The sequence below is a fragment of the Macaca thibetana genome, chromosome 13 (genome assembly GCF_024542745.1).
Source record: "Macaca thibetana thibetana isolate TM-01 chromosome 13, ASM2454274v1, whole genome shotgun sequence".
NCBI lineage: Eukaryota > Metazoa > Chordata > Mammalia > Primates > Cercopithecidae > Macaca > Macaca thibetana.
In genome coordinates, this window is record NC_065590.1 from 7,218,315 (window position 1) to 7,290,403 (window position 72,089).

General features: G+C 36.5%; 1 pseudogene; it reads left to right on the top strand.

Moving 5' to 3' along the window:
* The first annotated feature begins 21,972 nt into the window (after positions 1 to 21,972).
* Positions 21,973 to 34,221, top strand: LOC126933817 (cytokine receptor-like factor 3; annotated as a pseudogene).
* Positions 34,222 to 72,089: the final 37,868 nt, after the last annotated feature.

Below are 72,089 nucleotides of genomic sequence, written 5' to 3' on the forward strand. Positions count from 1 at the left end.
AGCCAGTTTTCCCAGCACCATTTATTAAATAGGGAGTCCTTTCCCCATTTCTTGTTTTTGTCAGGTTTGTCAAAGATCAGGTGGTTGTAGATGTGTGGTGTTATTTCTGAGGGCTCTGTTCTGTTCCATTGGTCTATATATCTGTTTTGGTACCAGTACCATGCTGTTTTGGTTACTGTAGCCTTGTAGTATAGTTTGAAGTCATGTAGTGTGATGCCTCCGGCTTTGTTCTTTTTGCTTAGGATTGTCTTGGCAATGCGGGATCTTTTTTGGCTCTAGATGAACTTTAAAGTAGTTTTTTCCAATTCTGTGAAGAAAGTCATTGGTAGCTTGATGGGGATGGCATTGAATCTATAAATTACCTTGGGCAGTATGGCCATTTTCACTATATTGATTTTTCCTATCCATGTGCATGGAATGTTCATCCATTTGTTTGTGTCCCCTTTTATTTCATTGAGCAGTGGTTTGTAGTTCTCCTTGAAGAGGTCCTTCATGTCCCTTGTAAGTTGGATTCCTAGGTATTTTATTCTCTTTGTAGCAATTGTGAATGGGAGTTCACTCATGATTTGGCTCTCTGTTTTTCTGTTATTGGCGTATAGGAATGCTTGTGATTTTTGCACATTGATTTTGTATCCTGAGACTTTGCTGAAGTTGCTTATCAGCTTAAGGAGATTTTGGGCTGAGACGATGGGGTTTTCTAAATATACAATCATGTCATCTGCAAACAGGGACAATTTGACTTCCTCTTTTCCTAATCGAATACCCTTTATTTCTTTCTCTTGCCTGATTGCCCTGACCAGAATTTTCAACACTATGTTGAATAGAAATGGTGAGAGAGGGCATCCTTGTCTTGTGCCTGTTTTCAAAGGGAATGCTTCCGTTTTTGCCCATTCAGTATGATATTGGCTGTGGGTTTGTCACAAATAGCTCTTATTATTTTGAGATATGTTCCATCAGTACCTAGGTTATTGAGAGCTTTTAGCATGAAGGACTGCTGAATTTTGTCGAAGGCCTTTTCTGCATCTATTCAGATAATCATGTGGTTTTTGTCATTTGTTCTGTTTATGTGATGGATTATGTTTACTGATTTGCATATGTTGAACCAGCCTTGCATCCCAGGGATGAAGCCCACTTGATCATGGTGGATAAGCTTTTTGATGTGCTGCTATATTCAGTTTGCCAGTATTTTATTGAGGATTTTTGCATCGAAGTTCATCAGGGTTATTGGTCTAAAATTCTCTTTTTTTGTTATGTCTCTGTCAGGCTTTGGTATCATGATGATGCTGGCCTCATAAAATGAGTTAGGGAGGATTCCCCCTTTTTCTATTGATTGGAATAGTTTTAGAAGGAATGGCACCAGTTCCTCTTTGTACCTCTGATAGAATTTGGTTATGAATCCATCAGGTCCTGGACTTACTTTAGTTGATAGGCTATTAATTATTGCCTCAATTTCAGAGCCTGTTATTGGTCTATTCAGAGATTCAACTTCTTCCTGGTTTAGTCTTGGGAGGGTATGCCCAGGAATTTATCCATTTCTTCTAGATTTTCTAGTATATTTGCATAGAGGTGTTTATAGTATTCTCTGATGGTAGCTTGTATAGTATTCTCTGATGGATTGGTGGTGATATCCCCTTTATCATTTTTTATTGCGTCTATTTGATTCTTTTTTTTTTCTTCTTTATTAATCTTGCTAGTGGTCTGTCAATTTTGTTGATCTTTTTGAAAAACCAGCTCCTGGATTCACTGATTTTTTGAAGGGTCTTTTTGTGTCTCTATCTCTTTCAGTTCTGCTCTGATCTTAGTTATTTCTTGTCTTCAGCTAGCTTTTGAATTTGTTTACTCTTGCTTCTCTAGTTCTTTTAATTGTGGTGTTTGGATGTCAATTTTAGATGTTTCTCTCTTTTTCTTGTGGACATTTAGTGCCATAAATTTCCCTCTACACACTGTTTTAAGTGTGTCCCAGAGATTGTGGTACATTGTGTCTTTTTTCTCATTGGTTTTAAAGAACATCTGTATTTCTGCCTTCATTTCGTTATTTAACCAGTAGTCATTCAGGAGCAGGTTGTTCAGTTTCTATGTAGTTGTGCTGTTTTGAGTGAGTTTCTTAATCTTGAGTTCTAATTTGATTGCACTGTGGTCTGAGAGACAGTTTGTTGTGATTTCTGTTCTTGTACATTTGCTGAGGAGTGTTTTACTTCCAATTATGTGGTAAATTTTACAATAAGTGCGATGTGGTGCTGAGAAGAATGTATATTCTGTTGATTTGGGGTGGAGAGTTCTTTAGATGTCTATTAGGTCTGCTTAGTGCAGAGCTGAGTTCAAATCCTGGATATCCTTGTTAACCTTCTGTCTCGTTGATCTGTCTGATTTTTACAGTGGGGTGTTAAAGTCTCCCATTATTATTGTGTGGGAGTCTAAGTCTCTTTGTAGGTCTCTAAGGACTTGCTTTATGAATCTGGGTGTTCCTGTATTGGGTGCATATATATTTATGATAGTTAGCTCTTCTTGATGAATTGATCCATTTATCATTATGTAATGGCCTTCTTTGTCTCTTTTGATCTTTGTTTGTTTAAAGTCTGTTTTATCAGAGACTCAACTTGCAATCCCTGCTTTTTTTCACTTTTCTTTTGCTTGGTAGATCTTCCTCCATCCCTTTATATTGAGCCTATGTGTATCTCTGCATGTGAGATGGGTCTCCTGAATACATCACACTGATGGGTCTTGACTCTTTATCCAATTTGCCAGTCTGTGTCTTTTAATTGGGGCATTTAGCCCATTTACATTTAAGGTTAATATTGTTATGTGTGAATTTGATCCTGTCATTATGATGCTAGTTGGTTATTTTGCCCATTAAAAATTGATGCAGTTTCTTCATAGCGTCGATGGTCTTTACAATTAGGCATGTTTTTGCTGTGGCTGATACAGGTTGTTCCTTTCCATGTTCAGTGTTTCCTTCAGGAGCTCTTGCAAGGCAGGCCTGGTGATGACAGAATCTCTCACCATTTGCTTATCTGTAAAGGATTTTATTTCTCCTTCACTTATGAAGCTTAGTTTGGGGGGATATGAAATTTTGGGTGGAAAAATTCTTTCCTTTAAGATTGTTGAATATTGGCCCCCACTCTCTTCTGGCTTATAGAGTTTGTGCCAAGAGATCTGCTGTTAGTCTGATGGGCTTCCCTTTGTGGGTAACCTGACCTTTCTCTCTGGGTGCCCTTAACATTTTTTTCTTCATTTCAACCTTGATGAATCTGACAATTGTGTGTCTTGGGGTTGCTCATCTCAAGCAGTATCTTTGTGGTGTTCTTTGCATTTCCTGAATTTGAATTTTGGCCTGCCTTGCTAGGTTGGGGAATTTCTCCTGGATAATATCCTGAAGAGTATTTTCCAGCTTGGTTCCATTCTCCCCATCACTTTCAGGTACACCAATCAAACATAGATTTGGTCTTTTCACATAGTCCCATATTTCTTGGAGACTTTGTTTGTTTCTTTTTACTCTTTTTTCTCTAACCTTCTCTTCTCACTCATTTCATTAGTTTGATCTTCAATCAGTGACGCCCTTTCCTCCACTTGATCAGATTGGGTATTGAAGCTTGTGCATGCATCATGAAGTTCTCGTGCCATGGTTTTCAGCTCCATCAGGTCATTTAAGGTCTTCTCTACATTGTTTATTCTAGTTAGCCATTTGTCTTTCCTTTTTTCAAGATTTTTAGCTTCCTTGCAATGGATTTGAACATGCTCCTTTAGCTCAGAGAAGTTTGTTATTACTGACCTTCTGAATCCTACTTCTGTCAAGTCGTCAAAGTCATTTACTGTGCAGCTTTGTTCCACTGCTGGTGAGGAGCTGTGATCCTTTGGAGGAGAAGAGGTGCTCTGGTTTTTAGAATTTTCAGCTTTTCTGCTCTGGTTTCTCCCCATCTTTGTGGTTTTATCTGCCTTTGGTCTTTGATGTTGGTGACTTACAGATGAGGTTTTGGTGTAGATTTCCTTTTTGTTGATGTTGATGCTATTCCTTTATGTTTGTTAGTTTTCCTTCTAATAGTCAGGTCCCTCAGCTGCATGTCTGTTGGAGTTTGCTGGGGGTCCACTCCAGACCCTGTTTGCCTGGGTATCACCAGCAGAGGTTGCAGAACAGCAAATATTGCAGAACAGCAAATATTGCTCCCTGATCCTTCCTCTGGAATCTTTGTCCCAGCACGGCACTCACCTATATGTGGTGTCTGTCAGCCCCTACTGGGAAGTGTCTCCCCGTTAGGCTACACGGAAGGCAGGGTCCCACTTGAGGAGGCAGTCTGTTTGTTCTCAGAGCCCAACAGCCATGCTGGGAAAGCCACTGCTCTCTTCAGAGCTGTCAGACAGGGACAATCCAATTTTCCATTTTTGCCAAAGACAAATCATGGTAAGACCTATTTGCTTTATTATACTTGGCTATTTGTACAAAGTACAGCAAGGTCATCTTAGCAGCCTGTAACTGTTAAAGAACTTAACAGTTGTCTTATTTGTATAAAGCACAGCAAGAATAATCGTTTTTCACGTAAGGTTTTTTTTGTTTGTTTGTTTTCTTTTCTTTTCTTTTAAGTTACTTTTATGGAACCTTGTTCTATAAAAGGAATCTCACATAAGACGTCTTTTAAAGCCAAGCCCAGCCATGGGTTTGTACCCTCAAATACCTATAAATTGAGTAAATTCTTCTCCTCTTGAGGTCCCAAGATAACTTGGGGCTCCTGGGCCTATCAGAAAGTGACATTCTCTACTCACCACAGGTCCCTGTACAGGGACTGTGTAGGCAAGGTATGAAGCCAGAAAAAGATATACTTTATAGTTTGATTTTGCAGTTTGTCAACTAACAAAGGTTTAAGACACTTGATATAAAAATAGAATTTCAAGTCACCACAAGTCACTCATTTAGCCAAAATGATAACTCAGATATTTTTCAAAAGCACAACTCTATAGTCACTGAGAGAGGAGAGAATCACATATCCAAACAAGATGCAATAAAGACAGCATGATGCCAGCCGAATCTGTCTCTTCTCTCTCCTCCTCCTTTTTTCCCTGTCATTTACCTAAAGGCACAGCCAAAAACCTTTCATTATCTTTTAATATTAAATAAAAGTCTTTTTCAAAAGAGAAAACCAGATTTTATGTCTGCATTAGTGCATCTTTAATGCTAACGCTGGTTTGTAACAGTATTTTGTAAATGTAACCAGTTTTAAATAGTGTGACCATAAGGTATGATTTTCATAAACCTCTTATAACTCTTTATAATTTTTGTTAAACAGATCAATTGTCCAAGAAAACCCTATTGTTTGGCCACATGGACTCAAATTCTGCTTCCAAATCAGTATGCTTTTATTTTAAGGTTTTAACCTATGGGGAAAACAAACGTAAATAATCCCCTTCAAATCTTAGCCAACTTGCTTATAGGCACAGAACCTTTTTTACAAGATCAACCCTTCACAAACCCTTTTCAACTTATTTTAAACATTCAGTTTTGTCCCCATCTTTTAGGTTAAGGCAATCTTTAAAACCCTCTGAACTAGACAAAATTACATTTCCTTTAACAAAGTCTATATTCCCATGCCTTTTTATAACCTCTCACTAAAACATCATTCTATTTTTCTTCTATACTTTGCTACCTTGTATGTAAAACTTTTTACCCAGTAGTCCCAATTATATGTTACAATGTTAACTCTTAGAAACTATTATTTTTGGTGAAAAAACTGATAAGTATGCAATTTTTATTATGTATTAGGTGTGGAACCTAGGACATCAGACAGAACTGCAGATAAGGTCTGACTTTTTCCAGCATAGTTAGGGAGCATGGCTAACTCCACGTGTCTCCAGGACCTCTCTAGAATCTCATGCTCCAAAGTAGGTAAACTGGACAATTTTCAAAAGTCAAAAAAGCAGTTTATGTCTTTAAAGCCTTTTGCAAACCTAATATCTGAGCTGCATAATTTAAACCAAATGTCTAAGTTTTCAAAGATATTTTAACCTATGTGGAAAAAAAGCTAAATAAATCCCTTCAAATCTTATATAACTTACTTATACCCACAGAAATTTTTTTAACAAGATGTTTGGAAATAGAGTAATCTTTGGGGAAATAAAGTCAGTTTCTTTGTTTTTGAAAAAACTTTAAAACTGTCTTTATTTTCCCAAAGATTACTTAAGTCACATGAACGAAAAGGCATTCCAGTTTTAATTTTTCTGACAAAATATTTGATTTAAACTCATTATTTTTAAACCAATTACAAAGCACTTTCACATATAGACATCACACACAAAACATTTACAAACACAGAAGAAGATCGTGTAGTTGTAAGAGTTTTCATTTGCCAATTTCTTAATTGTATTACTGGCTTCAGGGTGGAGCTCTTGAAGGAACAGTGTCAGGAAAGCATGCAGTTTCTAGGGCATAGTAAGCAGACACAGATGGAAAGCAAAACAGATCCCCCCAAAATTAAGGGTCTAATTTTTATAACAGATCTTGGATTCTCCCAAAAAAAGAAACTCTATAGAACAAGACAGTACAATGATTTTATTGTGCATTTTATTGCCAGGCAACCCAAAGCCAATTAGCCCATTCTGTTATTAGCCCATCCCCTATGGGAGTCTTATCTCTCAGTGGGGGAAGAGGGAGAGTGGTGGATGGGGTCATCTTAATACCTTCTAGGTGGCCAAGACCATGCTTCTCTGATCCAAACATTTAAAAAGTCAAGAAACCCCCCATAACCGCCATTAGTTATCCCCAATAATCTTATTTCCTATCTAGTTATTACACACCAAAGCTCTCTCATAATGTGAAGTGATTTCTGATACCCCCAAAAGTAAAAACCATTAGATAATGCAATGCAAAATAGAACAGAACCTTAGATTTTTGAGAGGAATGTATCCGTTTTTAATTCCTGGGTTTTCATGAGGAAAACAGAGGTTATTCCCCAAATGGGGTCTGTAGTAACTAATTTGTTTTTTCCTAAGAGTCCCATGCTATTACATCCGCTTTTTTTTTTTTTTTTAGATGGAGTCTCACTTTGTCACCCAGGCTGGAGTGCAGTGGCACGATCTCAACTCACTGCAAGCTCCGCCTCCCGGGTTCACGCCATTCTTCTGCCTCAGCCTCCAGAGTAGTTGGGACTACAGGCACCCACCACCACACCCAGCTGATTTTTTTTTGGTTTGTTTTTTTTTTTTTTGTATTTTTAGTAAAGTTGGGGTTTCACCGTGTTAGCCAGGATGGTCTCAATCTCCCAACCTCGTCATTTGCCCACCTCAGTCTACCAAAGCATGAGCCACTGCACCCGGCCTATATCCACTTTTAATTGAACTGACTATTAATCATAGTGCCCTGTCAAGAAAAAATCTTTTAAAGTTTCTCATTACTCCACTTTAGCCATGCAAAACTGCCAATATTTCTGGCTTTTGGATTTTACCAAAGGTAACCTTCCAGGAACTCAGAGAAAGGAATATTCAAGATGGTTCATGGAGGGGAAGAGAATCTATAAATGGTAAAGGTCACACAGGTATGCAACAAGAAAGGTCTCATTCCCTAAGCCAGGAATGAACCCAAGCTGCCACTGTAAAATGACAGAGCCTTAGCTACTAAGCTACAGCACTGGGCAGTCTCTATCGCCCTTCCCAGAAGGAGCCTAGAGCAGTCTATTTTGAGCTTGCAAAAGCTTTTAACTGCTCAAGATAATTTTTAGGGCTAACTATGACATGATCCCCCAAACTCCTGTCCTCTGGATGGCAGAGACCAAGAGAAAGTACCATCATGTGGTTATAAGGTCAAGCTCCCAAGGACATTTTTCAACATGTGGGCCCTTGGCAAGATGATCACCTTGAGTAACAGAAAAGACAGGAAAGGGAAAGGAGAGAAAGAGAGAGAGAAAAGCATTCCCTGCAGCAGAGTGGGGAAGGTGAACAGTTCAGGTAGGCCAGAGAAAGACCCATCCATTGCAGCGACACTGACAAGTTTAGGCACCACTTATCGGTTGTGAAGGGATCTTTTCCAGCTGTCCTATCAGCTCTCAAATTTCCCCTTTTGGGGAGAAAAAATCTCCCCAAGTCCTATAATTCTGTACTTGCCTAATCCTGTCACCCACAGACATCAGCAAAGAGTGCAAGGCAAATTAATCCAAAGAGAATAGCCACTAACATCCCATAGTACTGAACCTGTTCTTAGCCAAGAAGGACTTTATTGAGAGGGACTTCTAACCCACTAAATCTTAGGAAGGACTCTAACCTTCCTAAGTTGGGACTCGAACTCAAGTTTGGTCAAGTGTCCCTGCCTTTTATTAAGAGGGGCCTTTAACCCTCTCTGACTTAAAAGAGACTTTAACTCCCCTATGTTGGGCCTCTAACCCAATCCCATCCACTACCTGGGTAAATGCACGCCACTTACTCAAAGTCTTCCAATTGGTGCTGCGGTCTATTTCCTTTGAGTTGAGGGTCTCCTCAGTATCGTCCCTTCACGGCCTCCAAAAGATGTTACCAGAAAGAGGTCCTGATCGAGACCCCAAGAGAGGGTTTTTGGATCTCACGCAAGAAAAGAATTCAAAGCTAGTCCATGGAAGAAAGTGAAAGCAAGTTTATTAGAAAAGTAAAGGAATAAAGAATGGCTACTTCTAGCCGAAGCAGCCCTGAGGGCTGCTGGTTGCTTATTTTTAGGGTTATTTCTTGATTATATGCTAAACAAGGGGTGGATTATTCATGAGTTTTCCAGTAAAGGGGTGGGCAATTCCCAGAACTGAGAGTTCCTCCCCTTTTTAGACCATATAGGGTAACTTCCTGAAGTTGCAATATTTGTCAACTGTGATGATGCTGGGGAGAGTGTCTTTTAGCATGCTAATACATTATAATTAGCATATAATGAGTGGGGAGGACCATCAGAGGTTACTTTTGTTGCCGTCTTGGTTTTGGTGGGTTTTGACTGGCTTCTTTATCGAACCTGTTTTATCAGCAAGGTCTTTATCACCTGTGTCTTGTGATGATTACCTATCTCATCCTGCAACTTAGAATGCCCAACTTCCTGGGAAAGCAGTCCGGTAGGTCTCAGCCTTATTTTGTCTAGTCCCTATTCAAGATGGAGTTGCTGTGGTTCAAAAGGCTCTGACAAGTTGAGCAGAAAAAGTATTTGGCAAAATACACCACCCATTACTAATAAAAACTCTCAGCAAACAGAAAATGGATGAAAACCTACTTAACTTGATAAAGTTTATACAAAAATATTCTATAATTGACATGATTCCTAATGTTGAAAATCTGGATGCTTTTCCCCTAAGATCAGGAAGAAAGCAAGGATGTCTTTTTGAATCACTCCCATACAATATCATACTGAAAGTTCTAGCTACTGCAATAAGACAATAAAAACATATAAAACATATACAGATTAGGAAGAAAGAATTAAAACAGCCTTTCTTTGAAGATTATTGACCTGATTTTCTATGTAGTCTAACTAAAGAATCGACAAAATAACTCCTGGAACGGATAAGCGCATATACCAAACAGGCAGGTTAATATAAAAAAGTCAGTTTTTTTTAAAAAAAATATATTCAAGCAATGAACAACTGGAGTTTGACATTTTTAAAAGAGTACTATTCTAAGTAGTACCAAAATAATGAAATCCTTAAAGGTCTAAATCTAACAAAATATGTCAAGGAACTACATACAGAAAACTACAAAACTCTGATGAAAGAAATCAAAGAAGATCTAAATAAATGGAGAAATATTTCATGTTCATGTATTAGAAGACTCGATGTTGTTGAATAATGCTGCTCAACTTCATCTATGTATTGAACACAATCTCAATCACAATTTCAGCAAGCTGTTTTGTAGGTATCAATAAAATGACTCAATCCTTTACATGAAAAGGCCAAAGACTGAAAAATCCAATGACATACTGAAGAAGAATAAAGTTGAAAGAATCACACCATCAATTTTGAGACTTACTGTAAAGCTAGAATAGTCAAGAAGGTATTGGTATTTGTGAAATAATAGACATTCAGATCGTCGAACAGAAGAGAGAGCCCCAAAACAGGCCCATACAAATGTAGCCCACTGATTTTTGATTAAGAAGTAAAGTTAATTCAATAAATGATTCCAGAAAACTTGGATGAACCTAGATACAGACCTCATACTTTTTACAAAAATTGTCATAGTAGATCACAGACCTAAGTGAAAAATAAAAAACTATAAAACTTCTAGAATAAAATAGAAGAAAATCTGAATGCTCTTGGGACTGGTGATGTGGTTTTAGGTAGAATAGACTTCTGTTAATAATATAACATCACTACCGGTATATTAATTATAACAAATAAATGTAAAGTGAGATGTTTATAAGAGGGAAGATGGCTTGTGAGGTATATGGGAACTCTGTACTATCTTCACTATTTTTCTATAATAATAAATTTATTCTAATAAGTCTATTTTTAAAAATACAGGGAGCTGGATCCAATTTGAATTTTGAATAATATTGAATGATTTTTTTTTTTTTTTTAGTATAAGTATGTCCCATGACATATTTGAGACATATTTGAAAAACTGTTCCTTGTTAGCCTGAAGTTTGTGTTTCTCTGGGCATGGACATCCTGTATTTTATGTAGCAATTATTTTTTTAAAAGGGAGTGAGTGAGTGGGTGGAGAAATAAGGGCTTATCAGTTAAGGGAAGTTCTAAAAAAGAAGCCAAGAATTTTACTGAGAAATTCATTCCTTTGTTTTTCTGAAGCAGGTCCTTAGCTTGGGTGCAGGAGGTGTTGAGTCCTTCCTATATAGTTCAGCAGCTTCTTGTTGATTTTGAATGGAATTGTCAAGTAGAAGTTTCTTTTCAGATCAACAAGACTTTAGGATGCAAAGTGGGAAGCAAATACATGGGGAGTATCCTCTCGAACTTAATCAGGAAACTGCGACAAATTATACAGCCTTCTAGGATCGAAGGGGCAGTTATTCTAGTGAAGGTTTTAATTAAGAATGTCTATGTGTGTGGACATCGACACATACTGAAATCTGCTTCCTTCTGATACTTTCCAGCATTTCATACTGTCTAAGTAATAGGGAAAAATCTAGGTGTGTAACAGGGAAATGTCTCTGTTCTGGTACAGATGAAAGATTTTTCTCTTCATCTGGGTTCTCCTGATCCACATTTTGTGTGTATTACTGTTCCAGCATACACTTAACGCTGTTCCAGTCTGCACTGTTTTATACTCAAATGGTCCTGTCATGAATTACAGAGAAATCCCTAGTTTTCAGTTCCTAGCTTCTCCGATTGCAAATGCTTCCAGTTCCAACTACTCTCCTCTAGTTCTGTCTATTACAGTACCACTGGTACTTGGTTGTCTCTGAAATACACCAGGCACACTGCGGCTTCAGGATATTGCTATTCGTTTGTGATATGCTCTGCCCCCATATATACACATAGTCCTCCTGTCAGCTGTTTTCTCAGAAGTCGCCTTCTCAGCCAGGCTTGCCCAAGCCACACTATTTCATTGCACCACTACCCTGGACATTCCTTTTCTATTCCTCTATACCTTATTTTTCATCTTTAAAAATAATGACTAGTAAACTTTAACTTTCTCTGATTATCTTGGTTATTTTATGTCTCACTCACTGGGATAAACATTGCATGAGGGTTTCTTTTCTGTATCCTTAGTGTATAAAAGTGCCTTGCACATAGGAGGTTCTCCCTAAACGTCTGTTGAATTGATGAATGAATTTTAAATAGCCCAGTTCTCATTAACTCATGGACTAGAATAGCTATCAGTTACTGACTGTTCTAAAATAGCATATATCTATTTTTCCAGCATCTGAACTTTCTAATGTTGCTTCTTTACCAAATGTCCAGTTTGTCTGTGTTCCACTGTGGCAAATGGGTGTGGGCTGGGTTGTCATAACCTGGAGTAGCTCCAGAATTCCCATATGGGAGAAGCTTAGAGGCAACAGTAGTAGAGGAGCTAACAAAGGAAAAATTCATTCAGAGAAACTGGTAGGAGGTAGGAAGAATTAAGTATGAAAAGATAATTTGGAGTTATATTTTGGAAAGTAAAATGTCCTTCACGTTACACTCACAGAACCACCATATGAGGGATCTACAAAAAGTTCACAGAAAATGTATATTATGAGAAAACTATGCATGGATTTTGATGGATTTTGACATATTTTGCACCAAAATAAACTCGTACTAACTTGTTATAGCATAGCTGAACAGGAACTTGTTTGAGGCACTAAGAAGGCTAAGCCAGCAGTTTGAAAAGAGCACCTATCAGAACATGAACCCCACTAAATTTGAAGCAAGAACAAAATTAAATTTATATTGAAGCTTAGGCACAAGAAAGGTGAAATCATGGATGCATTACAAAGAGTTTATGGAGACAATGCCCCAAAGAAATCAGCAGTTTGCAAATGAATAACCCATTTTGAGAAAGACCGAGACAATGTTGAAGATGAAGCCCTCAACGGCATCCATCCACATCAATTTGTGAGAAAAAGAAAAATCACATCTTGTTCATCCTGTTCATGCCCTCATTGAAGAGGACCACAGTTAACAGCAGAAACAATAGCCAACACCATGGACTTCTCACTTGGTTTAGTTTACACAATTCTACTGAAAAATTAGAGTAGAGCAAACTTTCCACTCTAAGGCTGCCAAAACCATTGTGCCCAGATGAGCTGCAGACAAGAGCAGAACTTTCAACAAAAACTGTAAACAAGCTGGATCAAGATCCTGAAGCATTTTCTTCAAAGAACTGTAACAGAAAATGGAGCCTGGCTTCCTCAGTACAATCCTGAAGTTAAAGCACAAGGCAATGGCTACCAAGAGGTAGAAGCAGTCCAGGCAAAGCAAAAGAAGACCAGTCAAGAGCAAAGGTCATGGCCACAGTTTTTTGCGGATGCTCAAGTTATTTTACTTGTGAATGTTTTTGAGGGCCAAAGAACATTAACATCTGCTTATGATGAGGGTGTTTTGAGATACTTAGCCAAAGCCTTAGCAGAGAAATGCCCAGGAAATCTTCATCAGAGAGCTCTGCTTTGCCATGACAATGCTCCTGCTCATTCCTATCATCAAGCAAGGGCAATGTTGTAAGAGTTCTAATGGGAAATCATTAAGCATTCACCCTATGGTCCTGATTTGGTTAACTCTGACTTATTTTTTTGCTTCCAAACCTTAAAAAAAATCTTTAAAGTTACCCATTTTTCTTCAGTTAATAATATAAAAAAGACTACATTGGCATGCTTAAATTCCCAGGACCTTCAGGTCTTTAAGGATGGGTTTATTGGCTGGCATCATTGCTTACAAAAATGTGTTGACCCTGATGCAGCTTAGTTGAAATATAGGGTTTATATTTTGAAAATGTTTATCTTTTAATTCCATTTTTTCAACAAACTTTAAAAAGTTTCCTTGTAGAAGATTTTTAAGCAGGATGTGATTTTATCAAATCAGGATTTTTCTGGTGACAGGGAGGAGGGTGGATGGAGCACAGAGAAACAGGAGGCATGTGGGTAATGTTTCTATAACAGGATTAATTTATTTTAAAGGAAGAACATAAAGAAGTCAATGAGTTTCCATCTGGATTTTTCTTAGTTTGGAAATCTTCTCAAGTTTCTAACAGATTTTATCATGACCTTAGTGTATTTTTGAGTTAACAAGCCTTGATAGAAAATAAAAATCTACTCTAAATATTTAAAAAATATATTTCAAGTGGTGATGGAACATTTCCTTTGTCATAAGGACATTTTACCAATCTGCATAGAAATGCTTTAAGTCTTGGAGAATTTCCTCCGTTATGTTGAGGCTTCTGCCATCTGCCTTTTGAATTTTGGTTATTAAGGTTGAGCAGCTTTGTGGCCTACTCAGATTGCCAACATCTGCCTCATTTATTTAGGCTTTTTATTTTGCTAATATCCAGGATGAATTGAGTTTTAATGCATGGTACCGATTTTACCTTCGCTTTCTATTCAAAAATAAACTTTTTTTTATATGAATCTAAATCTTCTCTTGCTCCATCCACTTGCAGGCAAGTAGGTATTTTGTAGAATGTAATTATTACGGAGGAGTGATGCTATTTTTTATTTAGCACAATTTACCTATTGCAGAGCACAGCATACAGTTCTATAACGCATGATGATCATAATGGGCTACATAGACCCTCTCGGCCAGCTCTATTTTTGCATATGATTCATTTTAATTTCAGAGGCACAAAAGGGATTATGTCTCTATTGGAATGTCTTGAGTAAGCCCTACAGCAGGGGAGCTGTGATGTCATTTGTTCTATGAAAAGCATGCTTTCATCTATTATGCACTGAGTCTGAAATATAAATATAAGATACTGAGGGATTTTTTTTGTTAGAAAACTGGTCATATGCATTTTTCTGTTAATAATCAGTAAACATTTTCTCATGCAAATCATTTATTTCATAACTAAAATCCAGAAGTTGTATCTCAAGTTGCAAACTGACTTAAAGTCATCATCTCCAACTTGCTTCTGCAGGTATCTGCTAGCTATTTGTGACAAACTGGGCAAGGCAGTCTGTAGTTTTACTTTTTTAATTTGGATCGCAAAACTTTTGTCAAATTAAGACTCTAAATATAAGTTACTATGTTCAATTTCTAGAGGATTTTCTCAGTTTTATTGAAGTTATCATCTGCCTTCTGATTTTCATTTAAGATTAACAATACAAATTATCAAATTGCAACAATAACATTGATGATGAGATTGTGGCATATAAAGTAACATGGTGTGTTAAAACCACTGGACAAATCAGAAGTTGTGGATTTGGGTTCTAGATCAATCATGGACTAGCCTTGTCATTAGTGCTTACCACCTAATAGTTAAGTTTCAGACTATCACATGCCTCTCAAAGGGTTAGCTCTATGTCAATTATAGATGGATGGAATTAGAGATACTTATTATGGAAAAGAAAAGGTGCTCATAAGAGACAAAAAGGATTAAAAAAAATTCAGATATTTACCAAGGAAAACTGGCATAGCAATAGCAAATAACATTTCAAAATAAATTGAGAAACTTATAGTTCAAGCAAATAACCTGTGATCGCATACAAAATTTGGAAAGCAAAACTGAAAAGTGTAATATTATAGATATTTTAAAGAGATAAATCTGAAATAAACAAATAATATGTAGTCCACACAAGTTCCATGAAACATTTAAAGAAAATTTAGAAAATATTCACATACTAAGTCACAAAGAAAGTCTAAAAATTTCAGAGCACTGATGCAGTGCAAACCAGATTTTCTGATCAAAACTCCATTAAATTAGAACTTAACAACAATAATCATCACTCTAAACCCATTGTGGTAACCAGGTTTTAGGATGGCTGTAAACATCCTTGACTTCTGTGATTCAGACTTTGTGTAATCCTCTCCCACATTGTATCACAGTTGGTCTCTCTTACCAGGAGAACGTGACAGAAGTTGTGGTGTATTCCATTTGAAGCTAGGTGATAAAGGGCATCATAGCCTCTGCCTTGCTATCCCGGGATTGCTGGCTGTGGAGGATCAGTAAGCAGCTCTATGAGAATATCTACAGTGGAAGGAAATGAGGAAAGTGAAGGATGGGGTCATCAGGCAGCAGTAATGTAAGCAAACCATCTTGGGATTGGATCCTGCCACTTCAGTTGTGTCTGCAGCAAACTGTAGCCCTGACAAACATTTTGACTCTAACCTCATGAGACCCTGCACCAGCACTACCCAACTGAGGCACTCCAATATTCCTGATCTCAGAAATAGATTTCTGTTATAGATTATAAACATTTGATGTTTTAAGCCACTAAATTTTGGAGGAATTTGCTTTACAGCAATGGGAAAGTAATATATTGATATACTTTTATAATTGATATTCTGTTCCTAAATAATTCCTGAGTATGATTGTTTTTTTACTTATTTTGTGGATTTGTGACCCTGTCCAAATCTCATGTCAAATTGTGATCGCCACTGTTGGGGGAAGGGACTGTTGGGAGGTGATGGGATCATGGAGGTGGATTTCCCTCTTCCTGTTCTTGTGGTAGTGAGTGAATTCTCACGAGATCTGGTTGTTTAAGAGTGTAGCACTTCCCACTTTCCTCTCTTCCTCTTTCTCAGGCCATGTAAGACATACCTCATTCTTCTTCACCTTCCATCATGATTGTAAGTTTCTTGAGCCTTCCTCAGCCATGCTTCCTGTATAGCATGTGGAACTGTAAGTCAATTAAATCTCTTTTCCTTTTAAATGACCCAGTTTCAGGCAGTTTGTTATAGCAATGTGAGAAGAAACTCATACAGCAGATATTTCAAAAATTACATAAAAGTAATGATAAAAACACAGTCGACCCTTGAACAACATGAGTGTGAACTGTGCAGGTCCACTTATACAGATTTTTTTCAACAAATATATTAGAAAAAAAATTGAAGATTTACAACAATTTGAAAAAATTTGCAGAGGAAATAAGTGACCTAGAACTATTTTAAAAATTAAGAAAGCCTTCAGTATATTATGAATGCATAAAATATATGGAGATACTAATCTATTTTATCATTTACTAACATAAAATATGCACAAATGTGTCATAAAAGTTAAAATTTATCACACGTACACACTTACAGACCCTACAAAGTGCCATTTGCTGTCTAGATAAATGTAAGCAAGGGTAAAAAATGCAGTATTAAATCATAACTGCATAAAATTAACTATAGTACATACTGTACTACTGTAATAATTTCATAGCCACCTCCTGTTGCTATTGCAGTGTTGCAAGTAACATGTGATGCTAATTATCTCCGTGTGAGCAGTTCAGCTCTCCAGTAAATTGCATATCACAGTAAAAAAGTGATGTTTTTGTTCTCACATATATTTCATCATATTTAATGCAATACTGTAAACCTTAAATAAAACCATGGGACCCACACAAGGCACCACTAGTGATGCCGGAAGTGCTCCCAAGAAACAGAGATGTCATGCCACTACACGAAAAGGTTGAATTGCTTTATGTGTACCATAGACTGAGGTTTGCAACTGTGGTTGCCCTCCATTTCAAGATCAAGGAGTCCAGTCTGAGGACCATTGTTAGAAAAGGAAATGTGTGAAGCAGTTGGTGTAGCTATGGCAGCAGGCACAAAACCCCTGCACTTTTTGAGGAATATCTTTTTATCTCATGTAGAAAATGCAACTTTTATGTGGGTGCATAATTGCTATAACAAAGGCACACCTGTATGATTCAAGAAAAAGTGAAGTCATCACATAACAACATAAAGAAAAGAAAGGTCAAGGATCTAAAACTGGAGAAATTAAAGGCAGTACAAGATGGTTTGATAATTTTAGAAAGAGATTTGGCTTAAAAATGTCAAGATAACAGCAGAAGTATTATCTGCTAAACAAGAGACAGCAGAGGAGTTCCCGGATGCTGTTGAGAAAATCATTGAAATGAAAGAATATCTGCCTGAACAGGTTTTTAATGCAGAAGACAGTGCCCTATTCTGGAAAAACAAAATGCCACAATGCTTATTAGTAAAAAAGAGATTTGAGCACCAGGATTTAAGGCAGAAAAAGATAGACTAACTGTACCATTGTGTACAAATACAGTCAGGTTTATAATCAGGACTGCCCCTTGTCTGTAAAGCTGCTAACCCCTGAGCCTGGAATACAAAAGGTAAACACCAGTTGCCAGTCTTTTGGTTGTACAACAAGAAGGCCTGGACAAGAGAATCCTTTTTTTTTTCTGGACTGGTTTCATGGATATTTGTCCCTAAGATCAGGAAGTAGTTTGCCAGTAAAACACTGCCTTTAAAGTTCCCTTCATACAGAATAATGCCCATGACCACCAGATCCCCATGAGTTCAACACTGAAGTGTTTTCTGTGTCCCCAAATGCAATGTCTCTAATTTATCTTATAGATCCGGGGGCCACAGTACCTTTAAGACTCATTACACACTGTACTCTATGGAAAGGATCATCAGCACTATACAGAGAACCTAGATAGAACATCATGAAAGTCCGGAAGGATTACACCATCGAAGATGTCATCATTGTTATAGAAAATGCTGTAAAAGCCATTAAACTCAGAACAGTAAATTTCTGCTAGAGGAAACTGTGTCCAGATGTTGTACATGACTTCATAGCATTTACGACAGAGCCAATTGAGGAAATCATGAAGGAGATTATGGATATGCTGGGGGATGAAGGGTTTCAAGATATGGATCTTGGAGAAATTGAAAAGTTAATGGACACCAAACCAGAGGAATTAACAGAAGATGACTTGATGAAGGTGAGTGCTCTGGAACCAGTGCCAGATGATGAGGAAGAAGATGACACGAGGAAGCAGTGCCAGGAAACAAATCGATGTCAGCCAATGTGGCAGCAAGGTTCTGATTATTCAAGACGGCTTTTGACTTGTTTCATGATATGAAGCCTGCTATGATACGCGCACTGAACCTAAAACAAATGGTGGAAGGATGAGCACCACATAGAAACACTTTAAGAGAAATGGAAAAGTAAAAAAGACAGAAATTTCAATGCATTTCCTTAAAATTACACCACGTGTGCCTGCCTCCCCTTGCACCTTCTCCGCCTCTTCCACCTCTCCCACCCTGAGACAGAAGATGAATTCTCCTCTTCTTCCTCTTCCTCAGTCTACTCCACATGAAGGTGAAGAGGGTGAAGACTTTTATGATGATCCATTTCTACTTAATGAATAATAAATATATTTTCTCTTCTTTAGCATTTTCTTAATAATATTTTCTTTTCTCTAGCTTACTGTATTGCAAGAATATAGTATATAATACATATAATATACAAAACATGTGTTAATTATATGTTTGCATTATTAGTAAGGTTTCCAGTGAATAGTAGCTATTTGTAGGTACGTTGTTGGAAGTCAAATGTTATATACGAGTTTTTGACTGTGGGAAAGGTCAGCATCCCTAACACTTGTGTTGTTCAAGAGTCAACTGTATAGTGAATATCTATGCAACAATTAGCTGTGTGTATTTAAATAAACATTTTGTTGAATATAAGTTTATATTTGTTGTCCCATTTAAAAAAAATTATTGCTGGAATGTTTCATAAGACATAACCCAGAAAACATATTATTTAACCACAAATACTTATGTATCTTTTTTTTACTGATTAGGAATTAAAGATAATACAATCACAAAATTGTTATCACATATAACAAAATGATCAGTAATCCCTGATATATCTAGTTGATATTCAAATTTCTTGCATTCTCTAGAAAAAATACCTGCAGCATGTTTGTATGATATTGAAACAAATCTACACATCATGATCTCTGTTGTTGTTGTTGTTGTTGTTGTAGAGAGAGGGTCTGGCTATGTTACTCAGGCTGGTCTTGAACTGTTGGGCTCAAGGAATCCTCCTGCCCCAGCCATCTGAAGAGCTGGGATTGCAGGCACACGCCACTACCATGCCCAGCGTTCACAGACTCTTAAGTGTCCTTTAACTGATGATAGTTTTCCTCTGTCCCTGCCCATTCTCTGTTTACTTGTTGAAGAAAGTGTACTCGTTTTTAGTCAGAATTTCCAATATCTATTTGGCTGATTACTTTCCTGTGATGTCATTCTTCTTATTTCTGTATCCCTTATATTGCCTATCAGCTATTATTTGTGTCTTGGAACTTAGTTAGATTCCTGTTCATTTACAGTATGTATGTGTGTGTGTTTGTGTATGACCATTGGTATTGCTATACACTGTCTATGTCATTATGCAAGAAGGAATGTAAAAATGAATGGCCCATACTTAGTGATGATAAGATTAGTTCACGGAATCAGGATCCATCAAGTATCCACCTAGCAGATCCATCCCTTACAAATTTTCAAACAGGAATTTCTCTAATGATTTTAGCATCTGTGGATTATCACTACCTAGACTTATGCATTAGGAATAGCAAAATGGTGAATTTCTAATTCTATCATTCATTTTGCATTTATTGGCTTACACTTAATTTAAAAAATTTCCCCTACCAACTACTTGTTTACCTTGCAGCAAATATTCTACAGAAAAGGCAGAATAAATACTTAAGCATTACAGTTACTATTTTAAAAAAATAATGGTAGGTGACCAATCAGTGTCTTCTATCTTTGGCCATTACAAGCCCTTTCAAGTAGGTTGATATATTTTTTGTTTACGCGATCTCAATATTTATTACTTTCCCTGTTTGAGGGCATAACTAGACACTTTATATCACTTATGTCTGTTCTGCCCCAGACCTAGAATCACCGTTTCTCTAGGAAGTTATGGACACTAGAGAGTTTTAGTACTTTAAATTCTCTTTACTGGGAAGAATGTATATCAGCTCAATTTTTAATATATAGATATTAAAATAAGCAAATTCATATAGGCAACAGAAGTATAAACCATCTCTGTCTTACCTTTTTTTTTGACCTCAGAAGTACCTGACAGTGAACCTATGGTGTTGTTTCAGGTAACTTTTACAAACATATCACGTCTTGTATGTAATTAATACTTATAATCTTCTTGATTAAAAAACCAGCAAAATATATAAAATATTTAAGTGATCTCTGTATCATTTTTCAACTTTTTCCTTAGAAAACTTTATTTTATTACTTCCCATACATACAGAAACCTTACCTATTTTCACCAGTTCATTGTAGTTTGAAGACCAACTTTTACTGGAGATTAAAAAAGAAGTATGAAAGTACTTTGTGTATTTTTTAAAAGCTGACTTTCTACACAATCTCTAAGATAGTTTTTTTTAAACTAAAATGAAAATGTAGTCAATGATAATTCAAATGCATATTATCCTACTTTGTTCATGGGACCTTATACAAATGATTGGCTATTTTTCCGTTCAGAATTAAGGATTATTGAAGCTTGTGTAACAAGGACTTTGTTCTTCATAATTCATTTCCTGTTACTTGCTTATGCAGTGAAGCATTATAATTTGCAGGCTATTACCTCACAGGACTTATAACTTCATTGCTTGTACAAAGAAAAGAACAAAGATGAGTCAGGAGTATAAAAAAATCTCCTAGGTAATGAGAAAGTAAATCAACTTACATTTCTTGCAAATTGATAAGTAGGAGGTTTTTACTAATGAATCCTATAATTCTCACAATGCAGTGTTTATTTCCAGGGTTCCCTTCTAAGAAATATGACTGTATAAGGTAATTATTATACACTGAGATTAGGTCCCAGATAAGCAAAACCCATAATGAATTACTTCCATAAGAATTAAAGCAAAATATCTAGATATGTTCTCAAATTGCCACATCTCAATAATTTTAAATCCACTAATACTTTCAACAGACAGGTAGATTCATTTAAAAACAAATGAATCATTCTTATCTTAAAAATATTCATCCTGGCTTTGATTAAAACAACTGAGAGGATAACTTGTTGAACAAAGCCATAGCCACTCAAAAATGCTCCCAAGCAAGGTAAGTTAGTCAGGGTGAGTGAAGATCATCCACATTGACCTTCATTGCCCTCTTAGTATTTGGGAAGATGAAGATCAAGAATCTACAGGATGTCAAAGGCATAAACATAAGCTTTTCTTCTTAATCCTTACTTGAGTCAAGAATGTAGGAATAGAGCATTGCCTACTTGGCACTATGATTTTGAACATTTGGCAAACTGCAAAAATGAAAATTGTCTATGGCCTACTTATGAGATGACTGTGGAATAGAGGAAATCTATACATAAGGCACATATGTAGAAACCAGTATGGAAAGAATCAATATAATGAGGAGCGGAAAAGAAACAGCAACTCGAGATTTGGAAAATATTAAATAAATACAATCAATAACTTTATGCCAATGCATTTGAAAAGTTAGATAAAATGGAAATATTCCTAGAAAAATATAAAGCAAAAACACAAAAATAAAAATACAAGTTCAGCAAAAAACAGGAAACATGCATAATCCTACAATCACTAATATACTTACATCAGTAGGTAAATATCTTCCCATCAGAAAACTCCAGACTCAACAGTCGGGAACTCACTCCAGCAGCTGCATGAGGCAGATGATGGAGCTAGAGCCTGAGCTGCTGCTTCAGGAGGCCCTCAAGAACGTGGAGGTGGCAAGAACTACCGGTGGGCCGGGCGCGGTGGCTCAAGCCTGTAATCCCAGCACTTTGGGAGGCCGAGGCGGGTGGATCACGAGGTCAGGAGATCGAGACCATCCTGGCTAACATGGTGAAACCCCGTCTCTACTAAAAATAAAAAAAACTAGCCGGGCGCGGTGGCGGGCGCCTGTAGTCCCAGCTACTCAGGAGGCTGAGGCAGGAGAATGGCGTGAACCCGGGAGGCGGAGCTTGCAGTGAGCCGAGATCGCGCCACTGCACTCCAGCCTGGGTGACAGAGTGAGACTCCGTCTCAAAAAAAAAAAAAAAAAAAAAAAAAAAAAAAAAAAAAAAAAAGAAACTACCGGTGGCAGCTGGGTCACCACTTGAGGGGCTGTGGGAGGCACAGAGATCAAAGACAGTGCATCACAGAAAAGGGATTTCTTAAACAACATATTAATGATTTAAAGGGAACCCTTGCAAAGCTCCTGGATGAATGATTGGTGACCCTTTTGCAAGAGGTGGGCACCATTAAACAGACCATTAAACCACCACTAGATGATTGCCAGAAGCTCATAGAACACAGAGTCAACACTCCAGAGGGTTTAGTACGAAAAGGTGAGATTGCCATGGTTGGTGGTGTAGGAGAAGAGAATGAGAAACTGTGGAGCTTTGCCAAAAAGGCCTTGCATGTTCAGTTGGACGGCATACAAGAAGTTCCTTTACTGGTTGATGTGCCTTGTTTATCTGCTCAGTTGGATGACTCTATTCTTAACATCATGAAAGACCACATTCTTAAGTATGGAACTGTAGCATCTTGCCCACCAGTACAGATAGAAGAACTGATAGAGAAACCTGGAGGCATCATAGTACAATGGTGTAATGTGGATGACAACTTTACGGCACAAGATGACAGGCTCCAGTTTTGTAAATGTACTTCAAATCACTTTGAGGATGTATATGTATGTTCTGAAACTGAATTCATAGTATTGCACATGGACTCCAATGTTGATGATCATTTCAGAATCTGCACCGAGGAGATGGCTGACAGGAGCGGAGTCCTTGGAGTGTCTGTCAGATAGTTCATTCCATATTTGTGCCTCATGAGTGGACAGCTGGTTTTGAGGGGAACAGTCTGAGCAATCAAAGAAATACATCATGCTGGAACGATTCTGAATATTCAGGTGTTCTCGACTCCAGAGCTCTAACTTATTTCTCTGGGCAGACATTAATATTTAGAGTTGAAACTGTGGGACTACAAGACAGAAGAGGCAGTAGAGGAGTGTGTCATAAAAACAGAATTTTGGCCGGGCACGGTGGCTCATGCCTGTAATCCCAGCACTTTGGGAGGCCGAGGTGGGCAGATCATGAGGTCAGGAGATCGAGACCATCTTGGCTAACGTGGTGAAACCCAGTCTCTACTAAAAATACAAAAAAATTAGCTGGGAGTGGTGGCAGGCGCCTGTAGTCCCAGCTACTTGGGAGGCTGAGGCAGGAGAATGGCGTGAACCCCGGAGGCAGAGCTTGCAGTGAGCCGAGATCACGCCGCTGCACTCCAGCCTGGGTGACAGACCGAGGCTCCATCTCAAAAAACAAAACAAAACAAAACAAACAAACACACAAATCAAAAACAGAATGTCTAGGACTCTCTGCAGCAGGATAAAGCTATGTGCATTGGTACAAATGGTGCAATTTTTGTCAGTGGAAAAGAAATGCCTCATCAGTTACTTGCAATTACTTCTGTGTCCACTCTCACATTTGACATTGAAGCTGTGACTCTAGGAACCACCAATAATAATGAAGGCAGAAACGTCAAGCTAGAGTAACTCTTAGTTCAAATAATAGAGTCATGGTTTTTGATTGGTCACGTGATCAATCTTGTGGTTCTCTTTATTTGGATGCTGATTTTTCTATCCTGGATGGAAAGTGTTAGAGTTTTCGACTTTGGGGTGCTTGGCTTTGGTTTGCAGGATTTAACCTAGCTGTCCTCAGCCCAGCTTAGCTGTAATTTATTTTTTTAAAAAAGTTGAATTCATCACTCACGTAGGCCGTTGGAAATAGAAAGTGTTTACTGAATTCATTTTGTAATATTTTAGCAAAAAGAGGCTTCAGTGTTGTGGACAATGTTGTGGACAAAATCATGTAATTCAGTCAATTTTATTTTTAGCATGCTGGTAACTAAAGCATCACATCATAATAAAAATAAAATTGGCTTCAAAAGTATGAGAAGATATAGAAATTTTTATACTCTTCCACTGTACTTCTTAAAGCTGGTTATTAGACCAGGAAAGCTTAATGTAATATTATTTTAAAAATTATCATAAAGGATCCAAGTTCATGTAAATCTTTAGAATTGAACAAGAGGAATAACCCAGATAGAAGATGTGCAATATACAACCACTCATTAGCTGTCCACATGAATGTGTTGACTGTATTCTCCATGTTGTTATTTGTAAGCAATGTTGACTTGTATCCCATCTTCAATAACCTTAGTCCTCAAGACATTATACTTTTTGCATTTTTTAAAATGCCTGAGCAAATGTCTATAGTAGGCAAGCATTATCTTTTATTTTTTTTCCATTACAGTTTGATTCAAGATAGGCTACAGTATTTTTACAGGGTAAAACTACTCATGGAAGTTGTATGCACAGCAGGGTTAGCCATTTACCATGTATGTAATATGCACATGTGTGTATCCAGCTTGTGACATGCATTTTATTCTTTGTAGGGTTTGAGCTGCAGTCCACTTTAATGTCAGTTTGAGAAATGGGGTCTCTTAGTGGACAAAAAAAATTAAGGTAAATACTTATCTTATTTTTTTTAAAACCTAAGTTTGTGTGTAAAACATTTATTTGAAGGACTTGCTTTATATGTAAAAGTAATTGTCTTAGCTTGTTATACCAGCCTACAGATTTTATTCTAATGTGAATTATTTGTTTCATTTTTACCAGTAGTGAAAACGTAGAAAAGCAAGTGTGATATTTTTGTAAGATAATTTATTTGGGGATTCATGTACCCTGTTAGACAATCATGACCTTTTTTCCTTATCTTTTGACAGATAAGTAAGTACTAACTCACAGAATTCTCCAAGAAGTTCTCATCCCAAGGTAGATGTCCCCACTGAAACAGGAGGACGTAGTTGGCTCATCTGAGAATCACAGTCGTAACTAGGCTGGGGCTTTGCGGTTGGCAATTTGACAATGAGTGCAAGTGACTGAGGCAACACCTAAGGTAGCTGGGATAACCAAGACACTCAGAGATTTCCAGACTTTTCAGTGAGAAGACAGTGCCCCACACTGATGAGAAACCGATGGGAATAGAATATGAATTATTCTGGACAGGTATTCTTGAAGTAAAGGACAGAATTGGTGTAGATACTAGTGGGGGACAAAACAGAAAGCACTAAAGAAGTGACTAGAAGAAAGATTATGTTTTCTTTTCTTTTTTTTTTTTTTTTTTTTTTTTTGAGACGGAGTCTCGCTCTGTCACCCAGGCTGGAGTACAGTGGCGCGATCTCCGCTCACTGCAAGCTCCGCCTCCCGGGTTCGCGCCATTCTCCTGCCTCAGCCTCCCGAGTAGCTGGGACTACAGGCGCCGCCACCTCGCCCGGCTAATTTTTTTTGTATTTTAAGTAGAGACGGGGTTTCACCGTGTTAGCCAGGATGGTCTCGATCTCCTGACCTCGTGATCCGCCCGTCTCAGCCTCCCAAAGTGCTGGGATTACAGGCTTGAGCCACCGCGCCCGGCCGATTATGTTTTCAATACTTAGTCGTAGCAGCATCATAGAAGAGAAGTCCTAGAACCCGGAAGCTAGAGAAGTATCTTGAGCCACATCCACATTCCTAAAACCACAGGAAAACTAATTTCATTTAACCATGAGGATAAATTAAAAATTTGAGTTTAATATAATTACGAATATATAATTTTTTAAAAGGAATAAAGGTAACCTGAAAACACATGCCTAAAAACGTGGCTAAAATGTATAGTGAAAGTAAAACCTAATGAGACAAAACGGTTTAGGGGAAATTTAAAAGATGAAACTAACTATGAAACATCCTCCTACAAACACACGCATGATGTATTTCACAACAAAAATTATGAAATGAGTAGTTGGTTTATAACTTGGATCTCCCAATAGGATGATTTTCATATAAGTCTGAAAAATAAAATTAGTTATGGCCTTCTCTTCAAAAACAATTTAATATTCTTCTTTTGGTTTTTAAGTTATAAAATGAAGACTATTTTCTCTTTCTCCTTTTTCCCCATGACCCATTATGAGTGGAAAAAAATGTGTTGAAATCTGGAAAATTGAGGATATAAAAATGCTCCTTAAAAATTATATTTTGTCTTCAACTTTTACTTTTAGGATCCGTTTCTTACTCTTTCTCATTCTTGCTTCCCTTTTCTTTGCTTTAATGAGTACACTTTTTATTAATACCCATCTTGGAATTCCAATAACAACAATATCATTATTAAGCAAATGATTTAAAGCATATAAAAATATGAAATTGTGAAATACTTGGTTTAAAATCATAACTGTGCTCTATTCTTTGTTGTTGTTGTTTTTTTTTTCCAAGAATGGATTTGTATTCTTTCTTACTATCGAATGTGAATCTACAACTAATGCAGATAAACAGTATCTTAAAATAAGAGAAAGTAAGACAGGTGTGGTCCAGACTGGCCTTTGAGCTGTAATTTGAAACCCCTGTTCTAGAAGCCTATTATTTAAGCTTCCACTTTTACATCTATAAGCGATCTCAAATAAATTTTTATGTCTTGCGCAAGGTAAAGAGGTTCAAATATTTTTATAACATGGCATCATTTCTTTGCACAATATATGAAAAAACTTTCCTTCAATAAGAAGATATTCAGATGACCATATGAATATATCATATGGAAATTTCCTCCACACTATGAGAAATGAGAATAATGCAAATTAAAACCACCACCCTAAACTGTCACTGCATACTACCCAGAATAGATGAAACGTAAACTGCGGCTATGGGGTGGCTGCATACTTTGCATGAATGTATAATGGTACAATGACATTGGGAAAAACAGTCTGTCAGCTTCAGACAAGATTAAATACATCCTTTCCTATGTCCTAGCAATTCTACTCATGATACACAGGCAATAGACATGAGTAAACATGTGCACTAGACTTGCACAAGAATTTCAAACCGAACTTGATCTAAATGCCCTTCAATAAGAAAATGGATAAACAAATTTTTGTCTGTTGATACAATGGAGTCCTATGCAGCAATAACAAAGAATAACACAAGTTTTAATGTATATGTATGACAAATACATATTATATGTATGACAAACATTTTATGTAGTTATATGACAACATTTGTATATATGTATATGTATGACACATATAAAACATGGTTGAATGGTAAGAACATTATGCTGACTGAGGGAGAGCAGATATAAAACAGTGCACAGTATGCGCCTCCATTTATAAGAAATTCAAGAGCAGGTAAAACTATGCTGACTATTTTTGAAGAATTTGGTATTGACACAAAAATCACATAGAAAAAATCTCCTGGTGTTATGGAAATGTGCTGTATGTTTATCTAGAGGGTGATTTACTGGGTATGTATTTATATATGGCGTTATCAAGCTTTCCACTTAATAATTGTGCAGTTTACTGAAAGTAAATTGTACCTTAATCACAAAAGATGGCTTCAATGGGGCAGGAGTGTGGAGACATTATTGAAAGGTTTCTTGTTTTTTTTTTTTTACCTGAGACGGAGTCTCGTTCTGTTCCCGGAGGGCAGTGGCGCGATCTCGGCTCACTGCAAGCTCCGCCTCCCGGGTTCCCGCCATTTTCCTGCCTCAGCCTCCCGAGTAGCTGGGACTGCAGACGCCGCCACCACGCGCGGCTAATTGTTTTTGTATTCTTGGTAGAGATGGGTTTCACTGTGTTATCCAAGATGGTCTCGATCTCCTGACCTCGTGATCTGCCGGACTCGGCCTCCCAAAGTGCTGGGATTACAGGTGTGAGCAACCGTGCCCGGCCGAGACTTTGTTTACTTTCTAGAAAAAGTAATTTATTTTTTAGTTAAATTTAAATAATTAATTTAACCAATATTTATTTTGCACCTGCCAGATGCTGGGTGAGTTTTTAGCATGTAAAACAAATCATCCTTTTGAAAAATTTCCGGTTTTGAAAGACATTTTATCACTCGAATTTGTTTTATACAATTTATCGCTTTTACTGTAGTTTAATACTAAAGTAAATATTTTTATTACATTTCCTTGATTTATACTCCAGATTTAAGGAATCCTGAAGATTTCTAGTTCTAATCTGTTACTGTGAGGTTCATATTAACTTCAAACGCTGTCATTTCTCCTCATTTCCGTTTCCCTCCAGTAGCTTCAATTCCCACGTTTTGCCTGTATCCAGTATTTCTCTTTCTGGGCCAGTCCCACTTATATTCCCATCTCCATCTCTATCTTCATGACTTAGTATCTTCTTGAACCTCTTATCTTTGCTGAAAGGAGCTAGATTCACATACGCAAGCATAAATTATGACAGGCATGGAAAAACGCAGGATCATAATCTAAACCATTTTTCCTCTTATTGCTTACAACACTTTTATATTGTCAGTAAAATTAAAAAAAAACTACTTAAAAATATAGGTTCTAGTTAGTAGTGAGGGACAAAACCATCTTTTTCTTTTGCATTCAGTACTTTTTTTTTTTTTGGTTGTTTTATATGATTGATCTGTATATAGTTCAGACCTGAAGACAAAATATATGATTCATCTCCAGTCTCAAAGCCCCTGTTTGAATGGCACTTTATTTACATTAGCATTCCTAATTACTTAATGACCAATCAGATATGGTTCATTGCTAGTAAGTGTAGAGACATGTTGTCTGAAGGATGTAGTTTAATTAGTATACTTCTAAAAACATGTCCCTCATGACCATTGGATGTAATCATTATTTTATGTATTTAACTGTGAAATTCATATTTACTCAGCAAGCTAGAGAACAGTGTTTAGTTCTTAAAGCTGTTTAATAGAGCATAGTTAGATTTTTAAAGGAGCCTGCAAAATCTTTTAAAAAGTAAGTTACTTAAAAAAAAGCCATTACTCCAATAAAGTAGTTATTACACTTAAATACTAATCTCATATTCATAAAACAGTAAAGGAGGAATAGATATGTGAAGAAGCTCACCATAATTTGCCCCTTAATAATGTAGGTACAAGAATCTCACATTCATCTAAGCCACTGAGATTATTTAGACATTTTTGCTCTTAATTAAAGATTTTGAAAATGACCTAATTTCTAAGGTAACTGATGATTTCTATTTGTCTTCGTACTGCTTATTGATTACATGACAAACAAATGAGATATATTTTACTTTCAGAAAACACTCAACTCCTGGCCTGCGCTGGATGGTGAAGGATGATAATTGTTTTTCCAAGTAAGTCTTTTCCTAATATATTTTTCATGGATTGTCATTTATTTTGGGAGTATTTTTTTTTTTTTTTTGAGATGGAGTCTTGCTCTGTTGCCCAGGCTAGAGTGCAGTGGCATGATCTCAACTCACTGCAACCTCTGTCTCCCAGGTTCAAGTGATTCTCCTGCCTCAGCCTCCCGTGTAGCTGGGATTACAGATGTGTGCCACCACGCCTGGCTAATGTTTTTGTATTTTTAGCAGAGATGGGTTTTCGTCATGTTGGTCAGGCTCATATCAAACACCTGACCTCAGGTGATCCCCTCACCTCGGCCTCTTAATGTGCTAGGATTACAGGCGTGAGTTACTGTGCCCAGCCTGGATTGTCATTTATACTTGACCTCTGAGAAGCACCAAATTTCTTAACTTGGGGGAGTCCCTTTTGTAATTAGTATATTCAAGAATGTTAGTTTGCAAGGATTTGACAACTGACAATAGATGATACTGTGAGTGACGATCATTGTGTAGAGCTTTATAGTATGCTTACTAATGAGATCACTCATCATTCATTATCCAGGGTTTGATTCGAATATGCATCAAATGGTCACCAAAACAGATGCCTCAGGGGTACTTCATTGGCTTTATATTCAGGAATTAGTAACTCAGAAATTGATTCTAGAATTTTACACGTTTTCTCACTCACTTCCTCCACACACTGTTTCAGGAGTATACAGGCAATATCTTCATGGCCATCTCCCATTTGAGGTACTTATAGCAATGATAATAATAATAATAATAATAATATTGTCAATGATACTGTGTCGGTCCTATAATTATCAATATTATAAATCAAGTTTTCTCAGCCTGACACAGTGACTCATGCCTGTAATCCCAGCACTTTGGGAGGCTGAAGTAGGTGGATCACTTGAGGTCAGGAGTTCGAGACCAGCCTGGCCAATACAGTGAAATCCTATCTCTACTGAAAAAAAAATAAAAAATAAAATAAAATTAGCCAGGAGTGATGGTGGGTACCTGTAATCCCAACTACTCAGGAGGCTGAGGCTGGAAAACTGCTTGAACCTGGGATACGGAGGTTGTGGTGAGTCAACATCATGCCACTACATACCAGCCTGGACAACAGAGAGAGACTCTGTCTCAAATACACACACACACACACACACACACACACACACACACACACGTATATATAGTCTTCTTATGTACCAAATTTTTTATAATCATTTTACATGCTTGGACTTGTTTATTCTGTAGAGCCATCTACTGAATTAAACATGCTTATTTCCATTTTCCAGGTAAGAAAATAAAAATATTGAAACATTTAATACCTGTCCTAACCATCATATATAATTAGTAACTGATGAAACCTAGATTTAATAAACCCTTTTAGAAGTTATAAATAGAAATTTTTGGAACTTCGAGAAATGAAGATGGCAAATAAATTTGCAAGGTTACTATCTATGTTTAATCTTTACAGTACTAGAAACACCTTCGGTAATATGTTTTACACAAAATATGAAAATACACGTAAACACTTCTTGTAATACTTTTTTCTACAAGTAAACAATGAGTTTATTTTTAGCTTTTTCTTTGCATTGACATGATTAGAAGTCTAAAGACAGGTTGAGGTGCACTCATCTTTCCAATAGCCTTTTTCTAAGCACATATGAGAAAAGGACTTTCAGCCTAGGCTTAGATGTCATAGAGGTAGGCCTTTAAGAGCCCTCTCTATCTGGTGAGGTCACTTTGATTACAGTTTCTGATGTTGTATTTATTGCCTTTCTGAAGATTAATCTCTCCATTTTTCTTCAATATCCAGTCACATACAGAGATACAGAGTGTAGGACTAGTATTTGTTTAGGTTTAAAAAAAGTATTTTCTGCAAATGTAATTAAAGGTAGGCTTCTTTTTTTATACTTTTATTTTATGTTTGGGGTACATGTGCAGTTTGTTACATAGGCAAATGTGTGTCATGGGGGTTTGTTGTATCTATGATTACATCACCCAGGTATTAACCCTACTACCCATTAGTTATTTTTCCTGATCCTCTCCCTCTGCCTACCCTACACCCGTAGATAGGCCCCTGTGTGTGTTGTTCACCTCTATGTGTCCATGAGTTCTCATCACTTAGCTTCCACTTATAAGTGAGAACATGTGGTATTTGCTTTTCTGTTCCTGCGTTAGTTTGCTAAGTATAATGGCCTCCAACTTCATCCATGACCCTGCAAAGGACATGATCTCATTCTTTTTTATGGCTGCATAGTATTCCATAGTGTATATGTACCACATTGTCTTTATCCAGTCTACCATTGATGGACATTTAGGTTGATTCCATGTCTATGCTATTGTGAATAGTGATGCAATGAACATACCTGTGTATGTATCTTTATAAGAGAACAATTTATATGCCTTTGATTATATACCCCGTATTGGGGTTTGCTGGGTTGAATGGTATTTTTGTTTTTAGGTCTTTGAAGAATTGCCATACTGTCTTCCACATTGTCTTTTACACTCCCACTAACAGTGAATAAGCATTTCTTTTTCCCCACAACTTCACCATATCAGTTACTTTTTGACTTTTTAATAATAACTATTCTGACGGTGTGAGATGGTATCTCATTAAAGTTTTCATTAAGGTTCACATGTGATCTGATTGGCAACAAATAAAAACTCATGTGGAGAATATACAACTTCAAAATTTCTTCCATCGACTCAAGAAAACACAGTTTGATAATAAGTAGAAGTTTCATGCCTTCTCAGTTATTCCTGTTGATTCACTAACAGGCCAAGCAAAAGGATATATGTCAATGGATTCTGAGGCAAATGACCACAAAGTAGCCCTCCACAGATATATTTGGTACTTCCAAGCAGAATGAAGTCCCGACTACCATAATAAAATACACTTGCTGGAGGGTTTTAGCATACCTCCAACTCTCCTGATTGCTCTGGAAACTGGTTTAAAACCTGCCTGTGTACAGGTGCAAGTACTCGGTAAAAACATAATTTGTGAGATTGAGTAAGCCAAAAGTCAAGCTGCATCCAGATATTCCAAGAATTATACATTATATTAGAAGAAGTCAGCTCAGATCTGTCTGACATCTATTCCTGACAGCAAATATGTATGTTATTTCTATACAGTTAATCTAAAATCACTTAGCATTACTTAGATTCAATTCAACTATTCTCTTCTTTACTCATATTATGACTACAGTGTGAGTTATAGCTTTGCAGGGGTACACACACACACACACATACAGATGGGACACATTATATTAGTGTGTTTGAGTGTATGTATTTCTAAATAGGCTGAAATTCACATATTCTTGGTTAATGAAGTGAAATGTTTTATTTATAATTTTTCCCATTGATACAGCCCAGATCAGCTGTTCTTAAACTTTAATGAATATAAATATTACCTAGGGAGTTTATTTTAAAATGTAGCTTCCTGAACTACACCATGAAAATCCCAATTTTATTAATCTAGAGTAAGGCCCAGAGATCTGCATTTTAATAAGCATTTTTGGTGTTTCTGATTCAAGAGGTCTTTGACTTCACTATAAGAAACAGGGCTCTAGAGGGTCTAGGATTTTTGTTTGAATTTATCTCAATGATTAGTTAGAGAACACATAGAATTACTTTAAACCTGCAATAGCAGACAACTTAATTTACTTTCAGTACCCTCGTTATGTAAAGGAAAAATGCAAAGCCCAGAAACATGCAATGATGCAATATTAGTTAAAATAATATCTAATATTTGCAGTGTGTTACCAGACACTGTGTAAGTACTTTGCCTTCATTATCTTATTATTCTTTAATAATCATTTTATTATCCCTGTTGTATAGATGACAGAACCAAAAACTAAAGAGCATATGTCATTTTCTTCAAGTGACAAGACTAATTCAGTTGGAGTTGGCATTGAAACATGGGCCATCAGAGTACACAGTAAAAGAGCAACAGCAAAAGTAATAATAACAATAGAAATAAACTAACATTTACCAAGTGCCCATTATGTACCAGACTCTCTGCTAAGTGTTCTATGTGGATTAATTATGTTTTCCTCACTAAACTCTGCAAGGGTGGAATTATAATTATTCCCTCTTTATGGATGCAGAAACTAAAACTAAGAATAAGTAACTTGCTCTACATCATACAGAATGAAGGAACTTGGATATGAACTCCAGGGTTTGGCTGCAAAGCTCATTCTCTTAGCTACTAAGAAAAGAGTTTGAAATTGCTTGACTTCTGGAAAGTTTAGTCTTCTTTCCAATACCATAAGTTACTGAAAATATACAGTAGTGTCTTACCAGGACCCAACAGGAAATGCATTATTGGCATTGATGTACAAACATGTATATGAATGATATGGTTTGGCTTTGTTTCCCCACCCAAAGGTCATCTTGAATTGTAATCTCCACATGTCAAGGGAAAGACTGGGTGGGAGGTGGTTGGATCACGAGGGCGGTTTCCCCTGTGCTGTTCTCATGATAGGAGTGAGTTTTCATGAGATCTGATGGTGTGCTCACCATTCTCTCTCTCCTACTGCCATGTAAGATGTGCCTCTTCCTCTTCTGCCATAATTGTAAGTTTCCTGAGGCCTCCCCAGTCCTGAGTAACTGTGAGTCCATTAAATCTCTTTTCTTTTTACATTACCTAGTCTTGGGTATGCCTTTATAGCAGTGTGAAAACAAACTAATGCTATGAACATGTACATTTATGTATCATTTAGGATTCTTTTTTTCTTTTTCCTTTTTAGCAATTGCAGGGCATTTAGGATTCTTAATTGCATGTAACAGAAATTCATTGGAACTAACTGAAACTGAGTGATAGTGTATGTGAAGGATCTAGAGGAGTAAGATGTAAAACACATAATTATTAATACATAATAGATGACCTCCTTTGTCATGGCAGAATATTTAAGCCAATGGTACGTCTGCCATGAATGAGTGTTAAACCAAAGATTAAAAGTTCTAAGCAGGAAGATGTCAGTAGTCAAGGATGTGTCAATTGATTGCATTTTACTTTGCAAGGTGTGGGAGAGAACGTACCTGCCCCTGCCCCTTTCTGTGGAGTATTCTTCCGATCAGAACGTGGTTGGATCTTGGTGGCCAAGGAAAACAAATGTCCTGCAGCAATTATCCATAAACAAATGCCTTGTTTAGGAACACACAACAAGGTGATTCCTGACATAAGCTGATACTTTAAGGAAATTTCTCGTAGTTTAGCAAAAAGCATTGAAATATTTTGAGTGAAATATAAATGAAATGTAGTTGCAACATTATGTTTATAAAATTTTAAAATTTGAGGCATTTATATCCTAAAAAGATAAATTGAAATGTTGAAGCAGAGAGTCAAAATTTAGATGACTTGACTTTATATTTGTGGATTTACATTATATTTGTAAGTAGGTCACTTTAGTTAAGATAATAACCCAAACTTTTTGAAAACTCTGGATGGAAGAAGAGAGATAGAAAAGTATTCTACTGAGTCCAGACTATTCTGGTCCTTTTGATGCCTCACATGGGGTCTTAAGAATGAATAACCAAGATATTAGAAAATATTCTGATGTTAAATTATTGTTTGATTTTCTTTTGAGGAACAAAAGAACAGAGCACAACTCTCTATGTGAGGGCAAGGTTTTCCTTGAAGCAAATCAAACTTCCCCCGTTAGTCATTCTAGGATATAAAATGGGGCCATAGGGAGGAGGGCTCTGGACTTCAGGTAGGAAAAATCTTTTATCCCTGGGGCTTAAGATAATTGGCACAGAAACTATTCTATACAGTCACATATGGTTTTCTTAAACAGCTTTATTGAAGTATAATTGCCATACAATTAACTGCACCTTTTCAAAGTGTACAAGTTGATTAGTTTGTGTATATACATGTATCTATGAAAACATCACCAAAATTAAGATAATAAACATATCCGTAATTTCTGCAAGTTTCATTATGTCCTTTGTAATTTACCTTTAACTTCTCCATCTGCCGTCACTGTTCCCAGGCAGCCTCTGATGTGTGTCATCTTTCTTAATGCGTTACATATTTTAGTATATATAAATGTAATCATGTAATATGTACTGTTTTGTCTAACTTCTTTCATTCAGTATAAATTTTGAGTTTCATCCATTTTCCTGTATGTATCAATAAAATACTTCATTCGTTTTTATTGCTGAGGAGGATTCCATTTTATGGATACAGCACAATTAGTTTAACTATCCATTTTTAGACATTTTAGTTGTTTGCATTATTGGCTATTACAAATAAAGCTTCTTTGAGAATTTGCATACAAATTTTTGTCTGAATATGATGGCTAATTTTATGTGTTAACTTGACTGGGATACGGGATGCCCAGAAAGCTTGTAAAACATTGTTTCTGGGTGTGTCTGTGAGGTGTTTTTGGAAGAGATTAGCATTCGAATCAGTAGTCTGAGTAAAGAAGATCTCTCTCACCAATGTGAGGTGTGTGTCATCCAATCTATTGAGAACATATTATTTTTTGATTTTTAAACTATGGCTATTCTGGCAGGAGTAAGGTGGAATCACATTGTGGCTTTGATTTGCATTTCCCTGATAATTAGTGACGTTGAGCATTTTTGTATTTATTTGTCAGCCATTTCTGTATCTTCTGTTGAGAATTGTCTGTTCATGTCCTTAGCTCACTTTTTGATGGGGTTATTTATTTTTTTCTTGCTGATTTGCTTGAGTTCCTTGTATATTCTGGATATTAGTCTTCTGTCAGATGCATAGTTTGGGAAGATTTTCTCCCACTCTGTGGGTTGTGTGTTTAGTCTGCTGATTATTTCTGTTGCTGTGCAAAAGCTTTTTAGTTTAATTAAGTCCCATCTATTTATCTTTGTTTTTGTTGTATTTACTTTTGGGTTCTTGGTCATGAAGTCTTTGCCTAAACCAATGTCTAGAAGTATTTTTTGTCTGATGTTATCTTCTAGGGTTTTTATGGTTTCGGGTCTTAGATTTAATTCTCTGATCCATCCCAGCACCATTTGTTGAATAGGGTGTCCTTTCCCCATTTTATGTTTTTGTTTGCTTTGTCAAAGATCAGTTGTCTGTAAGTATTTGGGTTTATTTCTGGGTTCTCTGCTCTGTTTCATTGGCTTATGTGTCTGTTTTTATACCACTACCATGCTGTTTTGATAACTATAGTCTTGCAGTATAGTTTGAAGTCAGGTAATGTGATGTCTCCAGATGTTTTCTTTTTGTTTTGTCTTGCTTTGGCTCTGTGGGTTCTTTTTTGGTTCTATATGAATTTTAGGATTGTTTTTTCTTGTTTTGTGAAGAAAGATGGGGGTATTATTATGGGAATTGCGTTGAATTTGTAGATTGTTTTTGAAAGTATGGTAATTTTCACAATACTGATTCTGCTAATCCATGAGCATGGGATGTGTCTCTATTTGTTTGTGTGTCTGTGATTTCTTTCAGCAGTGTCTTGTAGCTTTCTTTGTAGAGATCTTTCACCTCCTTGGTTAGGTATATTTCTAAGTATTTTATTTTATTTTTATTTTTGCAGCTATTGTAAAAGGGGTTGAGTTCTTGATTTGATTCTCAACTTGGTTGCTATTGGTGTATACCAGTGCTACTGATGTGTGTACATTGAATTTGTATCCTGAAACTTTACCGAATTCATTTATCAGATCTAGAAGCTTTTTGGATGAGTCTTCAGGGTTTTCTAGGTATACAATCATATCATTGGCAGACAGCAACAGTTTGACTTCCTCTTTACTGATTTGGATGACCTTTATTTCTCTCTCTTGTCTAATTAGTCTGGTTAAGACTTCCAGTGCTGTGTTGAATAGAAGTTATGAAACTGGGCATTCTTGTCTTGTTCCAATTCTCAGGGGGAATGCTTTCAACTTTTCTCCATTCAGTATAATGTTGGCTGTGGGTTTGCCATAGATAGTATTTATTACCTTAAGGTATGTCCCTTCTATACCAACTTTGCTAAGGGTTTGAAAAACTCATTTTTAATGTTTGTCTTACATGCTAAACTCACTGAACTCATTTACTAGTTCTAGTATGTTCTTTTATACACTCCTTCAGATTGTCTCACAGGAAATCATTTCATCTGCATGCCCTTTATTTCTGTTTCTTGCTTTATTGTACTGGGTGGAACTTCTAGTGTTTTGTTAAATAAATATGGAGATAGTGGGTATCCTTATTATATTTCTAATCTTAGAGGTAAAGCAGTCTGTCACCATTACATATACATATAACATTAGCTTGATTAGCAATAATAGTCATAATATTATTTTGTAGATGCTCTTGATCAAGTTGAGGAAATTACCATGATTTCTATATTTCTAAGAGGTTTCATCATGAATCATGTTATGTTTTGTAAGTCTTTTTCTAAATAAATTGATATGACAATATGCTCTTTCTTCTTTAACTATTAATATGGTGGATTCCACTGATTGATTATGCAACATCAAATCACCCTGGAGAACACCCACTTGGCCTTTGCACATAATTGTTTTTATATGTTGTATAATTCTGATTGATATTATCAGTTAAGGCTTTTTTGCATCTATATTTATGGTAAGTATTGGTCTGCAATTTTCTTTTTTGTAATATCTTTGTTTAGTTTTCCCTCTGGGTAACAACAGATAAAAATAGGTGTCCCTACTTTTATTTCCTAGAATACATTGTGTAGAATTGGTGCTGATTTTTCATTAAATATTAGGTAGAACTCTTAAGTAAAATAGCTAGTTCTACACATTTCTATTTGGGAAGTTTTAAAATTAAGAATTCAATGTTTTCACTATGTATAGGTCAATTTACATTATCTATTTCATATTGGGCATACTGTAGTTGCCTGAGTTTTTAAAGGAATCGGTCCGTTATATCTAGGTTGCCAAATACATGGATGTAGAATTGTTTGTAGTATTTATTTATTATGCTTTTGATATCTTCAGTATCTGCAGTAACATCCCCGTTCCCACCTGATATTTATAATTTTTGTCTTCTCTTTATTTTCATTGTCTTGTTAGACGTTTGCCATTTTTTTTAAAATAACCAACTGTTTTGTTGATTTTTTGTATGATTTTAATTTGCCTAATTTCTTCATTTGGCTTATTATTTCATTCCATCTATTTTTTTGAGTTTATTATGCTTTTTTCCCTTAGGTTCTGGAGTTTGAAGTTTAGATTATTGATTTGAGATTTTTTTTGTTGCATTTACTGCTATAAATTTCACTTGTTTCACTTTATATACTCCTTTAGCTGTGTCTCACAAATTTTAATGTTTTAAAATTTTAATATTTTTATTTACACTCAATTCTATATATTATTTCATTTTCCTTCACATTTCCTCTTTGACTTATGAATAATCTGGAAATATATTGCTTAGTTTCAAGGTGTTTGAAGATTTTCTGTTAGGTTTTGTTAATAATTTCTTGTTCGATTCTATTGTGGTCAGAAGACACTCCATATTATTTCAATGCTTTTTAATTTGTTGATGTTTATTTTATGGCTCAGTCTATAATTTAACTTGATATATTTTCTGCTGGCACTTGAAAATAATGTATATTTGGCTGTTGGCTGGAATGCTTTTTAGATGCTAAACAAATCCTTTTAGTTTATATGCTCTTCAGTTCTTCAGTATCCTTTCTGATTTTCCATCTAGTTGTTCTATCAATTGTTGAGAGAGGGCTGTTGAAGTCTTCAGTTATAATTGTATATCAGTCGTCTTCTCCTTTCAGTTTTATCAGATTTTGCCTTGCTTTTTACCGCTGTTGTTTGATGTATAGATGTTAGAATTTATATAACCTTTTAATGTGTTGACTTATTTATTATTATTTAATATCTCACTATTTTGACATTAATATAGCCACCTTTGTTTTTCTTTATTTAATTATTGCAGGGTATATATATTTTCCTCCTTTTACTTTCAATATGACTATTTTTCATATATTTGAAGTGAGTTTCTTATACACAGAATACAGAGGAGTCATGCTTTTTTTAAATCCACTATGCCAACCTCTATCTTTAATTGATGCATATAGACCATTTATATTTAATGTAGTTATTGATGTGCTAGGACTTAATTTGGGTATTTTATTTATTTAATTTTATTTTCTTTTTGCTCTCTCTGTTTTTCATTTATCTGCTTCTTTTTTATTCTCTGTGGGTTCCCTGAACATTTTTCAAGGTTTATTTTGATTTACTTGTACGGATTTCCTAATGGTTGCTCTTGGCATTACCTTATACATACCTAACTTATAGTTGACTGATGTTATTTTATCAGTTTGAATGAATTATGAAGCTCTTTTGTCTTTTTTTGTAATTTTATTCTCTCTCATTTATAACGTAATTATCTTAACTATTTTCTCTCTATAACTTTAGAATCACATCTGGCAGTATTATACTTTTTACTTCAACAAATATAATTTTAAAAATTCAAGAGAAAAATGTTTAATGAATTAATCTATGTTTTGCTTGCTGTGTTATTTCTTGTTTCCTAATTATTACAAAGTCCTTTCTTACATCATTCTATTTCTGTTTAGAGAACTTCCTTTGCCATTTTTAGAGTAAGCCTATTAATGAAAAGTTCTCTTAGTTCTCCTTCCTCTGAAAGTTACTTTATTTTTTCTTAACTCCTGAAGTATATATTTTCTGAGTACAGGATTTTTAATTGATAAATTCTTTCTATAAGCACTTGAAAATATTATGCCACTTTCTTTTAGCCTATATGGATTTTCATGGAAAATCCACTTAAAATCATATTTTCCCCTACAGGTAAACTACTATGTTTCTCAAGATTTTTCTTTGTTTTTAGTTTACAAAACTTCAGTTCTTATAGATTATTTTTCTTTGTTTTATCCTGTTTGAATTTCCCTAACTTCAAATCTACATCTGTAGATTTGAGACTGAAGCTGAATTTGGCAGGTTTTTAGCCATGATTTCTTTAAGTACTTTTTCAGCCCCATCTCCATTCTCCTCTTTTTCTGGATCTCTCATGACAAAAATAATAGATATCTTGTTACAATTCTAAGGGTTCCTGAAGCCAAGTTTAATTTTTTTAGTCTTTTTTTTTTTTTCCTGTTGTTCATATTGGGTAATTTCTATTGGCTATCTTCTGCTGCACTGATTCTTTCCTCTGTCTATGGCATTAAGCTATTTATGTGAAATGCTCATCTGCTAAGCATTTCACATAAATCATTGCATTTTTCAATTCTAAAATAACAATTTGTGTCTTCTATAGAGGTTCTGTTTCTTTGCTGAGATTTTCTGTTTCTTCATTAAATTTTTCAATTTTTTTCATTTGTTCATGGTATGTGTATTGGTTCATTTTCACGCTGCTGATAAAGATTTACTCAAGACTGGAAAGAAAAGAGGTTTAATTGGACTTACAGTTCCACGTGGCTGGGGAGGCCTCAGAATTATGGTGGGAGGCGAAAACAAATTCAGAATTATGGTGGGAGGCAAAAGGCACCTCTTACATGGCGGTGGGAAGAGAAAATGAGGAGGAAGCAAAAGTGGAAACCCCTGATAAACCCATGAGATCTCATGAGACTTAGTCACTATCACGAGGATGGCATGGGAAAGACCACCTCCCATGGTTCAATTACCTCCCTCTAGGTCCTTCCCATAACATGTGGGAATTTTGGGAGATATAATTCAAGTTGAGATTTGGGTGGGAACACAGCCAAACCATATCAGTATGTATTAATTGGTCTTTGAAGCCTTTTTATCATGGCTTTTTAAAGTTTTTGCAGAAATTTTTAATATCTCTGACATATTAATGTTGGCATTTACTTACTACCTTTTAAGTAAATGCCAACTTTAAGTTTGGTTTTAAATTTGGTTTGCGGAAAATATTTTCTCCTCTTCCTGGTTCTTTGTATGAGAAGTGAGTTTTGATTGAATCCTGGATATTTTTCACTTTATGCTGTAAGACTCTGTATTTAAATCTATGTAAATACCTCATTACTGCCAAATATTACTGCCAGGTGAAGGTATGCATCCAAGTTTTTCATTTAGCATCCACTGACAAGCAGTATGGGGGTTCTCCTCACTAATGTTGAGTGAGAGTAGGATTTCCAGCTTCACATGTGATCTCAGCTGACACTATAACGTGTCAGTGGATTGCAGCAATGAAATTATAACTCCATACATGATTCTCACTGACAATATTCAGGTGTGTGTATGTTGGAGCCACAATATTTTTTTCTGTAGTGTTTGGCTGAAAAGAGAGATTATTCTTTAAAAGCTTCACGTTGTGCCTGCTGTCTATTTCTGTTCCTGTAGTAAAGAGAGCAGGGATTTTCTTGAAGGTTTTTGTGTCACCTTTATTGATGATGTTTCCAGTTTGTGGGCTTCATCATTTTCATATTTGGGGCACGTGAGGGAAGAATAAAATCCAAGGAATTTACCTTATCTCATCCCTCTGGTCCTGACATCTCCTTCCAATAAGCTGTCTTCTCTCCACCTTTCAAGATTTTCTAATGGTGTGTGTGTGTGTGTGCGTGTTTGTGTGTGTGCATAGTCTCTGTATTCTTGGTTGTATTTAGCAGAAGTAATAGGGAAAACTATGTCTACTCCTTGTTCGTAGAAGTGGAATTTCTTTATGCCAATTTTTAATCAGATTCTTTGTTGTTATGGCCTAAACTGTGGCCCCATCCCAAATTAATATATTGAAGCCCTAAAACCCAGTGAGACTATATGTGGAGACAATGCTTTTAAGGAGGTAATTAAAGTTAAATGAGGCTATAAGGGTGGACTCTAATCCAATATAATTTGTGTTCATATAAGAAGAGGAAAAGACATCAGGAGTATGCACACACACAAAAGACCATGTGAAGACACAATGAATATGTGACTGTCTGCAAGACAGAGAGGCCTCACCAGTAATTAACCTTACTGACAACTTAAAATGGAAACTTTAGCCTTCAGAACTATGAGAACATAATTATTTTAGAATATGAAAATTATGAAATTATGGCAATTATGAAAATTATGACAAATATGATAAAATAATATTCTGGTATGAGAAAAAAATTTGTTTAAACCATCTCATTGTGGTATTTTGTTATCACATCCCAAATAGTCAAATAAGTTAGTCTTCTCAATATTGGCTTGGAAGAGTTCTTTATTTGTATTAGATCAACTCATTACATTAGGTTCAAATATATGCTTTCTAAATATTTTCTGTCAGGTGATGCCTTTATTTAAAAAATTATTATCTTTGAAGTGTAATAATATTAACTTTAATAATATAAAATTATTTATTTTTTGTTTAATGCCTTTTTTGTCAATTTTAAGAACTTGTCTTCAAGCCCCAAAACACATAATATCTAGGAAGTTTTCTTCTTACATTTTTATGGTTTTAACTTTCACATTTAGATGTGACATTTATTTTGAGTTACTTTTTTGCATATGATAAAATAAAAGTGGAGGTAAAATTTTTTAAATATATGGCTGTCCAATTGTTTCTCAGAATCCTTTATTAAGAAGATAATTATTTATCTGTCAAATTGCTTTACTTTATTGTGCATCTATTGACTTTGTATGTATAAGTTTATTTCTAGATTTTCTATTATGTTCCATCAATATAGATCTACCTTCATGTCCGTATTAAACTATCTTTATTACTGTAGCTGTGTAATAAATCTTAAATCAGATATTATAAATTCTTCAAATTTCTTCTTTTTGACAATTTTACAACTTTTACCTTTCCATATATGCTTAGAATCATTTTGACAATTTCTACATAACATTATTTGCATTTTGATTTAATCGATTTGAATCTGTAATTTGAGTAGAACAGGATTTTTAAAAATAATATTTTGTATTCCAATCCATTAATATGGTATATATCTACATTTATTTAACCTATTTTTTAGTTCATCTCAGCAATGATTTCTAAATTTTACTAGTTTTTCCACATCTTTTTTCAAGCATTTTATATTATTTAAAGCTATTATAAATGACATTTTAAAATTTGATTTTTGTTGCTACAATTATAAATACAATTGGTTTACACATACTGATTTTCTAGCCTGCAAGCTGCCTACATTCACTTATTTATTCTTCATATTTTGTACGTATGTGCACAGAAGATTGCTTTATTTGTTTATATTTTGTACATATATGGCTACATTGCCTGTAAATGTCAACTTTACTTGTTTCTTAAAATTGACATCATGCATGCCTCAGCATGCCTTTTATTTTTCTCCTCTTATTTCAATAATAAGAACCTCTAAAACAATATTGAATAGAATGGAGAGAATGGACATTCATACCGTATTCCAGATAACACAGGGATAGCATTTATTCTTTCTTCATTAAGTTTACTACTAACTGCATTTATTTTTTTAGATGCCCTATAAGAATTTTCTATTCTGCTATGAGTTTTTGTCATGAATAGTAAATATTTTTAAACATTGATTAATGTGGTTAATTACATTTGTTAATTTTTAGATATCAAATCACTGTTGTATTCCTGGAGCAAATCACACTTGGTCAAGGGATATTTCTCTTTTCATATATTATTGGATTCAATGTACAAAATTCTATTAAGAATTTTGCATATATATATGTGTGTGTATATATATATGATATTAGTTTTGGCTTTCTTTTCTTAAAATTGACATTTTTGACTTAGAGATCCAGATAATGTTGAGCTCATAAGAATGAGTGGAAACTATACCCTCCTCTTCAATATTCTGGAACCGTTTGTTTAGAATTGGTATTATTTTTTCCTCAGTAGCTTTGTAGAATTCACCAATAAATTAATCTTGGCCTGGAGTTTTCTTTGTGCATTGCTGAGCTACAGATTCAATTTCTTAAAAAAAAGGTTTATTAAATGTACCTATTTCTCCTGAAAGGACCATTGATTTTTTAATATAATTTGTCCATTTAATCTACATTTTCAAACTCACTGGGAAAAAGTTGTTCATAATTCACTTATCCTTTTCACTTCTGCTAGAAGTGTAGAAATATACCCTGTCTCATTTCTTATACTGGTAATTTATGATTCTCTTTTTCTCCCTAAACAATCTGGTAAGAAGTTATCAATTTTATTGATCTTTTCAGATAATCATTGTTGTTCACCATGACTTAAAATTTTTTTTGTAGTCTATGTTATTTCTTTTTGTTCTTATTTTGATTATTTTTTGCCTTCTGCTAACTTTTGGTTTGATTTCTCTTCTTTTACTAAGTTCTGAAGGTAGAACCTAGATAATCAATTTGCATCCTTTCTTCTTTGCTAATATAATTCTTAAGTAATATAAAATAGTTTTCAGCATTGCTTTAGCTGCATCTCACAAATTTTGATCTGCTATGTTTTTATTTTTCATTTAGGTCAAAATAATTCTGATTTCCCATTTGATTTTTTAATTGACTCTTGTGTTATTTAGAAGTTTCTTTTGATTTCAAATATTGAGTACTTTCCAGATACCTTTCAATTATTTAATTCTAATTTAATTCCACTGTGATTAGACAATGCATTTTGCATATTTTTAATCTTTTAAATTTATTGAGACTTATTTTGAAACCCAGAATATGGTCTATCTTGGTAAATGTTTTGTGTGCATATGAAAATCATGTGTATTCTGTTACTGTTGGGTGAAATGCTCTGTAAGTGTTAGTGATGTTCACATTTTCTATATCCTTACTAATTTTCTGTCTACTTGTGGGCAACTATTATGAAAATTTCTGACACTAACTTTGGATTTGTCGTTTCTTCTTGTGGTCTTATTAGTTTTTCATCTTGTATTTTGAGAGTCTGTTATTAGGTATATAAACGCTGGTGATTAATGTTGTCTTGATGAATTTATCCCTTTATCATTATAAAATGACTGCTTCTTTTCCTGATAATATGCTTTGTTCTGACATCTGCTTTGTGTATAGCCACTTCTCTAATCTTACAGTGTTGTAGAATTTTATCTGTTTGATATCATTGCATATCTTTTCCCATCCTTTTACTTTTAATCTAACTTTCTCCTTAAAGTGGGCTTTTTTTTTCTAGTTAGGATTGCATTTGCCTTTTTCATTGAGCTATTTAGACCACTTACATTTATTGTGGTGATTTATATAATGCCATATTAATATTTATTATCTGTTTTTCTCATTTGATGTTTGTTCTGTTCTATTTCACTTCTTTTTCTGGCTTTTTATGAATTGAGTGTTTTTGTATTATTCCACTTTATTTCCTGTTTGTATTATTCATTATAACACTTTTAAAAAATAGTAGATATAAAGTTTATAATAAATTATGATAATTATATTTTTAAAGGTCTATAATTTTTAAAAAATTTATTTATCTGCATATTTTGTGTTCTTCATTTCTTTGTGTAGATGTAGATATCTATATTTTTTTATGCCTAACGAAGTTCTTTTAACATTTTTAGTAGTGCAGATCTGTTGATGAATTTTCCCAGCTTTGTGTATCTGAAAAAGTCTTTTTTCACTCTTAAATCTGTAAAGATATATTCACTCATTATAGCAATCTAGGATTTCAGACTTTTTTTCAGTATTTTAAATATATTACTTCATCACCTTCTGGCTTGAAATGTGTCTGATGAAAAGCTTGCTCTCATTCTTACTATTATCTTCTTTCTACTGGTTGCTCTTAATTTTTTTTGTCATTTATTTTTAAAACTTTAAGTACAATATGTCATGCTATAGTTCTTTTCATGTTTTTTGTACTCATGTTTTGCTGAGATTCTTGAATCTATGAGCTCATATTTTTATGAAACGGCTAATCTTTTTGGCCATTATTTATTCAAATATTTGTCTGTCCTTCTCTCTCCCTTTTCTCTTTTGAGAACTTAAGTAATTTTGATTTTGTCACTGTAAGCTGTCCTGTAGCCCACTGAAAAAGTGTGAGTGTTTTTCCTCCCTGTGCTTTATTTTAGATATTTTCTATTAATTTATTTTTATATGTGTTTAATGTAATGTCTAATATGCTTTTATTCTTTATATTTTGTTTTTTATTTTTTGTAGAGGCAGGTCTCACTGTGTTGCCTAGGGTGCTCAAATTCTTGCCCTCAAACAATCCTCCTGTCTCAGCCTCCCAATCAATGTGCTGGTATTACAGTCATGAACTACCACACCTGGTCTAATAGGGCTTTAATAAGATTCAGTGGAATTTTCAAATCTCAGACATTGTTTATTGTATTTGTAAACATTAGATTTGGTTATTTTTGTATTTTTCACATATCTCCTGAACATGTTCATGCTTGCCTCTACTTTTTAAAACATATATGATGCCAATGCATTATATCCACAGACATAACGTATTTTATGCAGTTTACCAATGCATACAATACTGTTTTAGTGTCCTAGTCTACTAATTCTATTTTCTATATAATTTTTGTTTCTAATAATTGATTTTTGTTTGTAGTTTCCTTCTTATGTGCAGGACTTATAATTCTTGATTAGACAGTAGACAGTGAATTTTTCAATATTGGTGACTGCTACATTTGTATTCCTATAATATTTTTGTTTTTCATTTTTGGAATACTATCAAATTACTTGGAAACAGTTTATTATTTTGAGGCTTATTTGTATGCCTTATTATATAGGTCTTGATTCTCAGACTATTTTTTCTTCACTACTAAGGCGATACTCTTCTGAAACCCCAGTGCCTTGTCTATTACAAGGTTTTTCTACTCTGGCTGATGGGAATATGAGCTATTCTAAATCCTACATCATCGTCTTGGATTGTTCACCTTGCTCCATTTTGGTGTTTTCCTTCCTTTACTGAATAGTTTTCTCACACCCATGCACTGATTAGTACTCAGCTGAATGAAGACTTGAAAAGAACTCTCTTCACCTCTCCAGAGCTCTCTGAGCAACTCTTGCTTCTCTAGTACTTGGTTCTGTGACTTCTACCTGCCTTGAACTTTCCAACTTTTCTACTCTGTCTCCTCAACTCAGAGACACATTCAGGCTTTCTTTGGTTTCTGCCTTTCTGCACTGTAGTCTGTAAATTCTCTTCAGCTTACAGCAATTGAAGGGCTTATCTTACTCATTTTTTCCTTCTTTCAGTGACCAATGTCTTGATTTGTCTAGTGTCCAATGTATGCAATCAAATATTTCTACCATATAAATTTCCAATACGATTGTTTAAAAAGAGATGTTTAAAAACATATGTTTATCATATATGTATATATGTATACATATATATGTTTATTACACATATATACATATATATAATATTGTATTTTAGTAAGAAAAGAAAATTTCCTTCTTGGACTTGTTATGTGGAGATGAGCATCCATTTCCTGTTTGTGGACAGATGTAAAGAAAGGTAAGAGGCAGTCTAGCATCAGGCTCTGTGGGAGATGTAGAATAGGGCTATATGTTACTGTCTGCATAAACTTACCTCCATTGTACTTAGTCCTTTATAAAGAGTTTAATAAGTAAAAATCAAGAATCTAGCATTCTGTCGAAAGGAGAAAAGCCATCACACTTTAGTACAGACTAACTGGAAGAAAACAGTCACTAAATCTAGAGGTAGAACCCTGCAGTGATGATAATTGGAAACAAATAACTTAGCTCTGAGGAAAAGTGGGCAGACTTTTGCAATAGCAAGAGTAGAGAATTGTATCACTGTAATTTTAAGATTTTGTAGTTCATGGAACAAAAACAGTGAAAAGAAACTGGAGTAAAATTTTCATAGACAAAAATATAGTCACCATGAAGAGAAACTTTAATGTTGTCTCATTCCAAACTTCTTATAGGACTTTATTAGGGTCAAACTGTTGCATTGCAAAAAATATTCATGGAAGAATAAGAAAGTATAAATGGGGCGGGGACAGAGCAAGATGGCCGAATAGGAACAGCTCCAGTCTCCAGCTCCCAGCGTGAGCAACACAGAAGTCAGGTGATTTCTGCATTTTCAACTGAGGTACTGGGTTCATCTCACTAGGCAGTGCCAGACAATCGGTGCTGGTCAGCTGTTGCAGCCCAACCAGCAAGAGCTGAAACAGGGCGAGGCATCACCTCACCTGGGAAGCACAAGGGGGAAGGGAATCCCTTTACCTAGCCAGGGGAACTGAGACACACAATACCTGGAAAATCAGGTAACTCCCACCCCAATACTGCACTTTACCAAGGGTCTTAGCAAACAGGCACACCAGGAGATTATATCCCACACCTGGCTGGGAGGGTCCCACGCCCACGAGCCTCCCTCATTGCTAGCACAGCAGTCTGCGATATAACGGCAAGGCAGCAGCGAGGCTGGGGGAGGGGTGCCTGCCATTGCTGAGACTTAAGTAGGTAAACAAAGTCCCTGGGAAGCTCGAACTGGGTGGAGCTCACAGCAGCTCAAGGAGGCCTGCCTGTCTCTCTAGACTCCACCTCTGGGGACAGGGCACAGCTAAACAACAACAACAACAAAAAAGCAGCAGAAACCTCTGCAGATGCAAATGACTCTGTCTGACAGCTTTGAAGAGAGCAGTGGATCTCCCAACATGGAGGTTGAGATCTGAGAACAGACAGACTGCCTGCTCAAGTGGGTCCCTGACCCCTGAGTAACCTAACTGGGAGACATCCCCCACTAGGGGCAGACTAACACTCCACACTTCACACGGGGGAGTACACCCCTGAGAGGAAGCTTCCAAAGCAAGAATCAGACAGGTACACTCGCTGTTCAGCAATATTCTATCTTCTGCAGCCTCTGCTGCTGATACCCAGGCAAACAGGGTCTGGAGTGGACCTCAAGCAATCTCCAACAGACCTACAGCTGAGGGTCCTGACTGTTAGAAGGAAAACTAACAAACAGGAAGGACACCTACACCAAAACCCCATCAGTACGTCACCATCATCAAAGACCAGAGGCAGATAAAACCACAAAGATGGGGAAAAAGCAGGGCAGAAAAGCTGGAAATTCAAAAAATAAGAGCGCATCTCCCCCTGCAAAGGAATGCAGCTCATCACCAGCAACGGATCAAAGCTGGACGGTGAATGACTTTGACGAGATGAGAGAAGAAGGCTTCAGTCCATCAAACTTCTCAGAGCTAAAGGAGGAATTACGTACCCAGTGCAAAGAAACTAAAAATCTTGAAAAAAGAGTGGAAGAATTGATAACCAGAATAATTAATGCAGAGAAGGCCATAAACAAATGGACAGAGATGAAAACCATGACACGAGAAATACGTGACAAATGCACTGGCTTCAGTAACCGACTCGATCAACTGGAAGAAAGAGTATCAGCGATTGAGGATCAAATGAATGAAATGAAGTGAGAAGAGAAATCTAAAGAAAAAAGAAGCAAAAGAAATGGACAAAGTTGCAAGAAGCATGGGATCATGTAAAAAGACCAAATCTACGCCTGATTGGGGTGCCTGAAAATGAGGGGGAAAATGGAACCAAGTTGGAAAACACTCTTCAAGATATCATCCAGAACTTCCCCAACCTAGTAGGGCAGGCCAACATTCAAATTCAGAAATACAGGGAATGCCACAAAGATACTCCTCGAGAAGAGCAACTCCAAGACACATAATTGCCAGATTCACCAAAGTTGAAATGAAGGAAAAAATCTTAAGAGCAGCCAGAGAGAAAGGTCGGGTTACCCACAAAGGGAAGCCCATCAGACTAACAGCAGATCTCTCGGCAGAAACTCTCCAAGCCAGAAGAGAGTGGGGGCCAATATTCAACATTCTTAAAGAAAAGAATTTTCAACCCAGAATTTCATATCCAGCAAAACTAAGTTTCATAAGTGAAGGAGAAAAAAATCCTTTACAGATAAGCAAATGCTTAGAGATTTTGTCACCACCAAGCCTGCCTTACAAGAGATCCTGAAGGAAGCACTAAACATGGAAAGGAACAACTGGTACCAGCCATTGCAAAAACATGCCAAAATGTAACGACCATCAAGGCTAGGAAGAAACTGCACCAACTAAGGAGCAAAATAACCAGTTAATATCATAATGGCAGGATCAAGTTCACACATAACAATATTAAACTTAGCCGGGCACGGTGGCTCAAGCCTGTAATCCCAGCACTTTGGGAGGCTGAGAAGGGCGGATCGCAAGGTCAGGAGATCGAGACTATCCTGGCTAACACGGTGAAACCCCGTCTCTACTAAAAAATACAAAAAACTAGCCGGGCGAGGTGGCGGGCACCTGTGGTCCCAGCTACTCCGGAGGCTGAGGCAGGAGAATGGCGTAAACCCGGGAGGCGGAGCTTGCAGTGAGCTGAGATCTGGCCACTGCACTCCAGCCTGGGCGACAGAGCCAGACTCAGTCTCAAAAAAAAAAAAAAAAATTAAACTTAAATGTAAATGGACTAAATGCATCAATTAAAAGACACAGACTGGCATACTGGATAAAGAGTCAAGACCCATCAGTTTGCTGTATTCAGGAGACACATCTCACATGCAGAGACATACATAGGCTCAAAATAAAGGGATGGAGGAAGATCTACCAAACAAATGGAGAACAAAAAAAGCAGGGGTTGCAATACTAGTCTCTGATAAAACAGACTTTAAACCATCAAAGATCAAAAGAGACAAAGAAGGCCATTACATAATGGTAAAGGGATCAATTCAACAGGAAGAGCTAACTATCCTAAATATATATGCACCCAATACAGGAGCACCCAGATTCATAAAGCAAGTCCTTAGAGACTTACAAAGAGACTTAGACTCCCATACAATAATAATGGGAGACTTCAACACCCCACTGTCAACATTAGACAGATCAACGAGACAGAAAATTAACAAGGATATCCAGGAATTGAACTCATCTCTGCAGCAAGCAGACCTAATAGACATCTACAGAACTCTCCACCCCAAATCAACAGAATATACATTCTTCTCAGCACCACATCACACTTATTCCAAAATTGACCACATAATTGGAAGTAAGGCACTCCTCAGCAAATGTACAAGAACAGAAATTATAACAAACTGTCTCTCAGACCACAGTGCAATCAAACAAGAACTCAGGACTAAAAAACTCAATCAAAACTGCTCAGCTACCTGGAAACTGAACAACCTGCTCATGAACGACTACTGGGTACATAACGAAATGAAGGCAGAAATAAAGAAGTTCTTTGAAACCAATGAGAACAAAGATACAACATACCAGAATCTCTGGGACACATTTAAAGCAGTGTGTAGAGGGAAATTTATAGCACTAAATGCCCACAAGAGAAAGCTGGAAAGATCTAAAATTGACACTCTAACATCACAATTAAAAGAACTAGAGAGGCAAGAGCAAACACATTCAAAAGTTAGCAGAAAGCAAGAAATAACTAAGATCAGAGCAGAACTGAAGGAGATAGAGACATAAAAAACCCTCCAAAAAATCAGTGAATCCAGGAGTTGGTTTTTTGAAAAGATCAACAAAATTGATAGACCGCTAGCAAGATTAATAAAGAAGAAAAGAGAGAAAAATCAAATAGACGCAATAAAAAATGATAAAGGGGATATCACCACCAACCCCACAGAAATACAAACTACCATCAGAGAATACTATAAACACCTCTATGCAAACAAACTAGAAAATCTAGAAGAAATGGATAATTTCCTGGACACTTACACTCTCCCAAGACTAAACCAGGAAGAAGCTGAATCCCTGAATAGACCAATAGCAGACTCTGAAATTGAGGCAATAGTTAATAGCTTACCAACCAAAAAAAGTCCAGGACCAGACGGATTCACAGCTGAATTCTACCAGAGGTAAAAGGAGGAGCTGGTACCATTCCTGCTGAAACTATTCCAATCAATAGAAAAAGAGGGAATCCTCCCTAACTCATTTTATGAGGCCAACATCATCCTGATACCATAGCCTGGCAGAGACACAACAAAAAAAGAGAATTTTAGACCAATATCCCTGATGAACATTGATACAAAAATCCTCAATAAAATACTGGCAAACCGGATTCAGCAGCACATCAAAAAGCTTATCCACCATGATGAAGTGGGCTTCATCCCTGGGATGCAAGGCTGGTTCAACATACACAAATCAATAAATGTAATCCAGCATATAAACAGAAGCAAAGACAAAAACCACATGATTATCTCAATAGATGCAGAAAAGGCGTTTGACAAAATTCAATAGCCCTTCATGCTAAAAACTCTCAATAAATTCGGTATTGATGAAACGTATCTCAAAATCATAAGAGCTATTTATGACAAACTGACAGCCAATATCATACTGAAGGGGCAAAAACTGGAAGCATTTCCTTTGAAAACTGGCACAAGACAGGGATGCCCTCTCTCACCACTCCTATTCAACATACTGTTGGAAGTTCTGGCTAGGGCAATCAGTCAAGAGAAAGAAATCAAGGGTATTCAGTTAGGAAAAGAAGAAGTCAAATTGTCCCTCTTTGCAGATGACATGATTGTATATTTAGAAAACCCCATTGTCTCAGCCCAAAATCTCCTTAAGCTTTAAGAAACTTCAGCAAATTCTCAGCATACAAAATTAATGTGCAAAAATCACAAGCATTCTTATACACCAGTAACAGAGAAACAGAGAGCCAAATCATGAATGAACTTCCATTCACAATTGCTTCAAAGATAATAAAATACCTAGGAATCTAACTTACAAGGGATGAAAAGGACCTCTTCAAGGAGAACTACAAACCACTGCTCAGTGAAATAAAAGAAGACACAAACAAATGGAAGAACATACCATGCTCATGGATAGGAAGAATCAATATCGTGAAAATGGCCATACTGCCCAAGGTAATTTATAGATTCAATGCCATCCCCATCAAGCTACCAATGACTTTCTTCACAGAATTGGAAAAAACTGCTTTAAAGTTCATATGGAACCAAAAAAGAGCCCACATCTCCAAGACAATCCTAAGTCAAAAGAACAAAGCTGGAGGCATCACGCTACCTGACTTCAAACTATACTACAAGGCTACAGTAGCCAAAACAGCATGGTACTGGTACCAAAACAGAGATATAGACCAATGGAACAGAACAGAGTCCTCAGAAATGATACCACACATCTACAGCCATGTGATCTTTGACAAACCTGAGAAAAACAAGAAATGGGGAAAGGATTCCCTATTTAATAAATGGTGCTGGGAAAATTGGCTAGCCATAAGTAGAAAGCTAAAAGTGGATCCTTTCCTTATTCAAAATTAATTCAAGATGGATTAGAGACTTAAATGTTAGACCTAATACCATAAAAACCCTAGAAGAAAGCCTAGGTAATACCATTCAGGACATAGGCATGGGCAAGGACTTCATGACTAAAACACCAAAAGCAACAGCAACAAAAGCCAAAATTGACAAATGGGATCTAATTAAACTAAAGACCTTCTGCATGGCAAAAGAAACTACCATCAGAGTGAACAGGCAACCTACAGAATGTGAGAACATTTTTGCAATCTACTCATCTGACAAAGGGCTAATAGCCAGAACCTACAAAGAACTCAAACAAATTTACAAGAAAAAAACAACCCCATCATAAAGTGGGCAAAGGATATGAACAGACATTTCTCAAAAGAAGACATTCATACAGCCAACAGACACATGAAAAAATGCTCATCATCACTGGCCATCAGAGAAATGCAAATCAAAACCACAATGAGATACCATCTCACACCAGTTAGAATGCCAATCATTAAAAAGTCAGGAAACAACAGATGCTGGAGAGGATGTGGAGAAATAGGAACACTTTTACACTGTTGGTGGGATTGTAAACTAGTTCAACCATTATGGAAAACAGTATGGTGATTCCTCAAGGATCTAGAACTAGAAGTACCATATGACCCAGCCATCCCATTACTGGGTATATAGCCAAAGGATTATAAATCATGCTGCTATAATGACACATGTACACCTATGTTTATTCTGGCACTATTCACAATAGCAAAGACTTGGAATCAACCCAAATGTCCATCAGTGACAGACTGGATTTAGAAAATGTGGCATATATACACCATGGAATACTATGCAGCCATAAAAAAGGATGAGTTTGTGTCCTTTGTAGGGACATGGATGCAGCTGGAAACCATCATTCTCAGCAAACTATCGCAAGAACAGAAAATCAAACAGCGCATGTTCTCACTCATGGTTGGGAACTGAACAATGAGATCACTTGGACTCGGGAAGGGGAACATCACACACTGGGGCCTATCATGGGGAGGGGGGAGGGGGGAGGGATTGCATTGTGAGTTATACCTGATGTAAATGACGAGTTGATGGGTGCTGACGAGTTGATGGGTGCAGCTCACCAACGTGGCACAAGTATACATATGTAACAAACCTGCACATTATGCACATGTACCCTAGAACTTAAAGTATAATAGTAAAAAAAAAAAGAAAGTATAAATAAACTAATTATTATTTTTTTCATACTGGGCATGACACTACTGTGTTAAACTAGGCATTGATAGAACTGTTTGATAATTACATATAAAATCAGAAAAGTAATCAATAGGAGATATAAATATGGTAATACAGGTTCAAATATCGGAGTAAAGAAACAAGAGTTAATGAAAATGGGTTAGGTTAATTATTCATATTTTCTTTGAGGAGTCAATAAATACTATCTAAAATGTGTAAGAAAAAAATGACGAAGTATATTATTAGGAATGAAAAAGGTGGCTATAAGGAGACATAAAATCAGAAGCCAAAAGATGCTCTCCATGGGGTTTGTCACTATGATAAGGATTCTAGAAGACTATATTAAACTATTTTATTATAATCTTATGTGCTTTTGTTTCTTTAAAAAATGGGCATAAAAGACTAAGACCCAATTATCTGTAATGCTTTTATACAGAATAACTTGTTCTCCAATATTGGAACTAAACACCAAAACACAGGGAGATAAAACTTTTAGAAATCCACCCAAAGTTGTATTTTTTTCTATTGTGATGCTGCTAAATTTAAAATAATTGTAACCAAAAAAATATGTAAAGAGAAACTGAGAACCCAAATTTCAATCTTAAGAGGCATTATACAGAACAGTGGGATTCTCAATCTATTCTATCCATATTTTATTTCCTGGTGACCACAATAGCAAGCAAATTTCCATAGCCTTTGTAGCAACTTCTATGTATTTTACATCTAAACCACCTGTTCAAAAGAACCAAACAATTATATGGGGAGCCAAACAGTGTCAGAATACTTAAAGAAAACTTACTTCAGATAGGCAAGGTTATGAAGAACAATGTTACCCAAAGAAAAAAGCCACCAAATCTGGTTTAAATGCAAGGAGCAAATGAAAGAGATTCTTATGAACAGGAGAATACCATCGTAAAACAAGGACGAAACAGGGTAAAGGCATAAAAATCAATATTTCATATAAATTTCAGAGGCGCTAAATTTAAGGACCCCAAATAAAATATAGGCAATGGATGATACTAAATTGAAATATTTTCTTTTCACAATTTGTTATGAGTTAGACCGTATTTTCACCTCTCTTTACATACATAAAGAATCTTTGAGCTAGAGACCCTAAAATTACTTGCTATTAAAGTCACAGCATTAGCATGAGTCAGAGTCAAAGCTCCAGCAAGAGCTTTGAAACACAACACTATGCTGATTTATTTATATTAATGAAAAATTATGTTATGCATTACAATGAACCATGCCTCCTAAAGATGTTTCTCTTTTTCATGTCGTTCCCTTTGCAAAGAATGTTCTTTTCATGTGCATTCAGCTGAAGAATTCCTAGTAATCTTTTTTAAACACACCCAAGTGTTACCTCTTCTGCACAGCTTTTCCTAATTTACTATGAAATTTCTTCCCACCTTCCATTCTTGCTATTAAAATCTCACTTTAAACATAGCGCTTACCGTTTTAAAATAATATCTTCATTTGTCTCCCCTTGCCAGATTCTGAGATTCCAGAAGAAATTATGTCTTCTGTATGTTTACAACTAGACCAACTTCTAACACGATGAGCAAATGGGAGCAGGCACCAAATAAATGTTTTTCATTGATTGAATAAAGAATTATCTGGGAAACTGGAAACACACAAAAAAGATACCTTGAGCTTTTTGTCTCACAGAGCTCTAGATAAGGGTGCTGGTTCTATTCGTTGTCGGAATCACCAAGTAAAGGGAATTTGTGGACCTACAATGTGGAATTCATGGGAATGACAGAATTAAAAAAATCTTAATGTGCCTGTGTGTATATTTCATTCTTTTTATTTTTTTTTTTCCTCAGATGAAAACAGGTAAATTATGCAAGGCACAATGCTGCTTGTAGAATGGAAGATTGTTGTAAAATCCTTGCCGGCTTTCAGTTGCAAACCTGTTTTAGTCTAAGTGAGCTTCACTCATGAAGTCAAAATGGCATAAAACAGAGCTTTTGAACTGTACTCTAACAATTTTGCAATTTCTGAGCTATCAACATTTTTCCCCAGTTTTTTTTCCAAAATATTTTTCTTTTGGTTTTTGATTCCCTACTGGATTTAAATGCTTCTTTTTCCTGCCATCAACTTAAAAGTTTACTTGGTAATTGAGATTTATTTTCCATGAAAATGCACGGGTATTTCATAACGTGAAGGTCTGAACTTGACTTTCTATTCATTTACTTTAAAACCATGAGATGTCTTCCATTTACATAGCTATTGCCCTAAGTGATGAACTCTACAGATGACTTTCACAAGCTGTCAATTCACTTTATCTTTGTTCAGTAGTAGAGCAGCTATCCTAAGGAAAGAGGAAAGACAAATTACTGCCAAAGAGTTTATCACTTGAGGGTCATGTGTACATCTGGTTAAATTGTATTAGTGGTATGCCATTATGCAACTGCCTCTGAAAACCTACAAAACATTTGAGTGAAAAGGTGAAAGAGTGGTGATGGAGAAAACGGTGACATTTGCAAGTGTGTTCTCTTAAATCCTCAGGGATTCATTTGTGGTTTCTAATGATTGTTGCATCATGTGTTTCCTTTTGATTTGTGCATTACCCCCTCCTCCTTTTGAAGTATAATTTAGCTTGATGCACCACTAACTATTCTAGGGACTGTTTTTCATAACTTCTTTTGCAAATAGTTGTGAGGTTTATAACTTTGGTCAGAAATATTGTGAGGCAGCTCCCAGGAATCCTTTTAAACCAGCATCTATGTAGACCCTTTGCTCTGTTCTGCAGCTCTTCTTCCATGCTGTTGTTTGAAATGTGAATGCTGCCATTTTAGACTAGGACGCTAAGGTGTAAGAAAGTGGAACAGCAACCTAGATGAACCGGCTCAGATGCTGGTTCATGACCAGCCACCCCCAGCCACTTAGATAAGAGAGAAATGAACATTTTTATTGTATTGGGCTTTTGATCCTGCCCAAGCAAACTCATTTGTAACTAATGGAATATCACTGTTCATTTACTTTCACCCCTCTTTTAATAAAATATGTTATGCTTTTCACAGCATTGTGAAACATCCATAGGCTCATTTATCTCCCATGTAGTATAGTTGCTGTTAGCATGATCATAGAGCACAGTGACCCTATCACTTTCTAGCTATGTGACTCTCAGCAACATGCTTTATATGGCTGAGCCTGTTACTTAAATTTATGCAATTAATAGACCTCAAAGCAGGAACTTCTGGCCTTTATGTGGTGGGCATTTGGTTTGTCTTGGGCTTGCTGCCATTGGTGAGTAGGGGCTGACCTGACTGGACGAAAGGCGCGAGAGGAGAGGCGTTGTCTCCGCTGCACAAAGGCAGGTCTGACCCTGGGTTAGGGGCCTTCGTGCCTGGGTCCCTGCCCACATGGTCCACAGGCTCCCAGAAGGTAGGTGTGCTGAGGGACCTGGCTCAGGTGAAGATCATGTTCTCCAGGCCATCACTCGCCCACACCCCCGACTCACACCCTAAAGCCCCAGGAAGGGCTCCTGCTCATGTCTCCGATGCACAGACTCCAGTTTCTGGAACAATGAGGCACTCCTGATGTTGTCCGTATTTCTGATTTCCAGCGTGATGGATGGTGGGAGAGTGTTATGAAGATTGGATGTGCCGCTGAGCTAGGAGCCTTTGGGAAATTTGGGGTTGGCCTTGTGTGTGCAGGGAACAGAATTTCAAGCCTAGATTGGCCTACTGGGATGTTTCAGAATGCTGGAAGCCATAGGGCTGTGAACAGAAGACGTGGCTTGAATGAGGCTTTTAAAAGTTTTACAAAAGCTACTCAGAAGAACACACTGGAAGGGGGATAATACTAGGAGGCACAGAGTGATTTAATCCTGGCTGGTAAAAGTTAGCAGCAAGGATTGAGAACCAGAGATAATATTTAGGGTCGTTCCAGGTCATCTGGCTTCAGGGCTAAGCAAGGGAACAGGGGAATTGGGAGCCCATGGGTCTCTCCATAGCCATCTGCCTCTCAGAACTTCCCTCCTTCCAAATATTGTCATTAGCATAGAAGTGCTTACAGATCCTCCAAAGGGTTATGTGACCTTTGAGTATGGTTACATGGCCACTTACTTCTCAAGAGGAGTAGGAGCTCATTGAGGAGATTCAGAGGCTCCTGTAAGGTAATGTGATGCTGGAGAACTTTGCACTTAGAGCATTCCCGGGGTTTGCATCATGCAGGTCCTGCGTAGTTGCAGAGCTGTGATTGGGGGTTAGCCCCGGTTGCTTCACAGAGAGGACATATCAAGATCCTCTCAGAGGAGGCCTGCCCCTGGTTGTTGGTGTAACGGAGGATGAGCAGAGTGTTTCTGTAGGAGTGTCACCACTGTTCGAGATGCCCAGGGCAGGTCCACCCAGAAGAGTCACCCCCGTGAGATGTGTGTCCCAGTCTTGAAAGACATTTTACATCTGGCCAAGCTCCAAGCCACACACTCTGAGTAGAAATCTTACCTGGATGGGGGCTCCAGAAGCTTCTGGTTCAGTAGAAACCTTCACCAGCTCCAGAAACATGATGATGGGGAGAAGCTCATTAAAATAGGCATCGCTGGGGCCTTGTTTGTAACAAGCTGCAGATTTCACGGGTCAGGGAAGTGCCTCTCCTGTGGGGAGGTTGGGTAGGACTTTCCAGCCACCCTCAGCCCTTCTCTAGCACCAAGCCACTCCCAAAAATGAGAAGCCACACAACAGCATCAAAGGTGGGGAGCCCTTTAACAGTAGATAGAAGTCTTGACAAGTGGGGTGAATGCAGGAAATTTTTCACCGACGCATTCTTCACTACCACAAAGTCTTCACTGGACAAGGTCTTGATGAGTGTAGCAAATGTGGGAAAGCCTTCGGCTACAAATACGAACTTTTTCAGCACCAGCAAATTAACATGGAAGAAAGGTAGCGAAGATGAGTGTAGGGAATGAGAAATTCTTCAGCTGAAAAACGCCACCTGATTAGACACTGGAGAGGTCACAATGAAGCAAAGCCTCACAGGCACACTGAAGATGGAAAATCTGCCCTCATTTAACACCAAAGAGTTCACAGTGGAGAAAGGTCATTTGAGTGAAATGAATGTGGGAAATCCTTTTGCCAAACTCTGACCTCTTTCAGAACAGGAGGGCTCACACTAAAGCAAGGTTGTGCAGATGCAGTGAATGTGGAAAATTATTTATTTATTTAAAAAAAATTTTTTTTTTTTTTTTGAGATGGAGTCTCACTCTGTTGCCAAGGCTGGAGTGCAGTGGCACGATCTCAGCTCACTGCAACCTCCGCCTCCTGGGTTCAAGTGATTCTCCCACCTCAGCCTCCCGAGTAGCTGGGACTACAGGCATGTGCCACCACACCAGGCTATTTTTTGTATTTTTTAGTAGAGATAGGGTTTCACCATGTTGGCCAGGCTGATCTCAACCCCCTGACCTCAGGTGATCTGCCTGCCTCGGCCTCCCAAAGTGCTAGGATTACAGGTGTGAACCATCGTGTTCAGCAGGAATTAATTTAGTTTCAAAACTCACCTTGTTCAACACCAAAGAGTTCACAATGGAATGCAGCAAATGTTGGAAATCCTTTAGCCAAAGCTCTGGTCTCTTTTGATACAGAAGGGCTCGTATGCAGTGAATATGGGAAATACTTTTGCTTTAAATCTGACCTCATTTAACACTTCAGAGTGCATATAGGAGAAAGTCCTTAGATATGCAGGGAATGTGCTTTTTTTCTTGTCAATATGATAGCAGTGGGGGCAAGTCTCTCTGAGAAGCCATCTGCCTGAAGTGAATCTCATATATACAAACATTCACGGATTCCCCATACGTTTGAGGTATGTGAGAACCATGTGTAGCTATATACTTTCCACACCTGCTCCAGGATCTTGTCAGATTTATGTCACTGCCAGTTTCTGCGGCTAAAGCCATTTCATTTCTACCACCTGGCAGATCCACATGGTATACATCAGTCACCACCCCAGTGTGCCCAGGGAAGCAGTCTTTTGTGCTCTTCCATTTGTTGGAGGAAATCACGAGTAGCCTGAGCACTTAGGGGGTTTTCATTCCCTTCTCTCTGACTCTTTAGGGCATGGACCTAACCCAGTTTTGGCCCAGAGGACCTGTGCTCTCCTGGCAGTTTGCAGAGAAGAGTGTTGTTGGTCTCTGGGGATGTTTGTGATATTTTTCAGCTTCCGCATCACTAAATCAGGAACTGCCCACTGTATGTTGCATTGATAAATAATAAATAATATGCAATAATAAAGACTTTTTAAAAAGTATCTTTAATCTTTGAAATACTATTCAGCACGGGGTAGTTTAAAAGCATAATAAGACTGCCAGCTTGGAAAGATAAATAACTTTTGTAATGATTCAAACTTCGTGTGCCTCAAAGCGGACAATATGATAGCAGAGTATAGCCTTTGCTCCAGCTTTGGCCTAGTTTACATGGCTGCTAGCGCCTCCCGGAAAAGACTGCAGGGGTTTGTCGTCCTGATTTTTTGCCTGGATGCCGGAGTTCTCAGGCTTAGTAGTCAATCTGAGCAGAGGGTAGTTGTGACAGCTTCAGTGCTTCTGGAGACAGCAAGATTTTTTTCCTGTTCATAGGGAATATCACATAATTCCCAGTAATGTTGGGGAATCCCTTACTCGGCTCCTGAAAAGGAGCAACGTGCCCTGAAACCCAGAATTCAGCAGGCTAGTGTGCTCTGGATGAAACCCTTTGAGTTTCATTATCACCTCTGCTGGTGCTACTGCACTCAGCAGCTGAGAGGCTAGGACAAAAGGGCACCAGCATATGATCCACCTGAATGAGTCCCTTCACGGGATCAGGGACGGAGCTGAGGGCACAGTTTCAATGACACAATCACAATGTGAATATTTAAGAGGGTTTACTATTACAGACCTGGGGGGTACATGGCATACCTGGAGGCCACACACACACAGAAGTCAGGGAGCCTAGGGGAGAGAGGGGATCTGTGGACCAGTGCCTTCATTGAGTTCTGGGCATTATCCAAACAGATTTCTCCTGGGGAGCTCTAATTGGTGGGTTTAAAGCAAGCAGGCACTCATTCTAGGAAGTCATGCTGTGACTGAGAAGTAGTCATTTTAAGTGCACTGCCAAATGTCTGAAAGGTCTATTTAAGGAGGGGGTGGGAAAGTAGGGAACCTAGCTTGCTAGACAGGAGAAATATCTCTGCTCACTTACTTCATGGAGCCACCTGGGTGGGGCAGAGGATTGGAAACTGCCTCAAGGGTGACTGAACCCTGCTTCTGGTATAAGTAAGTTAAACTTATATCTAAAATTGGATGCTGAGGCAACATAAAATTATAAGCATTCACTACCTAGTGTCACTAGTTTTAAAACTACAGGAATCAAGGGGTCCCTAATTGGTGTAGAGACCTTGGGTTGATAATAGGGAGTGTAGGAGATGGCAGCAGACAACGTGGTACATTCTACATCTTCTAACGATGCCCCCACTAATATCTGGTGACTGTGACTCTGCAAAATCAATGTGTACCCTGAACTCAGCAACTCTAAAACTGTGTGTCTTGTTTTGCTGAAGTCATTGTCAGAGAAAAAAATCTAAGGGTTTTATAGATTCCTGTAGCTTCTCTTTCCTGTTTATCCCAGGCTATTGCTGCACAGGCAATAAAGGAAGGATGAAGACAAGGAAATCCTGTAGTTCAGGAATGTGCCTTTTGCCATCTAGCCAGCAATCCTCTGAACCCAGGTGGAAATGGCCGCCGTTGTTCCCCTGTATTTCCTGTTGCTGAGACAAGACTGTCCTTCTCAAGGTGCAGAGTTAGATGCTGATGTCAATATGACATTGCCAAACCTGATTTTCTGCAGAATGGATGATTTAGATTGTTATTTTGAACTATTTTTAAAAGTTTTATTAAGATATAATTGACATGCAGAATTGTACATACTTAAAGTGTTCAATTTGATAAGTTTTGACACTTGTAAACCCATAATACCATCACATTAATGATAATAAGCGTATCTCACCTATATATTTTTATTATGTCCTTTTGTAATATCCCTCTGTGGTCCTCCAGGAAGCCATTGATTTTCATTTTTTTAATACTGTAGGCTGGTTTGCATTTTCTGGAATGTTGTGATTGGAATCATAAAATGTTTACCTTTTTTCTTTTCTGGTTTCATGCATGCTACATAGAGATTCATAAATGATACTTATACAAATTGTTCATTCTCGTTTCTGAGTAGTATTTCCTTTTATGGATATACAACTCTTTGTTTATCCATTCATCTGTTTATAGATATTTGGGTGATTTTCAGTATTTGGGTATTTGGGGGCTGTTGCAAAAAAAAAGATGCTACAAATATGTGTGTATTTTTCATGTGGTTAGTTGTTTCCTTTCTCTTGTATTAATAACTCAATGTAATGTCTGAGTCGTGGAGTAGGTGAATATTTAACTTTTCGAGAAACTGTCAAACCGATGTAAAATGGTTGTTCCATTTTCCATTCTCACCAGGAGTATGTGAGAGTTATCACTTTTTATATGTTTGCCAATATTTTGTAGGGTACGTTTTTAATTTTAACCCTTTTAAAATAAGTATGTAGTGACATCTCACTGTGGTTTTAATTGTATTTCCCTCAGGATTCAACATACTTAGCATTTTTTAAATGTGTTTATCTGCCACCTGCATGTCCTTGGTAAAATACTTATTTGGCCTGTTTTACATTTTATAAATATCAGCTAATTTCCTTTCAGTAACAAATAGTAAGAAAATGAAACAAGCAAACAAAAAGACCTCAAAAATTGTTGTAAGGTGATAAGTTGTATAAATTTTAGTGAATCTCTGTCAGATAACTGCTCACCTGTTAACTCTACAACTTCCCCACACACTCCATTTATAGTGAATCCCTTTTCCTCCCCTATACTCCTTTCCTTCTACTGTGCTTCATTTGACTTCATACCTCTTTTTAGTATCAACCATAATTCCTATTTCAGTTGTATATTTATTTTTATTGCCTTGATTTCTGAGTATCAACAGTGCCTCAAATAGTATCTGGCACATGGTAGACAATGAATAGACATTTGCTGGTTGAACAAAAATGAAAATGAATCAGTCAATTAAATACTTATACTCCATACTTTTTTATTGTTGCTATTACAAGTAATGGTAACATTAATATTTTTGTATACGTATCTCTGACCATATAATTGGTATTATCATAGGATCGATTCCTACAAAACATTAAGCAATAGAGCCAAATATGAATTGGGGTGTGTGTGTGTGTACGCGCTTGCAACATTTGGATTACCAAAACTTCTGAGAAATGTAGCAGATATCAGAGGATAAGAGAACAAGCAAATGGTCATCAGGCAAAAACAGGGGATATAAATGTGGCTTGCTCCTGTTGACAGATATTGTAAGAGATAATTTTTATATTAGTGACCTATTTTATTTTATTGTTTTTAGTTATCTAAGATATATAGATACATATCTAAGATAACTATTTTTAGTTGACCCAATGATTGATTTTTTCTTAAGTTTATTTAAATCAAACATTGATATTGAATTATACTAAATGATATTTTAGCACGTATTAAAATATAATATGATTTTTTTCTAACAGAACATATGAATGAAGGAGGGTCAATTCTATTTAATGTAGTACTAGAACTCTTAGCCAGTGCAATTCACCAGACAAAAAAAGAAATTAAAAGCACTCAAATTGGAAAGAAAGGCGAACAACTGTTTGTAGATAACATAATTTAATATGTAAAAACCCTAAAAATTGAAGAGAAAAGTAAAACTGTTCAAACTAATAGATGAAGGCAGAAAAGTTTCAGGACACAAAATCAACATACAAAAATAAATTGTGTTTCTAAATACTAATGATGAACTCTCTGAAAAGTAAATTAGGAAAACAATCCCACTTATAAGAGCATCAAAAGAATAAAATATTTAGGAATAAACTTACCAAGGTGGTGAAAGAATTATACAAAGAAAACTATAAATCATTAATGAAATAAGGAAGATACAAACAAATGGAAAGATACCCAGTTTCAAGATGTTCAAGTATTGGAAGAACTAATACTGTTAAAATGTCAATACCCAATATAATCTCCAGATTCAATATAATCCGTGTCAATATCTCAATGACATTTATTACAGAAATAGAAAAAATGCTCTAAAATTCATATAGAACCACTAGTGACGATGAATAGGCAAAGCAATTTTGAGCAAAGAGAAAGCAAGAGGCCTCATATGTCCTATTTTCAAAATATATTACAAAGTTAGGTTTTTTTTTTTTTTTTGAGACAGGTCTCACTCCGTGGCCCAGGCTGGAGCGCAGTGGTGTGATCATGCTTCACTGTAGCCTTGACCTTCCAGGCTTAAGTGATCCTCTCATCTCAGCCTCTCAAGTAGCTGGGACCACAGGCACACACCAACATGCCCAGCAAATTTTAAAATTTTTGTAGAGATGAGGTCTCACTATGTTGCCCAACCTGGCCTCAAACTTCTGAATTCAAGCAGTCCTCCTGCATCAGCCTCCCAAAGTGCTGGGATTACAGGCATGAGTCGCTACATCCAGTCAAAAGTTACAGTAATCTAAAGAGTATGGTACTGGCATAAAAACAGACAAATAAACCAATGGAACTGAATAGACCCAAAGGTGAACTCACACAAATACAATCAAATGATTTTTGATAAAGGTGCCAGGAATATAGAATGAAAAAGATTTTTTTTTTTTTCAGTAAATGAAGTTGGGAAAACTAAATATATGACTGCAGAGGAATAAAATTGGACTCTTATACCATACACAAAAATAAACTCAAAATGTATTGAAGACTTTCACATAAGACCTAAAACCACAAAACTCCTAGAAGAAAACACAGGTTAAAAGCTTCTTCACATTAGCAATCATTTCTTGGATATGACACCAAAAGCATAGGAAACAAAAGCAAAAAAATAGACAATTTGGATTACATCAAATCAAAAAGCTTCTGCATACTAAAATACAAAAATTAGCCGGCTATGGTGGCACTTACCTGTAGTCCCAGCTACTCAGAGACTGAGGCAGGAGAATTTCATGAACCCATTAGATGAAAGTTGAAGTGAGCTGAGATTGTGCCACTGCACTCCAGTCTGGGTGACAGACTCTGTCTCAAAAAATTAATTAATTAATTAAAAGCTTCTTCACAGCAAAGGAAACAATAAAATGTAAAAGCAACCCTCAGAATGGAAAAGAAAGTTTGCAAACTAAATATCCTAAATATCTAATAGAAGGTTAATATTCAAAATCTATAAAAAAACTTTTACAACTCAATAGCAAACAAAACAAAACCCACATAACCTTATTTAAAATGGGCAATAAACTGAATAACCCTTTCTCCAAAGAGGACATATAAATAGCCAGCAGGCTCATGAAAAGGTACTCAACATCGGTAATCACCAGAGAAATTCAAATCAAATCTAGAATGAGATATTACCTCACACATATTAGGCTGGCTGGCAAAAACAAAAGGTAGCAAGAGTTGGCAAGATGTAGAGAAAAGGGAACTCCTGAACAATTTATGAAAATGTCAATTGGTGCGACCATATGACTATATTTGACTCTTCAAAAAGTTAAAAAATAAAACTACCATACGATCCAGCAATCCCACTTCTGATATCCAAAGTAATTAAAATTAGGTCTCAAAGAGATACCTGTACTCTACTGTAGCATAATTCACAATAACCAAGAAATGGAAGCAATTTAAATGTCCATTACGGATGAATGAATAAATAAATGTGGTATCTACATATAATAGAATATTATTTAGCCTTAAAAAGAAGGAAATCCTGCCATTTGTGAAAACATGGATGAAAGTGGAAGCACATTATACTACGTGAAATAAGCCAGGCACAATAGGACCAGCACTACACGACTCCACTTATATGAGGAATCCAAAGTAGTCAACTCATAGAAGCAGAGAGTAGAATGGTGGTTGCACGGGTTGGGGTAAGGCGGAAAAAGGAAGTATTGGTCAAAGGGTATAAAGTTTTAGTTATGCAAGATAAATAAACCCTAGGGATCCATTCTACAGCATATTGCCAATAGGTAACAGTATTACATTGTATACTGAAAAGTTTGCTAAGAAAATAGATCTTATTTTTGGTATTCTTATCAAGAAAACATAAAATATATTAATTTGCTTCTGCATTACACTTTGGCCACATTCCATTTGTTTATTTTATTTTACTTTTTATTTTATTTTACTTTTAAATTTATTTTTTAAAATTTCATTCGCTATAGCGGTAAAGTGATTTTTGGTTACATGAATGAATTCCATAGTGGTGAAGTCTGGGCTTTTGGTGTACCCATCATTGAACAATGTACATTGTATTCAATAGTTAATTTTTCATCCCTCACGTCCTTCTCACCCTCCCCACTTCTGAACCTCCAGTGTCCATAAAACCATTCTGTGTGCCTTTTCATACCCATAACTTCGTTTCCGTTTATAAAGAAGAACATGTGGTATTTGTGTTTCCATTCCTGAGTTACTGTACTTAGGATAATGGCCTTCAGTTCTATCCAAGTTGCTGCAAAAGACATTGTCATTATTTCATACTTTTTTTGTGGCTGATTACTATTCTATGTTATGTATGTATATATGTGTGTATGTATATATACACACATACCATAGGACACTTAGGCTGATTTCATATCTTTGCAATTATGAATTGTGCTGCTATAAACATACACTTGCAGGTGCTTCTTGGTATAATGACTTCCTTTGGGTAGACACTCAGCAGTGGGATTGCTCAGTGGAATGGTAGATTTATCTACTTTTAGTTCTTTGAGAAATCTTCGTACTGTTGTCTACAGAGATTGTACCAATTTATATTCCCACCAGCAGTGTATAAGCACTGTCTTTCCATCACATCTGTGTCAAATCTGTTGGTTTTTGACTTTTAAATAATAGTCATTCTGGCTGGTACAAGGAGGTATCTCATTGTGGTTTTAATTTGCATTTCCCCAATGATCAGTGACCTTGAGCATTTTTTTCATATTTTTTTGCCCATTTGTATATCTTCTTTTAAGAAATGTCTATTCATGTCATTTGTCCACTTTTTATTGGGATTATTTGTTTTGTTTCTGCTGATTTCTTTGAGTACCTTGCAGATTCTGGATATTAGTCCTTTTTTGGATGGACAGGTTGCAAATATTTCCTCCGATTCTCTAGATTGTTTGTTTACTATGGTGAGCATTTCTTTTTCTCTGCAGAAACTTTCCAGTTTAATTAGGTCTCATTTATTTATTTTTGTTTCTGTTGCCTTTGCTTTGGAGTCTTAGTCATAAATTCTTTACTAGAATGCCCAGAAGAGTTATCCCTAGAGTTTCTTTTAGCATTTTGATGGTTTCAGGTTTTAAATTTAAGTCTTTAATCCATCTCAAGTTAATTTTTTGTATATGGTAAGTGATAGTGATCTAGTTTTATTCTTCTAAATGTGGCCATCCAATTTTCCCAGGGTCATTTATTGAATTTGGTGTCTTTTCCCCAGTGTGGTTGTCTGCTTTGTTGAAGAGCAGTTGGTTTTCAGAATTCGGCTTTATTTCTGGGCTCTCTATTCTGTTCTGTTGGTCTATAGGTCTATAGGTCTACTTTTATACTAGTGCCATGCTGTTTTGGTTGATATAGCCTTGTCTTATGATTTGAAGTTAGGTAATGTGATGGTTTCTGATTTGTTCTTTTTACTTAGGATTGTTTGGGCTATTTGGGCTTTTCTTGTTCCATGTGAATTTCAGGATTGCTTTTTCTAATTCTGTGAAAAATTACATTGGTACTTGGATAGGAATTGTGTTGATTCTGTTGATTGCTTTGGGCAGCAAGGTCATTTTCCGTACGGTGGAAATGAGCCCCATTTGATTGTATTAATTATCTTTTTGATGTGCTACTGGATCAGATTGCTAGTATTTTGTTAAAAATGTGTGCATTGCTATTTATCCATGGATATTGGTCTGTAGTTTTCTTTTTTGTGATGCCCTTTTCTGGCTTTGTAGAATGAGTTAGAGAGGATTCCTATTTTTTTCAGTCTTTTGGAATCGTTTCGGTATGATTGGTGCCAATTCTTCTTTGAATGTCTGGTAGAATTTGGCCGTGAGTACATGTGGTCCTGGGCTTTTGTTATTGTTAATATTGAGTGTTAATTTGACTGGATTGAAGGATGCAAAGTATTGTTCCTGGGAGCATCTGTGAGGCTGTTGCCAAAGGAGATTAACATTTGAGTCAGTGGACTAGGAGAGGCAGACCCATCCTCAATCTGGGGAGGTGTCATCTAATCAGCTGTCAGTGCAGCTAGTATAAAAGCAGGCAGAGGCTCATGGAAAGACTAGACTGCCCTGAGTCTTCTGGCTTCCATGTTTCTCCCATGCTGGATGCTTCCTGCCCTTGAACATCAAATTCCAAGTTCTTCAGATTTTGGACTCCTGGACTTACACCAGTGGTTTGCCAGGGGCTCTCAGGCCTTCGACCGCAGACTGAAGGCTGCACTGTCGGCTTCCCTACTTTTGAGGCTTTGGAACTCAGACTGGCTTCCTTGTTCCTCGGCTCACAGACAGCCTATTGTAGGACTTCACCTTGTGATCATGTGAGCCAATACTCTGTCATAAACTCCCTTTCATATGTACACCTATACCGGTAGTCCTGTTCCTCTAGAGAATCCTGACTAATATACCTTTTTTGTTGGAAATTTTTTTTTTATAAGTGAATCAATCACACTAGCTGTTACTGGTCCATTTAGAATTTCAATTTCTTCCTGATTGAAGCTTTGGTGTTGTATGTTTCCAGGAATTTATCCATTTCCTCTAGATTTTCTACTTTGTGTGCATAGAGGTGGTCATAGTAGTCTCAAATGATCTTTTATATTTCTGTTGTAATTGTAATGTCTCCATTTTCATTTCTGATTGAGATTATTTGGATCTTATCTCGTCTTTGTTACTCTAGCTAATGGTCTGTCATTTTTATCTTTTCAAAAACCACTTTTTTCAATTTTTATTATAGCTTAAAGTATACATTTGTAGATTTGTTGCATGGGTAAATTGTATGACACTGAGGTTTGGGATTCCAGTGGTCCCATCACCCAGTTCATAAGCATAGCAATCAACAGGTGGTTCTTCAGACCATGCCAATCAGAAATTATTTTCATTACTCACTAGTGGAATTCCTGGGCCAAATGGTAGTTCTATTTGAAGTTCTTTGAGACATATCCAAACTGCTTTACACAGTCGCTGAACTAGTTTGCACTCCCATCAACAGAGTATAGGCATTTCTTTTTCTTCACAATCTCACCCACATCTGTTGTTTTCTGACCTTTGAGTAATAGCCATGCTGACTGGTGTGCAGTAGTATCTCATTGTGGTTTTGAGTTACATTTATTTAATGATTAGTTATGTTGAGCATATTTTCATGTTTGTTAACTGATTTTATGTATTCCTCTGCTGTTCATGCCCTTTGCCTATTTTTAATTGAATTATTACTCTATTATTTGTTCATTTGTTTAAGTTCCTTTTAGATTCTGGACATTAGACTTTGTCAGATGCAGAGTTTGTAAATATTTTCTCCTGTTCTGTAGGCTGTTTACTCTGTTGGTAGTTTCTTTCACTGTGCAGATGCTCTTTATTTTAATTAGGTCCCACTTGTTAATTTTAGTTTTAGTTTTTGTTTTTTTTTTTGTCGTTGCTTTTGGGGACTTCACCATAAATTCTTTGCCGAATCATGTGTTGAAAAGGGTATTTCCTAGGATTTACCTTAAAATTTTTATATTTTGAGGGCTTACCTTTAATTCTATAATCCATCTGGAGTTCATTTTCATATATTATAAGAGGTAGGGGTCCAGTTTCATTCTTCCACATAACGCTAGCCAGCTATCCCATCATCATTTATTGAATAGAGAGTCTTTTCCCTATTGCTAATTTTTGTTGATTTTGTTAACAATCAGATGATTGTAGTTGTGCATGTTTACATCTGACTTCTCTATTCTGTTCCACTGGTCTGTGTGTCTGTTTTTGTACCACTACTATGCTATTTTCAGTACTGTAGCCTTATAATATAATTTAAAGTTGAGCAATGTGATGTCTCTGGATTTGTTCTTTTTGCTTAGCATTGCTTTGGCTATTCAGGCTTCCTTTTTTATTCTTTATTATAATTTTTTTTTTAGATGGGTGCCACTCTGTCACTCAGGTTGGAGTGCAGTGGCGCCATCACAGCTCACTGCAGCCTTGACCTCCCCAGGCTCAGGTGATACTCCTACCTCATTTTTTGTATTTTTAGTAGAGACAGGGTTTTGCCATATTGTCCAGGCTGGTCTTGAACTCCTGGGCTCAAGTGATCCACCTGCTTTGGCCTCTCAAAATGCAGGGATTACAGGCATGAGTCATTGCGCCCGGTCTCAGGCTCTAATTAGATAAATCAACTTTTTGTTCAATTGGTCTGGTGTATTTTTTGCTTTGTTTGTTTAAGTTTTGTTTTGTTTTGCTCTAATCTTTGTTGTTTCTTTTCTTCTTCTAGTTTTGGGTTTGGTTTTGCCTTTATTTCTCTAGTTCCTTGAGGTGTAATATTAAGTTGTCAACCAGTAATCTGTCTTTTTGATGTAGGTATTTGGTGCTATAAACTTTCATGGAAGCAATGCTTTGCTGTATCCCAGGGGATTTCATAATTTGTCCCACTGTTATCACTTATTTCAAACAAATTTTAAATTTCCATCTTGATTTAATTGTTGATCCAAATATTATTCAAAGGCAGAGTGTTTGATTTTTATGTATTTGTATAGTTTTGAAGGTTCTTCTTGGAATTGATTTATAATTTTATTCTGCTGTAGTCTGAGAAGATACTTAATGTTATTTTGATATTTAAAATTATTGAGCTTTGTTTTGTGGTCTATTATATATTGCTTGTTGGAAAATATTTAATGTGCTGATGAAAATAATGTATATTCTGTGGTATTTGGGAAGAAGGTTCTGTAAATGTCTGCTAGGTTCACTTGTTATACAGTCCAGTTTAAGTTCAGTGATTCTTTGTTAAGTTTTTGCCTTGATTATCTGTCTAGGGCTGTCAGTGGAGTGTTAATAAGTCTCCCATTATTATTGTGTTTCTATGTCTCTCTTTTCCGAAGTTTGGTAGTAATTGTTTTATTAATCTGGGATCTCTAGAGTTAGGTACTTATATATTTAGGATTGTTATATATTCTTGTTGAATTGATCCCTTTATCATTGCATAATACTTTGTTTGTTTTTATTTTTTACTCTTGTTGTTTAAAGTCTGTTTTATTGATATAACTATAGTTACTCATGCTTGTTTTGGTTTGTGTTTCCATGAAATACTTATTCCAACCCTTTGCATCTATAAGAATCTTTATGTATTAGACGGATCTTCGATATATGGTT